The following is a 72,089-nucleotide window of genomic DNA, read 5'->3' on the forward strand; positions in this document are numbered from 1 at the left end:
TTTTTGACTACATCTGAGTTGACAGGAGACGGAAAATCTTCACCATCCATAGTTGTAAGCATCAAGGCTCCGCCGGAGAAGACCTTCTTCACAACATACGGACCTTCATAGTTAGGAGTCCACTTGCCCCTGTTATCTGCACCGGGAGGGAGGATCCTCTTCAACACTAGATCACCTATCTGATAGCTTCGAGGACGCACTTTCTGATCAAAGGCTCGCTTCATCCTTCGCTGATACAACTGTCCATGACATACAGCTGCTAGCCGTCTCTCCTCGATAAGGCTCAACTCGTTAAACCTTGTTCGAATCCACTCGGCTTCGTCTAACTTGACATCCAATAAAACTCTCAGAGAAGGAATCTCCACTTCAACAGGTAGAACAGCTTCCATACCATACACAAGGGAGTAAGGGGTTGCCCCGGTCGACGTACGTACTGAGGTACGGTACCCATGCAAAGCGAAAGGCAGCATCTCATGCCAATCCTTGTACGTAACGACCATCTTCTGCACAATCTTCTTGATATTCTTGTTTGCCGCTTCTACAGCACCATTCATCTTCGGTCTGTAAGGAGAAGAATTGTGATGTTCGATCTTGAAATCTTTACAAAGCTCTTTCATCATCTTGTTGTTGAGATTCGAACCATTGTCAGTGATGATTCTCTCAGGAACTCCATAACGACAGATGATTTCTTTCTTGATGAACCGGGTAACCACTTGTTTGGTAACATTAGCGTAGGAAGCTGCTTCCACCCACTTGGTGAAGTAGTCAATCGCAACCAAGATGAAGCGATGTCCATTCGAAGCAGTAGGCTCAATCTTCCCAATCATATCAATGCCCCACATGGCAAACGGCCAAGGCGAATTCATGATATTCAGAGGGCTTGGCGGTACATGCACCTTATCAGCATAGATTTGACACTTATGGCACTTCCGAGCATACTTGAAACAATCGGATTCCATAGTCATCCAGTAATAACCCGCTCTCAACAATTTCTTAGCCATTGCATGTCCGCCGGCATGAGTACCGAAGGAACCTTCATGAACTTCTTGTATTAACATGTCTGCCTCGGGTCTGTCCACGCATCTAAGCAAGACCATGTCAAAGTTTCTCTTATACAGCACATCATCCTGATTCAAGTAGAAGCTTCCAGCTAGTCTCCTCAGGGTTTTCTTGTCATTCTTTGACGCACCTTCGGGATACTCCTGAGTCTTGAGGAAATTCTTGATGTCATAATACCACGGCTTTTCATCAATAGCAACAACTAACTCGGCTGCAAACACATAAGCAGGCCTCTCGAGTCGATTCACTTCAATATGTGGCACATGATTCCACCAATGAACTTTGATCATAGATGACAAAGTAGCCAAGGCATCGGCCATCTGATTCTCGTCCCGGGGGACATGATACAACTTCACTTTCTTGAAGAACGTCAGTATTCTTCTGGTGTAATCTCTATACGGAATCAAATGCGGCTGATTCGTATTCCAATCTCCATTGACTTGATTGACCACTAGAGCGGAATCTCCAAATATATCAAGGGTTTTGATCCTCAGATCAATGGCTTCTTCTATCCCCATGATACAAGCCTCATACTCAGCTTCATTGTTGGTGACGTCAAACGTCAATCTGGCAGAGAAAGGTATATGAGCACCCTTAGGATTGATCAAAACTGCCCCAACACCGTTACCATTCATATTCACAGCCCCATCAAACATCAGTGTCCATTTGTCATCCGGGTCCGGTCCTTCCTCGACGAGAGGCTCTTCGCAATCTTTCATCTTGAGATACATGATGTCTTCATCAGGGAATTCAAACATCATAGGCTGATAATCTTCAATCGGTTGTTCGGCGAGATAGTCTGACAGAATACTACCCTTGATGGCCTTCTGTGACGTGTACTGAATGTCGTATTCTGTTAGAATCATCTGCCAACGGGCAACTCGTCCGGTGAGAGCTGGTTTCTCAAAGATGTACTTCACTGGATCCATCTTAGAAATCAATAGGGTAGTATGGTTCAGCATATACTGTCTCAGTCGGCGAGCAGCCCAGGCCAAAGCACAGCAAGTTTTCTCGAGCAGTGAATATCTTGTTTCACAGTCGGTAAACTTTTTGCTAAGGTAGTATATGGCATGCTCTTTTCGACCAGACTCGTCATGCTGTCCCAACACACACCCCATCGAGTCCTCAGTCACTGACAGGTACATTATCAGAGGTCTCCCAGGAACTGGAGGTATAAGGATTGGAGGTTTCTGTAAATACTCCTTGATTTTGTCAAAAGCTTTCTGACAATCATCATTCCACTTGATCGCTTGATTCTTTCTGAGCAGTTTGAAAATTGGTTCACATGTGGCAGTTAGGTGAGATATAAACCTTGCAATGTAGTTCAACCTCCCTAAAAACCCACGGACTTGCTTCTCCGTCTTCGGTTCAGGCATCTCTTGAATAGCTTTGACTTTCGCTGGATCAACCTCAATCCCTTTCTCACTGACAATGAAGCCTAAGAGCTTCCCGGATCTCACTCCAAACGTACACTTGTTCGGATTCAACCTCAGCTTGAACTTTCTCAACCGGTCAAACAGCTTCTGCAAATTAACCAGGTGCTCCTCTTCTGTCTGCGACTTCGCAATCATATCATCTACGTACACTTCAATTTCTTTGTGCATCATATCATGAAAAAGAGTCGTCATTGCCCTCTGATAGGTAGCACCAGCATTCTTCAGCCCAAATGGCATCACCTTATAGCAGAATGTGCCCCAAGGTGTAATGAATGTCGTCTTTTCCATGTCCTCTGGCGCCATCTTGATCTGATTATATCCGGAGAAACCATCCATGAAAGAGAATACCGAGGATTGAGCCGTATTATCAACCAATACATCAATGTGAGGTAATGGGAAATCATCTTTCGGACTCGCTCTATTCAAATCCCGGTAATCGACACACATTCTGACTTTACCATCCTTCTTCGGCACAGGAACGATGTTGGCCACCCACGGCGGATAACTTGTAACAGCCAAAAAACCAGCATCCCACTGCTTCTGAACCTCTTCCTTGATCTTAGTTGCCATGTCAGGACTCGTTCTACGAAGCTTCTGTTTAACCGAAGGACATCCTTCTCTAAGAGGTAACCGGTGCATCACAATATCTGTATCTAAACCAGGCATGTCTTGATACGACCAGGCGAACACTTCCACATATTCTCTCAGCATCTCAATCAGCCTCCTCTTGACAGAGTCCTCTAAAGCAGCCCCAATCTTGATTTCCTTTTTGTCGTCCTCAGTACCCAAATTAATAGTTTCCAACTCCTCCTGATGAGGTTGGATGACCCTTTCCTCCTGCTTCAGTAATCTGGCCAATTCTGCAGGGAGTTCACAGTCTTCCTCACTCTCCTCTTCGGCTTGGTATATGGGATTATCGAAATCATACTGAGCCATAACAGAATCGTTCATAGTGAATGCCATAAGATCGCTTCTGCATGTTTAATGCTTTGTTTTAGAAAAAGAGTTCAAAAAGTCACAAAAACAAAAAAACATTGCCATTTTTATTGTTTTGGAAAAAAGTGAAAACGGAAAACATAGAAAAACAGGGATCACAAAATTTGTTCAAAAAAATGTCCTTCATTAATGATAATCATTAAAACATGATGAGGCCCTACAAAAATGAATCACTACGCCTTGGGCAGAACGTAGGATTTTCATGCAAAATGACAAAACAACAGAAAATTACTCTGTCAGAAGAGTAACTTGAACCACTTCTTCAGCTGTCCAGTTGTTGATAGACCCCCCTGGTGCACGCGGGCGAACCCAGTTGTCCAAATCACAATCGCTGTCACAGTCTTCAATACCGGTTGCGGAGATGTCACCATGATTCATCAGCCCAGCGCTGGTAAAGGTACTCGGACCCGCTCGACCATTCTGCTCTGCCTGGAGAGGCTCGTAACCAACACCAAATTTGTCTTCTTTAACCGGCAAATCCACCATCTTGCCCCAGCCTTCAGCTTTTCCAGAATCAACAACCTCCTTAGCCTGCTTGTAAGAAGTAATTGAAACACCTGGCTTCCTCTGCTCAGCGTACGCCACTTTCTCAAGAGCCACAGTCTCAAACGCCTGGCATAAGGTTTCGTGGATCTCGCCATCCACCTCAACATATTTGAACGAGGATAGATGACTCACCAGAATCTCTTCTTCACCGCACACAGTCACAATCTGACCGTTCCAGACATACTTGAGCTTTTGATGGAGAGTCGACGAGACTGCCCCTGCTGCATGAATCCATGGACGCCCCAACAAACAACTATAGGCAGGCTGGATGTCCATAACATAGAAGATGATATCAAAAACCTCAGGACCTATCTTCACAGGCAAGGTAACTTCCCCACACACAGAACGTTTGGAGCCGTCGAAAGCACGAACGATCAGGTCACTGGGATTAAGCACAAACCCTTCCGCATCAATCTTCCTCAGAATCTGCTTAGGCAACACATTCAACGACGACCCGGTGTCTACCAATACGTGAGACAACACTGCCCCCTTGCACTCTATGGTGATGTGCAAGGCTTTGTTATGGTTTCGCCCTTCAGGTGGTAAGTCCAAGTTGGTGAAACCCACACCATGCCTGGTGCTCACATTGGCCATCACACCCTCCAGTTGATTGACAGAAATCTCTTGAGGCACGTAAGCCAGATTCAACATCTTCAGCAAGGCGTTACGGTGTGCTTCAGAGCACATCAATAGTGAAAGTATAGAAATCTTGGACGGAGTTTGATTCAACTGGTCTACAATCTTGTAGTCACTCTTCTTGATTATCTTCATAAACTCCTCCACGTCCTTCTCAAACGACCCCTCGGGCGCTTCTTTCTGAACAGGTTCTTCCTCAACCACAGCTTGCTTACCCTTTGCTTTGGCGAGAGCTTCAGCATTATTGTCCCTCAAAGGCTGCGGTGCGAACAGACGACCGCTTCTGGTAAAACCTCCTGGACCCCCTACATTATCCACAGCCGGACCAATACTTGTAGGAACTCTATTCGGTACACCAATTGTCACTGGAGTTTGATTCACTGGTCTGGTCTGACTTTCAGCCCTTCTGTAATTGCGGTGAGCATTATCATACTTCCACGGCACGGCTTTACTATTCTCAACAGCCCTTCTTCCAGACGCAACGATAGTAGTTGGAACACTGATGGTTACAGGCACGGGAATGGTAACTGGGGTACCATTCGTTGCGGGTGCACTGACGATCCTTTGTCCACGTTCTTCAGACGGTTTAAAGTAAATGGTGATAGTTGATGCTGTTCCATGATCTTTTACAGCCCTACTGAATTGTAAACAACCTTCATCCATCATACCCTGGATACCGGTCCTTAACTGGTCGCAACCATTCTCAGATTCTGCACAGCCTAAACAATCTTCATCACAGCCCGGGTAGACACCCCCATTCAGCAGACGGCCCTTCACAACTAGCAGAGAAGTCTGAACATCATCAACACTAACAACCAGATCTTCAGCTTCTTTCCCTTCAATATTGTTCACTCTGTGCCCACCATGCTGAGGCATAGGGTTGTTCACGACGTTAGGCACTGGAGCGAAGTTGATTGCCTTAGCATCGATCAAATCTTGAACCTTGTGCTGGAGAGCTCGACACTTCTCAGTATGGTGGCCTGGTGCCCCAGAATGAAAGTCACATCTAACATTAGCATCATAGCCGGGAGGCAGCACTGTAGGCGGAGCCATTGTACGCAACTCAATCATCCCCAACTTGAGTAGTTCGGGTAATAACTCTGTGTAAGACATGGGCAGAGGATCAAATCTTCTATCAGCCTGCAATTTCTGTCTGGGCTGATAAGGACGTTGCTGTTGTTGTTGTTGTTGCGGTGGTTGAACTCTTTGTTGTTGTTGACGAGGTTGAGGTGCCGGAATGGTTACTGCAGCTACTGGACGATATTGATCTCTGTTAGCATTTGTTCTGTACACACCCCCTCTGTGCTGTACAGCATTGGTCTCTCCTTCTCTACGGCGAGGTGCCCCAGAGAAGGGTTTCTTTAATGAAGACGAGGAACCAACATCATGGATCCTACCAGCTTTGATTAGACTCTCAGTCCTTTCTCCACAAATGACAACATCAGAAAAACTACCGAACGGGCAACTCCCCATCCGGTCCATAAACACACCTTGCAGAGTACCAATAAACATGTCTGTCAACTCCCTCTCCAGCATAGGGGGTTGAACTCTAGCAGCCAGTTCACGCCACCTCTGGGCATACTCCTTGAAACTTTCATTGGATTTCTGACAAAGACTCTGCAGCTGAGTCCGGCTAGGCGCCATGTCCATGTTGTGTTTGTATTGCCTCAAGAAGGCCTCACCCAGGTCTCTCCAGCATCGGATCGAATCTCTCTTCAATTCCATGTACCAGTCCAAAGAAGCCCCAGACAGACTATCTTGGAAAAAATACATCCACATCTTTTCATCCTCGGTATACGCAGAGATTTTCCTGTAGTAAGCCTGCACATGGGTGCGGGGGCAAGAAGTACCGTTGTATTTGTCGAAGGACGGTGCTTTGAACTTGTGAGGGATTCTCAAGCCTTCAACCAAACCCATATTAGTAACATCAAAACCAAGAGAATTCTGACTTTCCATAGCACGGATCTTCTCAGCAAGAGCCTCAACTTTGCGGTCTCTCTCATTAACCCTTCCCAGAACGTCTTCGTCTTCACTGAGCAGAGAGAACATATCCTCTTGTCTGTCAACGACCGGAACAGGATTACGGGCCGGAGCACGGACTACTCTGGCATTAGCGGCATCTGGAACAATAGGTTGACCGTTGATTCGAATACCCCCCAACTCATCACCTACAGCATAGTTGTTGACGGGTACAGCAGCAGCAATATTGTTATCATCGACTGGGCCTCCCTCTGGCGGACCATGGTTGACCGGTGGATTTGCAGCCTCTTGTCTCTGAACCATGGCTCGGAGTTCTTCTTGACCTTGCGCAACCCCTTGCATCATATTCATAAACTGGGCCATGCTAGCCTTCATCTCAGCCAACTCAGCTTGAAATTGATCCATACTTCTCTGTCGATTCAGTCTTGTTAAGTAGCGGTGCGGACGTTGATCAGCTATCCTGCCTGAACAGGAACCAAGAGTGAGAAGTCACGATCAAGAACACCTGTTATGCAAAATGATATGAGTATGATGCTAATGATGCGTATGATGCACATGATATGCTCATTTCTCAGGCATTCAAAGAGCCTGACCCATCCTGAAAAGATGACAAACTGCAGCAACAAGAGGACAAACAGATACAGGGAAATGCTGACATCCTTATACATACATAAGGGTAAAAAGGCATACAACCAATGTCAACAGAATATCTGAATAAACGACGTACAAAGAAAAAGAATCCCATCCAACAAGCCTGGAGGTGATTCTCAACAAAAAGATCCAAGGGATGGCTTACACGCAAATGAATCCCATCCAACAAACCTGGAGGTGATTCTCAACAAAATACAATCAGAGATACAAACTAAGACAGACGGTCTTCCGGAATGAGGGTCTTCAGGTAATGGCACTGGTCGATCAACAGCGAACATTCTGAGCAATCTGGTAAAGGAGTGATCTTCTCTTTCAACTGTCTTCTCAGCTCCAAGACTTCTCCTCCAAGGTGGTCCTCTGATGCCTGTCTCAAGTCTACTTCCTTCCTCAACTGGATGTCTTTATCTCTGAGTTGCTTCTCCAAGTCTCTGATCTTCTTCTGATAACTGGCTTCTGCTCTCTGCAGCCTCAAGCGCTCCCGGTGTTCTGCGTCTAACATAGACTCTATCTCCTCATAGGATCTCTTCTTACTTCTCAGTCTGCTAGCATCTTCTCCTTGCACTTCCCTGAGTTGATGGGCCAAGTGCAGCTTATCAGCTTTGGCTTTGTACAGCTCCATATGAGTATCTTGCTCCTTCTCTCTCAAACGGCGATTCTCCATTAGGGCTTGCTTGTAGTGCTCCGCAGACACACTCTCAGCAAGGATCAAAGGTGGTTGCTCCTGCAACGGCTCCATCCTATCGTAGGGTAACAACAAAGTTTCTACTCTCTCCTTGACCCAATCAGTGTAATCGGGCATAGCAACGGCAAACTTCTTCCCTAAGACGGATCCATCTCTGACACCAATGGACTTCCAAGCTCTTCCAATCTGCTCCAACCTAACAGGGTCATCCTTCTTCTCAAAACAAAAACTCTCGGCTATCTCTGCTTCAAGCGGTCTTTTGCTCATAACAAACCCTAGCTGGCGAAGAGAAAGAACTGGGTTGTAATTGATGCAACCCCTAGTCCCTATGAGTGGTACATTACGGAATCCTCCACAGCTCATAATGACGTTACGCACATCCATCCGGTAAGATTGCCACCTGATATCATAGGAGGTAAGAGACATAACCCTCTGAGTCCACTTAAGAGTGCTCTGGGTATCTACAAACGGTCCACTAGCCGGCAGAAGAGACATGAACCATTTGAACAGAAGAGGTAAGCAGCACCTGATGGCTCCACCCTTACCATGCCTACTGTGGATGGCATAGTAAGTATCAGCTAAGAGAGTTGGGACTGGATTCCCTCTGATGAAAATGCTGATGGCAGCGAAGTCAACAAAATTCGGCATACTCGGAAACAAGACGATCCCATAGATCATGACGGCCAACTGAGCATGAAAGGCTTCCCAACTTTCCTTCTCTGCTTCTTCTCTAGCTACCCTCAACAGAAATTTCAAAGGCAATCCTACAACATCCCCACTGGACTTCCAACTATCACTGACTTCCTTGATACCCAAGTGGAGAGCTCTGGCAATAACTCTGAAATCAACCTCCCTGGGCACATCCAAGAAAGGAACCTGATGCTGGATAGGAACACTCAACAGAATAGAGTACTCCTCGAGAGTAGGCGCCAACTGATAATCCTGGAAAGTGAAGCATCTGAGCTCTGGGTCATAAAACTGTAGTAGTGTCTGCAGAGGCACCGGATCCACTACTGTCTTCAGTACTGTCAAGATATCTCCATACTGTCCAACGAAACTCTTCAGACGATCATCTGTCACAAAGCTACCCAACTCAATCAGTGAAGTCAACGGATCACGATGAAAGCTGTAGGAACAGGTCTTCCGCTTCGGCTCTGAGACTGTTGCCATCTCTATCAGTAGACCAGCTCTGGAATGTACCTGAGAAATGATATGCATGCAGAGATTAGTTTTTTTTTCTTTTTTTCCTCTTTTTTTTTTTTGATTTTTTCATTGCGTTTCTTTTGAAAAATAAATATGCTATGATGCAAATGATGCAGACTGGACTGGCTGTTTGTGCAATCTCTGATCACTAGGTCGAAGCTTCAGTCAAAATCGGAACATAAATCCCACTTAAGGTTAACTGAACACTGTCTGAACACAAAGTCACCATCAGAACCAAGTCACCAACAGAACCGAGTCACCAATGGTACCTGTAATGAAATAACCCTTCCCCACTCACGGGTGTAGTCTAGGCCAGGGTAAAGCTTGAGAGAAACGCAGCATAAATAACCTTTCGCAGAATACTGTCATATACACACCCGAAGTATGTAACGACAGCATCCCACCAGGGTCTGAACTGCTCGTGATATCAATGTTCCGCTAAGTGGCGCCATACCACCCGCTTCCCATGAATCACTCTATTCCTAGGTATCCTAGATTGCACTCATGGTCTGGGTATTGGACCTTTTACCTCAACTGACTCTTCCCCCCCACACAGAGAGAAACAACAACCAGCCAGGTGAACAGATGAATAAATGCAAACATTAATGCAAACATAAATGCAAACAATAGACAATGAATGCAAACAGTAAATAATGAATGCAATAAATAAACACAGCACAAAGCAACCAAAACCCTAACCTAGAGAGCGCTAGGAGAGACTCGCTCAGGGAAGATGGACCAGCATAGGTCAACTTCTCTTGTAGTCCCCAGCAGAGTCGCCAGCTGTCGCATCGCGCGAAAAACCGGCGGGAAAAGAAAGAACAACAGAGCCGCCACCGTGCGTTATTTATCCCAAAAGAGGGAAAGGAAACGCTCAGAGTAAACCTGGGAAAGAACATGGTCTCGCGACCAAAGAGTATGGGTTCGGGAGTCGGTTATGCGAAGGGAAGGTATTAGCACCCCTACGCATCCGTAGTACTCTACGGGATCCACGCACAATAGGAAGGGAAATGGTTGCTAAACACTGCTCAAACACACATACACTGGCTGAAAGAGACACAAGAAAACTGACTGAAACTGACTCGGCAGGATATCGCATCCTGGGCCTACTTAGTCCATCAGGCATAGACATCAGAGTCGAAGTAGTTCGGACTGGGGAAACGACACATGCTCACTAGGATATCGCATCCTATGCATACGTATCTTCTCGGACGAGAGAAGAATCAGAGCATTCGTAGCTCGGCTGACACACACACAACTAAATAAACAAACACACAAGGGTGGCAAAGGCAAACGTGGAGCCCGACCGCCAATCACTGGACTTATGTCAGCATCCGAACCTAAACACACGCAAAGAGGCTAACGTGGATCCTGAATGCCAATCACTGGGCTTACATCAGCATCCGAACCTAAACACACACAAGAAGGCAAACGTGGAGGCCAAATGCCAATCACTGGACTTACATTGACATCCGAACCTGAACAACACAACAGATAGATAGGGAGTCGGGGACTCAGCCTACAACTATCAAACGCACACAAACAGACAGCAAATGCTAAGGAGTACGGGGACTCGAGCCTAGCAAAGGTCAAACAACACACACAAAAGAAAGAAAAGGCGCCCGGAGAGATCAGCTCAATCTCCTGCCTACATACTTCATCTGGTATGAAGATCAGGGCGATGTAGTTCCCCTACGCAGGGATAAAGGACTAGCCTAACCAGATAACAGAGGGAGACACAACTCTAGGGAGACTACGACTCGAGCCTAGATGTTGTCATGCAAAATCAACCCTAAGTTATGGTTTCTAGCTAAATGGCACGAGGGCCAACCTATCCTAAGTATGGCTCACACAGGAAGCAAGCCACACACACTTAACTTGCACAGGAAGCAAGCCAAGCAAAACCTAACTTGCACAGGAAGCAAGTCTAAACTAAACCTAACTTGCACAGGAAGCAAGTCAAACTATCCTAACTTGCACAGGAAGCAAGTCAAACTATCCTAACTTGCACAGGAAGCAAGTCAAACAATCCTACAAGCACAGATAGCACACGTTATACACAAACAAGTGGCTCAAACAAGGGTTAGGTTTTAGTCAAGGGGTCATATCAACCTTGACAAACAAACCTCTGGAATGGGGTGAATGTTGCTCTTAACCTTGCCATTGAGAGACTAAGGTGAAGCAGATGAAAGGATAAAGTGAGGATGAGACCTCACAGCTCTTATCCCTGGCCTGGGAGAGCTCAAGACAAGAATGTGTGGGTTCAGAAAGTGGGAACCCTTCTACACATTAAAACTGACTCAACTGTACAGTTGTACAAGATCTTGGGTTTGTATCTGCAATGCATCAACACGATGGTGTGAGCAAAGCAGATGACACACTGAATAGTGGGGGATAGTTTGCATATCCCTACCTTCCACCAATTGCCTCTTCACTTAGGAGGTCTTTGACTCTATGCAGGGACAAAAGTAAACATCCACAAACATTGCCTCTTAAGGAGGACTTCAGACAGTTGCCTGGCCAAGTAACAGACCAGGTCTTCCAGACTACATGAAGTAAAGGAGGCATACCTCAATGCAAATTGCTTATACAAGCAAAGCAAAGCAAAAAGTTCACAAGGAACTAAGCAACTAAAGCACCTGAAACAGTCAAGCAGATGTTAGTATGCAACTTCAAACAAAACAAACAGAAACAGAAACCAACAGTCAATTGGAGGCACATGGATGTGCAAGGCACAAGGCTTATGGCATGTGAGCCAAGCCACCTACAAAACAAAGAGGTTAGGCAATGATGCTTGGATAAGCTCAAAAAGAATTGGTCTTAATGGCCATTTGATGGTCAACCTGAAATTACAAACTCAAAGGTGAGTAGCAGGACCACCAGGGCAAGCCTAGGGTCAAAAGTGAATGAGAAAGTCCAAACAGCAAGGGTTAAGTATCCAAAATCATGTTCAAACAATTAGGAAACAAAACCAATTGGATTCACATTCATACCAATCACTGTCATCATTTCAAGAACCAATTAGGTCAAAGTAAGGCAAACAGAAACCCACAGAAGTCAACAGAAAGACTTGATTCAAAACCAATCTAAACATTTTTCAAAAATCACCAAATAAATCATGATCAAACCTAACACATAGCATGGTAAGCATGTCAAATTTCATCCCATTTGGACAAGTGGAAGGCAGTCAATGAAAATCAGAAAGACAAAGTCAATTTGAACATGCTCAATGGAGTCAACCAAACATGCATCAACTTAGAAAAATCATAAGTCTAGAATGGTGTATGATAAATGAATGGGACCAAAACCATGGTGAAGATGAGGATGTCTAGTTATCACATATGAAATTTCATGGTCATACAATAAGATTTGAGAATTTCACAAAAGATTTGGCAAGACATAGCACAAAAAGTCAACAAATGACCACATATGGAAGAAAATTCACAATCAAATGGAAAACAGCATGATTAATTCCAAGAAAAATCATACATCAATTAGACATACAAGGGATCATTCACGCAAAATTTGGAGTCATTTGGATGTGGGGAAGTGTGTGAACAAAATTTGTGAAAATACATGATCATGGTATGACACCAAATGCAACACATGACTTCAAAAAATCATAACTCTCAATCCACAAATGATAAATGCACAAACTTTATATGGAAATGAAGGTCAATGTGTCTAGTTTCACCACAAAAAATTTCAAGCTCATGGATGCAATATTACAATTTCACAATTGAAATGGCACAAGGTATCATTTATGCACACATGTTAGAAAGCCAATTATCATTCAAAATCCAGCCAATGAAAAATTAATTAAAATTCATAATTAAATAATAGACTCAATTATGAACATCATGGAAAAAGAATCATAATTTTTGGATAAAAAACGAATTGGAAATTAATTTGTGAAGTTGGATGAAAAATTGGATGAAGCATGAAACAATAGGCATGGCAATTGGTCAACACAAGTCAACAGAATGGCATACTTGTAATTAAAGACCTCACTAATTGAAACTACTGCTTTTTGAGGAAAGAAATGAAATGTTCCTATTGGCTCCCAGCCAATGGAACAGTAGCACGGCCAAACAAGTGAGAAATCTGAGTTTTCACATAACCCCTTAGGGTTTAAGCATGGCAAAGGCATTGGCAACAATCAATCATGAACAACAAACAACAAAACAGCATCAATGATCAATCATGGCAAGGTAACATCATCACTAAGCCAAATTCGACCATGGACAAAAGCATAGTAAGGCAATGGTTCATGCAATTAAAGGCAAACAACAGCAGCCAACAGGAATTTGGGAAATGGCTAAGGTTTATGCGCTTGGTTGTAGCAGCAGCAAATCGAGCTTGTGTTGTTCACCCAACGGCAAAATTCCAATAGCAAGAACAAGACTATAAGGCAATGGCACTTGTGCAGCCTCAACACAAACAAGCAAAACATGAACTCATGTGAAATCCTGGACAGGGTTATGTTCAAGCAAAAGCACATAAACAGCATGGCTTGGCAGCATCATGTCATAAATCTCATAACACAAAATTTGAGCAAGCAATCACAGCAGCACATAAACAGCGTGGCCTTCAGCATTTATCTCAATTTGCAGCATGGTTGATAGCATAACAACATTCATTTTCAAATAGCACCAAGGTTATGGTTTAACAGCAGCAAACATCATTAGAACAAACATGCTCATGGGAAATCCTGTACAGCTTAAGGTTTCAAAATAGCAGCCTATGTTCATCATACATGTAATCATCATCAATTGAAATTCCACCATGGCAATCCTCATGGTAGCTAAACAACATCATTATGCATCATTAACAATAAACCAACAAAATCTTGAGAAAATTCTGGGCAGGACAAAGTTTAACATGAGCAGTATTCACTATCATTATCCATGCTCATCATTTAAATCACCAACACATAAACAACAGTATCAAACAAAAATCATGGCCATGAAATATCATCATGAAGCATCATTAATCAATAGCAACACACAGCATGGCAAAAGAAAGGATTCAAAAGCTTACTTGGCTGTGAAGAAAAATGGATGCAGGGCTTTTTCATTTCTTTTGTCAATTTTCAACAGAGTTGGAATCTGCAGGATGCTGTCTTTTTGATGCTGTAGGATGTTGGTTGATGTTGGTAAGGTTTTTGATCATCCAAGGCCAAAAAGGCTAAGTCCAATTTTTTAGAGAGTGTGTTGGTTTGCTAGGTTTTGTTATGACAGTAAATTGCAAATGGCAAGGTTTGGTTTTGGTTGGAATAACATGGTTGATCCTGCTATGTGGCTGCTAGGGTTTGTCTGCAGTGTGATGTTGGAAAACCAAATACAAGGCTTGGTGACTGAAGGTTACAAAATGCAAAAATGGCAAGGTTGGTTGGAAAATGCAAGTGAGTTTTTTTTTGGAATGTTACTGGTTTGTCTATGTGCCTTTGGACTGGTTCAATGCATTGCCAATAGCAGGGTGGTTTTGACTGAGTGTTTCGTGCAGTCTGTTGGAACTATGGACTTTGGCAGAAAATTTAAATGCAAATCAAAATGGCCAGGTTATTGTTCATTGGAGGTTTGGGAATGATTTTGGTTCATGCACCCAAAGTGAAGCTTGAGGGATGGTTAGAGGCTGCTGCAGGTTTTTCAAGAATGGCCAAGGGCTTTCTTTTGCTTGCTGCAGGCTTTGACCAACCAACTTAATTCATTGGTTTTGGATAGAAGAAGTTTAGCAGGGCAAGGTTGGAAACAAATGAAGGTTCTTTTTGTGAATGAGGTTTTGGTTTTTGACTGTTAGTTGGTTTTATGTTTTATGCCAAGCTGGCAAGGCAAGGTTGTTTTTTGAAGATGCAAGGCAAAATGGCCAGGTGAGGTTTTTTGAGTGAGTAAGGGCCAAGGCTTTCGTTATGGTGTGGCTAGGTTGTATTATGTTGGTTACTAGCAAGTCTCAGGTTTGGTTCCATTGCTGTTGCTACAGTTGGATAGAAGGTGTGTTTGGTCATGACAAAACTTCTGCTGTTAGAAATTGGCAAGGTTTGGGCAGAAAGATACCAAGCAAGGCAAGAGCAGGGTTTGTGTCATGTTAGCAAGGTTTGGGAATGATGAGAAATGGAGATGAAAGTAACCAAGTGTTTTTGGTTGCTATGTTATGTTTCCATGAGATGAAAGGGTCCTGCCAAGCACAGTGAGATTCTTTAGAATGAGAATCCTCTTTTTTCTCATTCTGCCTTGGCCAAGAGTAGTTTTTTGTGTGATGCCAATTGCTGCTGCTGTCATGACAGGAGGAATGGCCTCAATTCTGCTGCAGTACATGGCATGGTATAGTTGTTCTTTTAGTTGCACAGCAGGGTGAGGCTTTGAGAGAGAGGGTGATCTGCTGCTACTCATCACAAACAAAAATGCCATGCTGTTGCTGTGTGATTTTGACAGAAAATGGTGATGATTTTGCTGTCATGGTGCAAAGTATGGCCATGTGGGATATGGTTGTTGTAAACATGTACTTTGGCCAATGTTTAAGTCAGCTAGCAAGGCTTTTTTTTGTGGTTTTATGCTGCTAAATGGAGCTTCAAAATGACAGCAAATGGTGGTTTAAATTTCTGTTTCCATAGTACAGATCATGGTATGGTGGGATATATGGACAAGCATGGTTGAATTTGTACTTTCCTTACAAATCAAGCAACCAAGTATGGATTCATGATGAGTGCAAGTACTGCATATTTTGACTTTGCAAACACATTCTAAATGACATTTATGAGCTGTTCCAATTGGCCAAATGTTGAAAAAATGCTTGAGTCAAAAAGTCAACTCTTGGTCAAACTTTGAATTTAAATGAAAAAAGGTCCAAAAATGCCATTTTGATTGGTAAGGTTTTAGGTCATGAAATTTATATTTTTGGAAAGAGGATGAAAAATGTGGTTTGTAGGAAAAAACCCCACCAAATTTGGCCAAACGGTTTGGGAGATATGGCCCTTTGAAGTTCAAGATTTTCTGAAATCGATTCGATCATAACTTGCCAACCACACATGGGAATTGAGAGTTCTATGACTTTTTGGAAATGGGAGAACAAGATCTTCAACTTTCATGTTGGGCAAAAATTCATTTGAGGCTTGTATCATGATGTAAGTTTGAGGATCAAAACTTTCTATTTATGGCAAGTTTCAGTTACAGGCCCAGTTTCCGTTTTGGGAAATTTTTGATCTGGCTTCAAATTCTTCCATGATGGTGTTTGGCATGATGTATGATGACTATTTGGACATGAATGAACCCTCACAAACCAAATCCAATCATCCAATCACTGATTAAATGGACAGTTGACCAATAGTTGACTTTTAGGTTTCTGTCCGATTGTGCATTGACTGATGACTTCCAAACCCTAATTCCTTGAGAATTTGACTTCAAGTGATGTCCCAAGTTGTATGAACCCTTGATTATTGACCATGGTGCCCAAATTCCACAAGAATGACCACCATCCACTGCTTTGACTGACAGTTGACTTTTCTTTGACTTTTGACTGTCTGTGTGTGAACTGCTGACCTCTGAGCCTTCAACCCTTGACTTGAACACTTCAAATAGACCTCCAAGCCATGTGAACTTGTTGGACAAACCTCAAGGCCTTGATTCAATGAGAAATTCCTTTGCTTGCTTAGTTGACTGATCAGGAGATTAGTTTGACCTGGTTCTTGATTGCTTGCTCTTGAGGCAACTGGGAACAATGCAATGCTATGCAATGAACCATGACATGTTATGGCCTAATATGAAAATGTATGCATAATGATAGGTGCAAATTTGAGGTGCTACAGCATAAAAGAGACCCGCTAGATCGACGTATCTAGGCAAAAGTAAGGGCATCCCGGCGAACCAAAAGGGTTCGGGCAAAAATTAGGGATATATAAAAAAAAATATACACCCGGCAAGTCGAAAACCTGAAAAGGCGGCTTGGGCAAAAAAGGGTATCCTGGTGGACTGAAAACCTGAAAAGGCGGTCCAGGCAAAAATTAGGGATTAAAGCGTATGACTATGTCTCGTTCTCAGTCAACTTTCATCCAAGTTCGAGGGACTGACCAAGCCAATCACTTCTATCCGACAGCAAGGGATGAGATGCTCGAAGACATAATGACAGTAGTAGGCTTAAAATCAATAGGACTTCTTCCACATAGCTTTCTCTTTGTTTTCGACAATTTCCTCTTACTAGGATTTCTGTCTCCTTGTACACAAATTGCCTGTTTATAGGCCTCCTTTCAAAATCAATACAACCCTCTTTCAAAAAAAAGATGCTTTTGTTTTTACTTTTCTGTTTTGGTTGCGTAAATGTCCATTGATTTAATTTGAATTAATATGTGCATTTGAATATGACTGATGTTTACCAAAAATACATGCATAGAATAGCAATAGCAATTACTACCCGACTTCAGGATCAAGGAAAAGGTCTAATCATGCTTCCAATGAATCCGCTACCAATTCTCTTCCCCAGCAAGCCTGTTTTTTTTCCTCAGAAAATGGCAGTATTCCCCGGCACAGCCAGCTATTCCCCAACAGAGGTCGGCATCGCCAGACAGGCTGATCATCTCATCCATCTCCAGCCCGACTCTGCTGAATATTTCCACCATCAGACAGAAATCAAGCATCCCCAGCCGAGAAAGGGTCATCGTTACAAATATCTCCAATCAGTAGATGGGGATTTATTTTCCCCAGTAGAGTCCCCAAGCAGAACTTCTCATACGCATAACTCATTCATTACATCATTTCACAGCATACGCATGCATACAACATTCGCATTTATTTTAGCATAACACGAAACATCTCATACATCATGACATAGCATGAAGCTAACTTTTCTTTGCAGGTTATTTATCCTCCTGATATAGTCAAAATAAAAGGTTCATTCAGACAGACACCTTTATCAATCACATTCAAGATTCAGATACATATTTCAAATACAGTTCATGGGAACATTCATTCTGACAACACTTCGATATCCTCCTAACGATGGCATCTTTAAGCCCATCCCAGACATTTATTGCAAGTACAACATATACAGGTTTTCAGATACAGCCTAACGTACGGTTCATTCTGATTCAGCCCAACATATGACTTCTTCAGCAACTCCAATGCGGTCTAACGTACGACCCATTTGGACCTTCAAATCCTCAGATGCTGCCTAGCGTACGGTACATTCAGGGGTGTAGTCTAGCGTACGACTACTTTCTTTTTCAGATGCAGCCTAACGGACGGCTCATTCTACAACTCGGATACGATCTAACGTACGATCCATTCTGAACTTCAACAACCCCAACGCGGTCTAACGTACGACCCGTTTGGATCTTACAACCCTCAGATGCTACCTAACGTACGGTACATTTCTGAAGTGTAGTCTGGCGTACGACTACCGCTTTCATCATCAGATGCGGCCTAACAGACGACTCATTCTGCGACGGTCTAACGTACGACCCGTTCGGATGTCCATCCCCTCAGATGCTACCTAACATACGGTACATTTCTGAAGTGTAGTCTAACGTACGACTACCCCTTTCGTCATCAGATTCAGCCTAACGTACGGCTCATTCTGCAACTCAGATACGATCTAGCGTATGGTCCATTCTGATCCTTTATCCCCAACAGCATATGACACACTCCGACTCCCCAGCGAAGTCGGCAGCCTAATGGATGACTCATTATACGGTCTAACGTACGACCCAGTGTGGCACCCATGTCTTCAAATTGGCCTAATATACGGCGCGATCTGAAGCTTTCGTCATCAAACCTCCCGGATGGCATCTTTAGGCCCATCTCCATCAAGACCAACTGTCGATTCTCAAGTGCAAATTTTTGGGGCATTCTAGTGTTCAATAATCTTCCACCTCCAGACCACGAATGGCATACACGCCATCCTAACTCTCTCGGTTCAAGAATATTGAACAGGGGCAGCTGTCATACCCCAAAAATTACCCATCATTTTTCCTAAAAAAAAAAAAAAAAAAAAAAAAAACGAAAAAAAAAAACGGAAAAAAAAAACGAAAAAAAAAAAAAAAAAAAAAAAAAAAAAAAAAAAAAAAAAAAAATTTAATTAATTAATTAATTAATTAATTAAATAATTAAAATAAATAAATAAATAAAATATAACAAATTATTTTGGACTTGGGTCTCCCTCATTCCAAGCCCATTACCCACGAAATTAGTCTATAAATACTGAAGTTTTAGTAGGGGAGTGACTTGGAGTTTACACTGGGAGATTTACTGGAGAAAGAAGGAAGAGAAGCAAAACACTCTGAGGTTTCCTTGGAACAAAACCTTGAGGAAAAAGAAAGAGAGAGAACAGAGAAGGACGGATAGAGAGTAAAGAAACCCTGAAGGCAGCCCATCTGCACCGAAGCCATCGCCGTCCAATTCCCGCTGCCTAACTTATTCCGATACTACAAGTGGTCAATCCCTTCAACCTTGAATTGGCAAACAGGTTTGCGTATCTCTATTGTTTATACTTTCAATTGGCCATATCTACATATATAATGCATCATGATTAAATGTTGATATATAATTTGCTTTCGTATGGGAATTTAAATATGCCTGAATACCCTGAATGTTTGACCATGTTATTCCTGTGATAAAATGCCATAAAATTCAAAGTTCCTAACATGGGGCTGTTTTCAAATTCAAAATCCGTGGCCTTCGCTAGGCGAGGCAGAGGCGAACGAGACAGTACCTGATTCTTCTAGTCTGTTTTTTTTATGTTTTTATCATAGCCATGCATTATTTATCCTATCCTATTTATTGTTGTGATATTTCTCCGGTGTAATCTTCGATTGCACCCTGATTTGGTGTTCTGACATGTTTCTTTTTTTTGAGTTTCGTAAAGGTTCACATATCCCAGGAAAAGGTTATTGGCTAGGTATTCCACTTTATTTGTGGGATACCCTTGTGGAGTTTCACCCTAAATTAATTTTTTAATGTATTAATTTCTAATGTATTAATTTTTTATATATTATTTTTAATAATTTTAATGTGGAGTTTCATCCTAATTATATAATTAATTGTAAAACTTTGCCTTTGAATAAGTGATCTTGGACCTCTCTTTGTTGCCTTACGATTACGATATTACGGTCATGTCCCGCGAACGTGGGGATACCCTTAGCAAAGACCCTTCGGTTAAATCATCATAAAATAAATTATAGTCCCTCGGATGTTGCCTTCGAATATACAACTTTGTCCCTCGATGACCCTCCGATGTTGCCTACGGTTAAATGATGATAGTCCCTTCGAATGCTAAGGTATCCTCATAACAGTTGCCTTCAATGACCAATCGATGACCCTACGATGACCCTTTTACATCCAAAGGATAAAACTACTTATTTCTCAATAATAAGGACAGTTTTACCCTCATAAGGATAGGAAATGCCCGTAAAGACCTTGGGTCGGTATAACTCTTAATTGCTGGCTCACAACTTAAAACATTTTTTTTGCACCTCACACCTTTCAAAATGCCTTTAGAAAATCACCACTTGGTATACATTCATACTAGAATCATTACCGAGTTATATTTTTCTAAACAATTTTCAAAACTAAACGAGATAATCACTTTGTATACATTCATACAAGAATCATTACAAAGTTAAATTCTCTTTTCAAAACAATTTTTCTAAACAATTCACAAACACTTTTTTTTTAGACAAAAATAATATAAGTGATCGAGCAATTAAGAGCCCATGGATAACCATGGATACAAAGGGTGCTAACACCTTCCCTTTGTATAATGTACCTCCCGAACCCAAAATCTAAATTAAGGTTTTTCCTGTTCTTTTCCACCTTTCCTTATTGGATAAAAGAAAAGTCGGTGGCGACTCTTGCTAACCGCGACATTGCGATTAAAACCACAAAAAAGTCCAGTTCACCGTATGACACTATGTCTTGCTTTTGTAGTCATTGGTATGGTCAGATAATCTGTACAGAGAAAACACATGATAAATTTATTACTTAAATAAAGAATAGGTAGTTTACAAATACGAAAAACATTGAAAATAAAATTCTTACTTAGAAATTCAAAGTACAATGCTGAATTTAAATAACGAAAGGGAAATAACAAAATAACTAGGATGATTGTGAAACACCCGAATCACTAATCGTCACGATGCTTGAAGGGTGGGAAATGACCCATAGCTACAAAGGTTTCCATCATATCTTGATCTTCTCTAATCCAAGTAGCTCTCATCTCATATTGTCTATGAGCGATCATACAAATTTTCTCTTGAAAATAGTTTCCCATAGACAACTGTGATGAAAACCATTGTCTAAAATTTTAAGGTGGGAGGTGTTCTCTTGAATTGTTGAAAATTTGTTGAAAATTTATACAAAGCTGGGAGAATTTGTGTAGATGTTGGGCGAGACATAGGTGGCCCAATATGCCATACCAATTGCAAATTCCTCCATTTTTTGATGGTGATCCAAATCTTGATGTTGTGCATGATCTTTTGGACGATAGGATTCATCATGAGCTCCTTCTTGCATTTCTGCTTGCGTGCCTTATTGCCCGTGACCTTGATTAGAGTCATTGTAGGTTGTCATTCATCATCTTCTTAACTCTCTACTCCAGCTAATTTGTATAACTTATTATTGATATAAAATGGCTACAAGAGTGTTGTGGTACATCTACCATAGTCTTAATATTTTCTGAAATTAATCGCCCGACATTTATTGAGTCATCATGAAGCATTACCATAAGAGACAAAAATCTTTTAATAATTAACTTTGAAGTGCTTGATAACGCCTCTAGAGTTTGCACTATAAATGATTCTCACGCCTTAGGAATCGAGTGCATGTCTGTTGTACAAGGTCTTTGTTTGGTTCCATGCCTGCCATAATATTTTGCCCTAATTTTGAACAACTCATCTTTAATTTATCCCCACCTTTCCTATGATATGTTGCATATGCTAGCTCTTCGGTGTTGTACTCCACACTATTATGAAGGACGTAAATTAAGTAAAGTGTTAATATCATTAACACTATAATCAATGATCTTACCTCATACATAAGTGAAAGTAAAGAAAAACAAGAAATGAGGGTTTTAATTGTTTTCACATGATTTAAAAACTTTTGCAACATCACACACACAAAATAAATACTAATAACATAAAGAATTTAGCTTGGTTCACTTGAAATTCAAAGCTACTCCAGTCCACCAGGCCAAGGTGATTTCGCCTTCAATAAGGACTTAATCCACTAATCTTAACAGATTACAAAATACATCTAAGAGTTTAACAACCTCTTAGCCCTCTCAAGTCTACAGACTTAAACAAGTCACTTGAGGAATTACAAACAATTTCAGGAATACAAGTGTTTGACTAGGTGCTTCTAGATATGCAGTATAAACACACTTTAAGAACGATGAAACACGACCACACAATATTGAGCAACAACTCTTGTATGGAAACTATTTCTTACAACAATGATAGTGAAAAATGTTTAGAGTATAAGGATGTTATTGTGTGAATGTTGTATCGTTGTATATGAGTTGTTTTTTTCAGCAAGTTGTAAGGAGACCTTTATATATCACTTTAGATGATACCATTGGGGGGCAATCAATAAAGATTTTGTGCCAGCTATGGGAGTTAAAGGTGGTAACTTTCTTGTCTTTTCCATAGTAGTCTTGGAGCATAATCCATTGTTTCCTTAAAAGGAATTGTACTATAATTTGAATACTTCTAGCGTAAGTTTCTGATCAGGTAATATATGATGGCGTGTTGAGCATGTATCAAATTGAGCATGATCAGAATCTTCAAAGTTAGAGTCTTCAAATATTTCTTGCAGTCTTCAGATATCTCTTGCAGAGTCTCCAAATGTCTCTTGCAGAGTCTTCAGATATCTCTTGAAGTCTTCAGATATTTCTTGCAGTCTTTAAATATCTCTTGCAGAGTCTTCAGATGTCTCTTACAGTCTTCAGATATCTCTTGCAGTATTCGGATATTTCTTGCCGGTATCATATATCTCTTGTAGAGTCTTCAGATGTCTCTTGCAGTCTTCAGATATCTCTTGCAGTCTTCAGATATTTCTTGCAGTCTTTAGATTTAGAGCTTGAACTTCAGAGTCAGATTCTACAATTGATTTCTCCTCAGATACATTTTGTTTAGAGTCATATATGATTTCTCTGTGATGAGTCAGCTTTTCTGGACTAATCAGATGCCAAATATTTGTTTCTTGAAGATCAGAGATGACTTATCAGAGTCATTTTAACTTATAATCCTGCACACTTAAGAAAAATTGTTAGGGTACCAAATTGTTTCATTCTTTGTTATCATCAAAACTTAGAGATATATTGCATAATCAAAATATTGTTCTAACAATCTTCCCCTTTTTGATGATGACAAAACTTAGAATTTGATGAAACAATAAGTACTTTCAGAGATACAAAGAAATGATCAGAGTCAGATAGAAAAGTGACTCCCCCTGAGATTAGCAATCTCCCTCAAAGTCTGATACTTGGAAAACATTTCTTAAAGATATTTAGTATCAGATATGGGTTTATGGGGTAGAGAATTTCTTACCAGATTTTCTTAGGTTGCTTGACTTGATTTAGTAGTTTCTCATATAAGGATTCAGTTTCCCTTAGTTCAGATAGATCCTGAAACATGACTTAGTCTATGCAATAATTTTATGTCAGAATATAAGCAGTGCATTTATGAGAGTTAGATAAATTACTTCATCAAAAGACTTCTATTTAATTCTCCCCCTTTTTATCAGACTCAAAAAGTAAGTAACAAAAATTTCATTGATGAGAAAAACTTTACAAAGTGCAGAAAGAAACAAAAGATAAAGCCTCAGAGGCAAAAAAAACTTAGAAAAAAAATTACATAAAAAATCCTAGAGTGTCTAAGAGTTTGGAGGAGGAGGCATCCTCTGAAGAAGCTCAGCTAGCAGACTCTTAATGCTGGAGTTGACTTGATCTTGTTTGTTGAGTCTGGCTCTGACCAGTTGTTATTCCTTTTACAGCTCTTCCAGAGTCTTAATGACTAGAGGAGCAAGGTCATTTGTTGATGACTCTCCTTGAGTAAGAGCAACCTCAATTGTCTTCTAAGCATCTTCAACAGCTTTTTGAGCAGCTTCAGCGAGCAATGTTGCTTCAGCTTCAACTTTTGCTCTAGCTGCAGCTTCTGCAGCGACTTTCTCAGTTGCCTCCCTGGTAGCAGCTTCTGCAGCTACTTTCTTCGCAGTTTCCCTTTCTGCCTTCTCAGTAGCTTCCTTTGATAGAAGAGCCTCCAGCTTCTCCTTAGCACCTCTGATAAAGTCATTTTTTACTTATTCATATAAGCCTTTCAACTTGAAGACTTCATAAGCCATCCATCTGATGAACCCGTTCCAGTGAGTCCTTACTTCAGAAGGACTGTCACTGACACTGGATTCATCAGAGATCTTCTTGAATCTGGAAGATGGACTCTCTGATAACTTAGCTAGTGCCTCACCAAAGGTAGGTAAAGTGAGGTTATGTTTAGAGGGTTCGGGAATAGGTTCAGAAGGGTCAGATATGGGTTCAGATGGTTCAGGTACAGAGAGAGTCTTTTCAGACACAGTTGTGGCCTGAAGGTCTTCATGGTTTGGGGAAGTTGGGTTATCTGAACTAGAGTGTCCATAGTTATAAGTTAGGTCATAATAAGGAGTGGAGATGGGGTTTGAGGAGAGGGATGGAGATAGGGGTTCGTTGAGCATTATGGCTTCAGAGTGGGGGATATATGTGGTTTGGAGGTTGAAGAGAGGTAAGGGAGATGAATGTGTGATGGTTTTAAGAGGGATGGGGTTAGATGTTGTGGGTTAACGAATCTCCATAATTCCTTCACCAGGTTAGTGTAGATGGGGCCATAAAGACGGTTGAAAAAAGTGAGCCACCCTCGATTTTCCAGTTTCGGTGTCAGCTCCATGCCATTTTCCTTGAGGTTGTCAAAATCCACCAGTAACTCACAAATAACTTCAAGTTGTTCAAAGGGAGTTGAAAGGTTTATGTGGGTATGACGATCAAGAACATGAGGTTCTTGATATGAAGTTGTTGTTGGAGAAGTAGTAGTGGTTGCAACTTGTTGTGGAGCTTCAACCCGTTGTTCAGTGGCGTTCATTTGTTGAGAGAATTCAAAAACTTGTTGTTCTTGAGCATTCATGTTGATGTTATAGTGGGAGATAAAGAGAAGTTGCAGAGAGGTTTGGAGTTTTTGGGTTTGTATAAGTTGTGAGTAGTGAAAGTGTGAATGTGAGAGTCGTGGGAGTATATAAACACAAGTTCAAATATGCAAAAACAACACCAAAAATAGAGGGAAGCGATCGGTTACCAATTATTCCAGATCCTCTGATTCTTCCTTTTTGATTTCCTCCAAAGCCTACGAAACCAACATCTTTAAGTTCTAGGTCTTAGAACATAAGCTTTCTTCCAGTCATGTGTCGCGAGCATCCAGAGTCCAGGTACCATGACTGGTGTTTTAACTCTGCTGCAAAGGATATTTGTAACATACACTATTTTATCTTTTGGTACCCAAAATATTTTAGGTCCTTTAGGATTAATTTTCCCAGAGTTTCTGAAAACTTTGGGTTTTCTAGCGTTATTGAACTTTTGTGTCTGTGCAGGTGTATAATGATAAGAAAAAGGAGATTTTGATTTGTTTTCTATAGAGGGTTTCAAATCATCGTCATCAGAGTCATAATCATATTCCTTTTTTTCTATTATGACTTACACCATAGATCATAAAAGTCATTTTGCTTCTTTCTAGGCCTTTGTTCAGAAATTTCTAAAAAGCTTTATCATATTTGTATATGATAGTGTCAGAAGTAGGTGGAGCTTTAAAAAGAGTTTCCTCAAGTTTTGAACATTTCTTAGTTGAAAATTCCTTTTCTCTTTCAAAAATAAAATTATTTTCTTTGAGTTCAGAAACTTCTTTCTCAAGTTTATCACACTCTTCAACAATCTCTTCATGAACCTTTTTCAGGTTCTTGAATTTCTGTCAAAGATTCTGATACAAGCTCAGAGATTCTGACAAACAGGCTTCCAGATCAGAACGAGAAAAATCAGAGAATACCTCTTCAGAGCCAGACTCTGTTTCAGATGAACTTCCAGAGGTAGTGTCCATGAGTGCTACGTTTGCTTGCTCCTCTTCAGAATCAGATTTTGATGCTTCAGGTTCAGAGTCGTCCCATGTTGCCATGAGTCTTTTCTTCTTTGATTTGAATGAGTTCTTCTTGAAGCTTTCCTTTCTGAAGTTGTCCTTCTTGAGCTTTGGACATTCATTTATGTAGTGTCCATGCTCTTTGCATTCATAACACGTTACTTCCTTGTTGGGTCTGCATCTAGATGTTGAATCTAGACGATCTCCCTTCTGTCTGAGCCTTATGAAGTTGTTTTGTATTTTTCTCCATAGTTGTTTGATTCTTCTTGAAAGAAGAGATAATTCTTTTTCATCATCAGAATCTTCATTCTCAAAGTCATCATTTTCTTCCTCTTCAGCTTGAAAGGCTTTGTTTCTTTCTGGATTTCTTCTTTCTGATCTATAATTTAGAGCAGCATATTTGCTTTTCTTCTGAGGTTCATCTTCTTCTAGTTCTATTTCATGACTTCTAAGAGAGCTGATAAGTTCTTCAAGACTTATGTTGTTCAAATCCTTGGATAGCTTTAGAGAAGTAACCATATGTATCCACTTCTTGGGAAGACTTCTAATGATCTTCTTGACCCGATCTGCTATAGTATATCATTTTTCCAGAACCTTAAGTCCTGCAACAAAGGTTTGGAACCTTGAGAACATCGCTTCAACAACTTCATCATCTTCCATTCCGAAGGCTTCATACTTCTGGAATAAGGCCAGAGCCTTAGTCTCTCTTTAACTTGATTGTTTCCTTCGTGCGTCATTTTTAAGGAGTCAAAAATTTCTTTGGTTGTTTCCCTATTGGTTATCTTCTCGTACTCGTTGTAGGAAATAACGTTTAACATAATGATTCTTGCTTTATGGTGATTCTTGAAATCACGCTTCTGATCATCACTCATTATACTTCTTGGAATAGGAATACCAAGTCCAGAGATGGGTAACTCATAACCATTTGTAACCATATCCCAAAGATCAGCATCGTAGCCTAGGAAGAAACTTTCAATTCTGTTCTCCAGTAGTCGAATTTTTCTCCATAAAAAACTAGAGGTTTTGTGTTGTAGCTATATTTTTCATTTGTGTTAGCCATGAAGTTTTTATCACCCTGGGTCTCTCTACACAATTAAGTATTTGATTCAAAAATCAATAATAGATCCGAAGCTCTAATACCAATTGAAGGTAGAGAAAAACAAGAAAGGGGGATTTGAATTGTTTTCACTGGAATTAAAAACTTTTGAAATACCACACACATAAAATAAATACTAACAATACAAAGAGTTTATCTTGGTTCGCTTGAAATTCAAAGCTACCCCAGTCCACCCGGCCAAGGTGATTTCGCCTTCAATAAGGACTTAATCCACTAATCTCAACAGATTACAAAATACGTCTAAGAGTTTAACAACCTCTTAGCCCTCTCAAGTATACATACTTAAACAAGTCACTTGAGGAATTACAAATAATTTCAGGAATACAAGTGTTTGACTAGATGCTTCTAGATAAGCAGTATAAACACACTTTAAGAATGATGAAACACAACCACATAATATTGAGCAACAACTCTTGTATGGAAAATATTTCTTACAACAATGGTAGTGAAAAATGTTTAGAGTATAAGGATGTTGTTGTGTGAAGGTTGTATCGTTGTATATGAGTTATTTTTTCCAGCAAGTTGTAAGGAGGCCTTTATATAACACTTGAGATGATACCGTTGGGGGGCAATCAATAAAGATTTTGTGCCAGCTGTGGGAGTTAAAGGTAGTAACTTTCTTATCCTTTCTATAGCAGTCTTGGAGCATAATCCATTATTTCGTTAAAAGGAGTTATACTACAATTTGAATACTTCCAACATAAGTTTCTGATCAGGTGATATCTGATGGCGTGTTGAGCATGTATCAGATTGAGCATGATCAGATTCTTCAAAGTTAGAGTGTTCAGATATTTCTGGCAGTCTTCAAATATCTCTTGCAGAGTCTTCAGATATCTCTTGCAGTCTTCAGATATTTCTTGCAGTCTTCAGATATCTCTTGCAGAGTCTTCAGAGGTGTCTTGCAGTCTTTAGATATTTCTTGTATTCTTCATATATCTCTTACAGAGTCTTCAGATGTCTCTTGCAGTCTTCAGATATTTCTTGCAGTCTTTAGATCAGAGCTTGAACTTCAGAGTCAGATTCTACAGTTGATTGCTCCTCAGATGCATTCTGTTTAGAGTCAAATATGATTTCTTTCAGCTGGGTCAGCTTTCCTAGATTAATCAGATGCCAGATATTTGTTTCTTGATGATCAGAAGATGACTTATCAGAGTCATTTTAACTTAGAATCATTCACACTTAAGAAAAATTGTTAGGGTACCAAATTGTTTCATTCTTTATTATCATCAAAACTTAGAAATATATTACTGATCGGGAAAATAGCAAGTGTACTATTTTTCCTTTTATAGTAATAATGGGGAAATTCCCCGAATGTCGATCTCAAGGACTGCAAGTTAATATTGAGTTTAAATTATCATTCAATTAAACAAAAAGTATTAATTTGGTTTTTAGGTATAAAAATATAATAATAAAAGTAAAGGTAAAGAAGGATGAAAATAAGGGTTTATAGAGAAAAAGGAACAATGCCAGGGAAGGTGTATGATTTATCCCTGTAACAACTCTGAGTCACTATTGCATCAACAAATATCAATTACTACCAGTTCTTAAGGGTGTTTTCTCCCAAGTCCTTGGTGAGAAAACCTTTAATCAATCTACCCTAATTTCCATGTCCATAGCCAATTAGGATGAAGTTAAGATGTATAATATCAAGAATACTCTGGTTCGTACAGGGTATCCCTAGTCCTAGGTGATATCTACTGTAGAGTAACCTTATGAAAACCTTATCAATGGCAGTCCAACGTAATTGATAACCACAAATCAATCTCAATTGGTCCGAAAGAGAAAGTAATAAACACATCAAAAGGTTACCGTAAAAACAATATTATAAATGCAAATGTAAACTCAAATTCATTATAATTCTAAATCAGGGACACCCCCCTGGCATTGGGGGGTTTAGCTACTCATATTGTTTAAAACAAATTCAAGATAAAAATTACACATTATAAGTAATTGGATGACTTTGATCTTCAATCGCTCCCGCTCATGAAAACCTTCAGCTTTCCGAATGCCTTGATCTCTGTAATACTTGATTGCTTCACAATACTGTATTTTTCCGTATTCCAAGATGATTTTTCCTTTGGCTGAAGACCCTCTTTTATAGTGAAAATTCCAAGCAGCAATTGGACATGTCCAAAAATAACTCTCAAAAAGGCCGACGAACAAAAGCCCGAGAAAAACTGAATTTTTGGGCTTGGGCTAACGCGCCCCATGTCAGCCTACTATCATGGCTGACATGCCCCTAGCATGGGGTGACACGGCTGGTGGAAGCGCCTGACACGGCTCGTGTCAGCTGACACAGGTGACCGTGTCAGGCTACTGTTTTCTTCACACGTCCTTCCTTGCCTGACACGGCCCATGTCAGCTGACACGGGTGGCCGTGTCAAGCCTCCTGTACCGGGATTTTCTGCTTCTCTGCTTGCTGGAATCTCACGTTGTCTCCTTCTGAGTTCCCTGGTTCTTCTACATGGACCTGTCGGACAAAAACACAGTTATCTCACGCATAAAATCACTAAAATATAAGTAAAACATAAAAATGCTTGAATAAAATGATTGAAGTAAAACCAACTCGAAATGTATCATAAATGCTTGCATAGTGTGTCAAAAGCCTCTGTTTTATGTCAGATCAATAACAAAAACTCAATGCAAATGGTGACTAATCACAGCCCCAAACTTAGCTCATTACTTGTCCCAAGTAATGTTTCAGATAACATTGTCACTCCCCAGAATTCTTTATGTTTCCCACCACAATTGAGATCATTCGCTAACGTCTTCCCTTTTACTTCCACAAGTCCTGTTTTTCTTTGTAATTCTTCCTTCACACTTCCACTTCAAAGCACCGTTTCACCTGTCAGCTTATATCACATTCTCACTAATTCTCTCGGGGTCAACTGTTTTCACTCATAATTCAGAGTATGCAATATCACTCACAAGTTTGAATAGTCTCTCTTTTCCTATCACATACACAAACCACACACACTTTTGAGGTCTTTCGGGTTGTAACTTGGCTTGGGTTAGGGTATGGATTATTCAAACAAAAACGGAAAACAAGTGGGTTTGGGGTTCAGAGTCGATGTTACATACTGTGTTTGTTTCTCTTATTTGCTCGGTTTTCTTTTGTTATTTTCTTTTCTTCACCGAATGCTCTTTTTCGTGCTTCTTTCTGAATCTTCGAGTTATAAATTTTTCTCTTTTTTTTTCTTTCTTTCTCTCGATTCATCATTTTTTTTCTTTTTTTTTTCTCGCGCTTTCTTGGGCTTTGGTAGCTTTTGGGGTTTTTACCCCAAACTTAGCTTTTCAATACAGTTTGAATGCATTAACATGACTCTGAACAGGGTAAGGAAGTATTTGGGCCAAGGGGTACATTTATGGGATTTAAATAAACAAATGGATACAGGCTCAAATGGGGTTAACGAGGGATATAATTATTCAGGATGGCTAGAAAGGCTCGAGATTAATTTCAAACAACGTGCCTCAATGTGTGTATCATGCAGTGACAGTCCCAAAGAGTCTACGCAAATTTAGAGTGATAAAGACAAACCTGAATGTCACTCATGATGATCAATGTGTTTGGCTTTTTATGACTCACTCTGTTTGGTTTAGCTTTGACAGGATCCACAGTACTTTTTAGTTTGATGCGATTTCTTTCTTACTTCGGAATGTACAGGATGCTCATGTCAGTTAAGCTGTATACGTTGCGTCCGATCTTACTTTCAGCAGTGTCAACTTCCTGGGGAGATCCTTCACAACAAGCAATGGTGAATGGCGTAATCCTTTCATCCACTCTTAATCGTGATCATTACTATTTCCAACCTATCAACACAGACTTGACACACTCGCAACATAATGTACCTTCAAACAGAAAAATCAAATCTAGAATGCACAAAAGTAAAATAACAAAATAACAAAATACTGAGAATAAAATACCAATAACAGACATAAAATCTCCCCCACACTTGAACTCAACATTATCCACAATGTTTGCGAACAAGAGCGAAGGAGGGCACTCACAGTACCCTACTGAGGAGGTGGTTACGGGAAATGCAACATCAAATGTCGCATCATGTTGCTCATCTCATCCAACATCGCCCCCTGACGGGCTTGCTCGATGCCTTGTCGTTGTTGTTCCGTCCTCAAGTCACCTATTTCGGTTTGTACCCAGCTCCATTGGTCAGTGGACCAGGATGATGAACCCGCCTCCTGTTGGGTGGGTTCCTGATGTGGTGGTACAAACTGCTCAGGAGGTGCTTGAGGATCTTCTTCTTCTGCTTCCGTTCCTTCCACCCGGTCATCCATAAATTGCTCACCTGTAGTAAAATGGTTAGTTTCGTGGCCTTCATCCGCGTCGGGGTCAAAGCTCACATACAACCAATTAGCACAGTCAGTAATAGCAACTTTGTCCGGATCCGGCAGAGCAATAATAAACCTCTTATGGCTAAGTACAGAATAGTAAGTAGGGGCAACAACAATCATACCTTGTGAAATTAGAGCAAACATGTCAATTTTGGTCTTACCTGCAATTGGCGTGTCTTCGAGTAAAACAACTTGATACCCGAAATGCTTAACGATTTGGGTGATCATTCCCCCTACGGATATGCCTCCGGAGTCGGCTCGGCCTACTCTACCCAGATAGTCCGCTGCAAAGGCAGCTACATTGATGGCTTTGTTTTAAGCCATCGAGTACATAAAGAATAGCTCTCTCTGAATAGCTACCCTTGTGCTATCACCTCTTCCAAACAGGGTATAGGCTAGACCCTTCTGAGTGTACTTGAAACATGGATTCTGGATGCCCGAGGCCTTAGCACCTTTGGAGGTGTAATCCGTCCTCCCGGTGATGGCAATCCAGAAATCCTTAGGTGAGAACCTGTCTGGGACCGCTCCTGGTCCGTACAGAGGGAGTCGGAGTATTGCTGCTAACTCCTCAATAGACAGCTCATGATAATTATTAAACAACCGGAAACGCAAAATGCCGAAACAATACCTAGTCGTGTCTATCCACCGCTTTTCAAGCTGGAATTCCAACGTGCTGAGGAATTCGAGAGTAATGCACTCATATGTTGGCACTTCCAAACTCATGAACTCTAACATTCCTAAAACATGGAACATCCGGTATACCTCCATTTTGAGCCCTAGAGCATTCAGAGTCTGCTCACACATGTACCTCGTCAGCGTGAGTTTGCACTTCCGGTGAATTTGGTATCTCCGTTCTTGTCCCGAATTGTCAAACACGATGTTATGTGGATTTGGATTCTGACTCGGGCGCTTCCGTGACTTCGCCATTTCCGCGAGCTGTTGCTTTCCGGTGAGAATTCTCCTCGGGGGCATTTTGGACCTGCAAAAATAGAAATTATTTGAACTTTTGAGTTAGGAAATTCCGAAACCGTGGTTAGGACGGGGGCGACGAGTGGAGTACTATTAGTGAAGGGTGTTTTGGCTATAGGTGAGTGGAAGTGGGGGTTATGGAATGGGTTAGATGGTGGGGTTTTGAGTTTTAATGGAGGTAGGAAGGTTTTTGAGAGAAAGTGAGTAAGAATGATGAGAGAGAATAATGAGTGGGTAATAAAAAATCTGATAATGATAAGGTTAAAGAGAAAAAGTTATGGTTAATGGTGGATTAAGTGGGTGGGTCCCACAAAAAATTCAAATTTTCAAAAAAAAATCAAAATTTTCGCCTGCCTGACACGGCCTTGTCACCTGACACGGGTGGTCGTGTCACCTGAAACGGGTGGCCGTGTCAGGCTACTATTTTTAAACATGGTTGGGGATGACCTTCAGTTCTCCTAACACGGCCCGTGTCAGCTGACACGATCGCCCGTGTCAGGCTACTGTTGATCAGAAAATCCTTGTCACCTTCAGTGCTCCTGACACGGCCCGTGTCAGCTGACACGGGTGGCCGTGTCGGGCCACTGTTTTCCACCTTTTGTCTGCTTTTTTTGCACCCTACTGACACGGCCCGTGTCAGCTGACACGGGTGGCAGTGTCAGGCTACCCTTTTTGCCGTTTTTGGCTTTCTCTCTGGTTTAATTGCTGGTATCTCTGGCCATGTTGATCATTCTTTTGCATGACTTAGACTTTTGTTAGTGTGATGTTTCCTCCTTGTAGAGCTCCTGCGTAAACCTATAAACACACATAACTAATTAGATATAAAAAGCGTGGGTTGCCTCCCAAGAAGCGCTTCATTTAACGTCGCATGGCTCGACGGTCCTCCGTCTGCTTAGGTGAGACGGATTTTATCGATTGAACCACCCTCCTAGTCTTGTATGTACGGTTTAACTCTCTGCCCATTTACCTTGAACGTGTCTCCGTTTGCGGGATTTCTTAGTTCAACGGCTCCATGCGCAAGTACTTTTTGTATCACAAAGGGTCCCGACCATCGTGACCTTAGTTTCCCTGGGAATAACTTCAACCTTAAGTTAAATAATAAAACCAGTTGTCCTTCCTGAAGTTCTTTCTTCTGAATGCGTCTGTCATGCCATGTTTTGGTTTGCTCTTTGTATATCTTGGCATTCTCGTATGCTCGATTTCTGAATTCTTCTAGCTCTTGTAATTGGAGGATCCGAGATTTACCCGCTTTGGAAAGATCGTAGTTGAGGAATTTGGTAGCCCAGAATGCCCTATGCTCAAGTTTGAGTGGTAGATGATAAGCTTTACCATAGACCAGTTGATATGGGGACATACCTATTGATGTTTTGAATGTTGTTCGGTATGCCCAGAGTGCATCATCGAGCTTGATTGACCAATCTTTTTGTGAGGCACTAACGGTCTTTTCTAGGATTTGCTTGATCTGCCGATTTGATACCTCAACTTGTCCACTAGTCTTGGGGTTGTATGGTGTGGCGATTCTATGCATGACATTGTATTTCCGTAGTAGGTTCTCCATCAGCTTATTGAGGAAGTGGGTACCTTCGTCACTAATCAGTGCTCTTGGTACCCCAAACCGTGCAAAGATACAATTCTTGAGGAAATTGATTACCACTTTTGCATCATTCGTGGGCAGTGCTACTGCTTCCACCCATTTCGACACATAGTCAACCGCGACCAGAATGTATTACTTTCCAAGGACGGTGGGAAGGGTCCCATAAAATCTATCACCCACACATCGAACAGTTCGACCTCTAACATGGCATTTTGAGGCATCTGATTTCTTTTGGATATGTTTCCTATTCTTTGACATCTGTCACATTCTTTTACCACTACTTATGCATCTTTGAACAGTGTAGGCCAGTACAATCCCGATTGGAGGACTTTTGTTGTGGTTCTGTCTCCGTTAAAATGTCCTCCATATTCTGAGTTATGACAGACTTTTAGGATGTCCCTCTGCTCTTCCTCTGGAACACATCTCCTGATCAGGCCATGTAATCCCTTTTTGGAAAGGAATGGATCGTCCCACACATAAAACCTGCAATCATGCAAAAAAAAATCTTCTGTTAGAGTCAAATTCATCAGGTATTAGTCCACCTACCACAAAGTTCGTGTAACCGGCGAACCATGGGATATGCATAACGGCTAGGATACGTTTGTCTGTGAACTCATCTCTAATAGGGTGCGTTTCTTTTGTTTCTTGAATCGGGGTCATCCGAGACAAGTGATCAGCAATAGTGTTTTCACTACCCTTTTTGTCTCTGATTTCCAGGTCAAATTCTTGTAGTAGTAGGATCCATCGCAGCAGCCTTGGCTTTGATTCCTGTTTGGCAAAAAGATATTTTAAAGCAGCATGGTCAGTATACACAATTACCTTTGATCCCAGCAGATAAGAGCTGAACTTGTCAAACGTGTATACCACCGCCATGAGTTCTTTTTCTGTGGTTGCATAGTTCATTTGAGCAGGGTTCAGTACGTGACTTGCATAGTAGATCACGTGCAAGAGCTTCTCCTTGCGTTGCCCTAGTACTTCCCCCACTGTGTTATCACTAGCGTTGCACATTATCTCAAAAGGGAGAGACCAATCGGGGGCAATAACTATGGGGGCTGACACCAGCTCCTTCTTCAAGGTCTCGAAGGCTTGTCTACACTTCTTGTCAAATAAGAATGGTGTATCTTTTACCAGCAGACTAGTTAGTGGTTTGGCAATCTTGGAGAAATCTTTTATGAACCTGCGGTAGAACCCCGCGTGTCCTAAAAAGCTTCAGATGCCTTTTTCATTTACCGACGGTGGTAAGTTTGCTATTACCTCCACTTTTGCTATGTCTACTTCGATACCTTTATTGGATATCTTGTGTCCTAAGACTATTCCTTCACGCACCATGAAGTGACATTTTCCCCAATTCAGGATCAAATTTGTTTGCTGGCATCTTTCTAACACAAGTGACAAGTTGGTCAAACAATTATCAAATGAAGAACCGAATACTTAAAAGTCATCCATAAATACTTCCGTATGCTTTTCGAGCATGTCAGTAAAGATTGATGTCATACACCTTTGAAAAGTGGCATGTGCGTTGCATAACCCAAATGGAATTCTTCTATAGGCAAAAATACCATAGGGGCATGCGAATGCAGTCTTCTCTTGATCTTCAGGGCCAACTGCAATCTGGTTGTACCCCGAGTAACCATCTAAGAAACAATAGTAATCGTGTCCGGCTAACCTTTCCAGCATTTGATCAATGAATGTAACGAGAAGTGATCCTTTCGGGTTGCCACGTTTAGTCTTCTGTAATCTATGCACACTCTCCAACCTGTAACAGTTCGGGTTGGAATTAACTCATTCTTTTCATTTTTTATCACCGTCGTTCCCCCTTTTTTTGGTACCACATGGACTGAACTTACCCAAGAGCTATCGGAAATAGGGTAAATTAGGCCCGCATCCAAGAGTTTTATAACTTCTTTGCGTACTACTTCTTTCATGGCTGGGTTAAGTCTTCATTGTGGTTGCACCACCGGTTTGTGATCATCTTCCATTAAGATCTTGTGCATGCAAACGGTCGGGCTTATACCTTTCAAGTCCTCAATTTCCCATTCGATTGCACCTTTGTATTTTTTTAGCACTTGAATGAGTTCTGCGTCTTGGACACTCTGTAGATTAGCATTGATAATAGCTGAGCATTTTTTTCAGTGTCTAGAAATATATACTTCAGATTTGTTGGTAACCGCTTCAGGTTCACCCCTGTTTTTGGTTCTTCAGTGACATCTGATGGTGGTGGTCTTAAATCTTCCTACCGGTGTGGTCGAGATCTAATCCATTCAGGTTGTTTTTCCATCATAGCGAGCACTTAAGACTCTCCTTCATCTTCATCACTTTCAAAAATGGATAGGCTTAAGACCCGTTCTAGTGGTGAGTGGGGTCTATGCCTTTCATTTTCTTGAGCAATTACTTGGTTTATTATCTCTATAGTGTTGTTTGTGCTGATATCATCTTTGTAATACATTGTGTTCCTCACATCTATTTTTAACTCTTCATCATAGACCTTGATGGTCATAGTTCCTTCCTCAATGTCTATCATACACCGTCCCGTTTCCAAGAAAGGTCTGCCCAATATGAGAGGAATATCCTCATCTTCTGGCATTTCCAGAATGACGAAGTCAACTGGGAAGATAAACTTGTCAATTTTTACAAGAACATCTTCCACAATACCATAGGGTCGCCTCGCAGAGCGATCCGCAAACTGAAGTGTCATTCGAGTATCTTGAACAGAGTCGATGCCTAATTTTTTATAGATGGACAGTGGCATCAAACTTACACTCGCTCCTAAGTTAATCAGAGCCTTCTTGAATTTTCTATCACCAGTAGTGCATGGAATAGTAACCGATCCCCTGTCTTTCTTTTTCATTGGGATTTTCATGCCTTGGAGAATGGCACTGCATGTTTCAGTTAGGATGATCGGTTCCGTATCAGTGGAACGCTTCTTGGAAATGATATCTTTCATGAACTTGGCATACATTGGCATTTGTTCTAATGCTTCAGAAAAAGGGATGTTGATTTCGAGTTTTTTGAACATTCCCAGGAACTTCTCAAAATTCTTTTCATGTTGATTTTTCTTTTTCTGTCTTGGAGGGTAAGGAAGTTTGATAACTGGTTTAGGAACCTTCTCTTTCTCCTTAACAGGAGGTGGTATTACTTCTTCATCTTGGTTTTTTGTTTCCTTGATTTCTAAATCCACCTCTATCAATCCATCTTTTTCTATATCATTTTCCTCTATTGACTTTCCACTTCGGGTTGTGACAGCGTTAATAGTGTTATGTTCCCGCGGATTTGTCACCGTACCACTAGGTAGGATACCCGAGGCTTGAGAGTTTGAAGCTAACTGTTGTGCTATCTGTCCCATTGGACTTCAAGATTTTTAATGGAGACCGTGGTGTTTTTCTTATTAGTCATTATTTCTTCTTGAAACTGTATGTCGTGGGCTGCTAATTTTTCAATGGCAATTTCCCATTCAGCCTTTTTAGGTGCATGTTGTTGCTGCTTTTGTTGATACTGAGTCTGATATTGCCCTGTACCTTGTTGTGGAGCATTCCCTCTCTGATCTTTCCAGGAGAAGTTTGGATGATTCTTCCAACCTGGGTTGTAAGTGTTAGAATAGGGATTATTCTGCTTCAAGAATTTTATCTCTTCAATTTGTTAGGGAGTAGCAAAACAATAGATCTTGTGATGAGGTCCATTATAGATCTCACAAGTGCTAGCCTGAGCTGGCTGAACCTGCGCTATCTGTTGAGTACCTATATTCATAGCTTTCAACTTTTTGTTTACTTCGGCAGCAACTGTATCTTCCAGACGGATTTTATTTGTCTCTAATTTTAGATCAATCACCCCCTTTGGCTGACTAGTACACCTGTCGTATAATTCTATATGCTCATTGGCAGCTATTGCTTCAATAATCCTTTTGATACCAGTGGCTGTTGAGAAATTTGTTGAGCCACAGGGTGCTGTATCAATCAACTGTTTTGTTTTTATTTTCAGCCCATTAACGAACATCTGCATTTGTTCGGTCTGATCCATATTATGAGTTGGACACGCTACTAAGATCCTTTTGAATCTTTTGTAAGTGTCTCCCAATGATTCACCATCCTTCTGTTTGAAATTAAGAATTTCATACATTTTTCTCAGGAATACTAATGCTGGAAAATACTCATTTAAGAATGCAGTTTCCATCTCCTCCCAGGATGTGATACTGCCGGAAGGAAGAGAATAGAACCATTCTTCCGCGTCTTCAGCTAAAGTGAACGGGAACATTCTTAATTTTTTTGCTTCATCAGCATGACCATCAATTTTCAGGGTGGTGCTCATGGTCAGAAATCTTTGCAGGTGTTTGTTGGCATCTTCATTAACCTTTCCGGTGAAAGGTTTTCTTTCCAATTGATTGATCGTGCTAGGATGTAGTTGAAAATTTGTCACATTCACCGGTTGATTGACAATGGTCAGTCGATCACCCGGTGCATTTGCACCTCCATAGTCACCCAGGAGTCTTTCCGGAGGTGGAGGAGGTGGAATTGGAGGAACTTCAGCCATTGGTTCCTTGACTTCTGAGTGATCAAAGGTACTTTCTTCCGTAGAATCCACTCTTTGTTCTCTGTGTCTTCGGTGAAGGGTTCTCTCGATCTCTGTGTCAAAAAGAAATTCAGTTGAGGGTTCTCCTCGCATACACAAATTAGTAAATTATAAATGACAGAAAAGTAATTTTATTGCAGAGCAACAAAATTTTAATTGAACTTAAAATTAAACTCTATATTTTGGCAGTCCCCGACAACAACGCCAAAAACTTGATCGGGAAAATAACAAGTGTACTATTTTGCCTTTTATAGTAATAATGGGGAAATTCCCCGAATGTCGATGTCAATGACTGCAAGTTAATATTGAGTTTAAATTATCATTCAATTAAACAAAAAGTATTAATTTGGTTTTTAGGTGTAAAAATATAATAATAAAAGTAAAGGTAAAGAAGGATGAAAATAAGGGTTTATAGAGAAAAAAAAACAATGTCAGGGAAGGTGTATGATTTATCCCTATAACAACTCTGAGTCACTATTGCATCAACAAATATCAATTACTATCAGTTCTTAAGGGTATTTTCTCCCAAGTCCTTGGTGAGAAAATCTTTAATCAATCTACCCTAATTTCCATGTCCATAGCCAATTAGGATGGAGTTAAGCTGTATAATATCAAGAATACTCTGGTTCATACAGGGTATCCCTAGTCCTAGGTGATATCTACTATAGAGTAACCTTATGAAAACCTTATCAATGGCGGTCCAGCGTAATTGATAACCACAAATCAATCTCGATTGGTCCGAAAAAGAAAGCAATAAACACATGAAAAGGTTACCGTAAAAACAATATTATAAATGCAAATGTAAACTCAAATTCGTTACAATTCTAAATCGGGGACACCCCTAGCATTGAGGGGTTTAGCTACTCATATTGTTTAAAACAAATTCAAGATAAAAATTACACATTACAAGTAATTGAATGACTTTGATCTTCAATCGCTCCCGCTCATGAAAACCTTCAGCTCTCTGAATGCCTTGATCTCTATAATACTTGATTGCTTCACAATACTGTATTTTGCTGTATTCCAAGATGATTTTTCCTTTGGCAGAAGACCCTCTTTTATAGTGAAAATTCCAAGCAGCAGTTGGACATGTCCAAAAATATCTCTGAAAAAGCCCGACGAACAAAAGCCCGAGAAAAACTGAATTTTGTGGCTTGGGATGACACGACCTGTGTCAGCTGACACGGGTGACCGTGTCAGCCTACTGTCCTGGCTAACACGCCCCTGGCATGGGGTGACACGGCTGATGGAGGCGCATGACACGACCCGTGTCAACTGACACGGATGGCCGTGTCAGGCTACTGTTTTCTTCACACGTCATTCCTTGCCTGACACGGCCCGTGTCAGTTGACACGGGTGACCGTGTCAGGCCTCCTGTACCAGGGTTTTCTGCTTCTCTACTTGCCGGAATCTCGTGTTGTCTCGTTCTGAGTTCCCTGGTTCTTCTACCTGGACCTGTCGGACAAAAACACAGTTATCCCACGCATAAAATCACTAAAATATAAGTAAAACATAAAAATGCTTGAATAAAATGACGGAAGTAAAACTAACTCGAAACGTATCATAAATGCTTGCACAGTGTGTCAAAAGCCTCTGTTTCGTGTCGGATCAGTAACGAAAACTCAATGCAAATGGTGACTAATCAATTACAGAATCAAAATATTGTTCTAACAATAAGAAGTGTAGTCGTGTGAGGCATGATGATACATGTTAGTGTAGAATTCTAACCCAATTATTTTGTTGGTGTCTTAGATCAAATTGTTAAATTTAATCTAACATCTTTCTTCCAACGTTTGAGAGAGCTCCTCATAATCCTCCAACTTTATCAAATCAAATTCCCTTGGGAGCACTACATTGTAGTTCCTAACTCTAAAAAATATTTCATCATGTTTTTGAGAGATAAACTTGTATGTTGGATAGTTGGGTTGTTGTGGGATGGTTGAAGTGGATAGACCGCAAACTCTATTTCACTTTGGGGCCATTGACTCCGCACAAGTAAAATGTTACAACAAATAATGTAACACCATAAAAAATGGAGAAAAATATTAAAGGATGCTGGAATATTTCAATATAGTATAAGAATGTAGGAGAAGAAAAAGAATTATACAAAAACATGACAAAGAAATCACTATTTAAATTCCTAGAATCACTGCCATGGTGGCGCGATATACACTCCCATCGTGCCACGACGGGAAACGATAGGGATGAATGGCATAAATCTTAATGTCTCTATTCAACAGATGGATTGCTTGGTATCGTAATACGATGCTCTTCCCATCGCGCTGCGATGTGACCTTCAATTCTCTACTAATTCAAGAGGCATTAAGTTAATGCTAGACCCTAAATGACAAAGCGTTGGTGGAATAGTAACCTCACCTATGGCACAAGGTATGGTGAACCTTTCTGGATCTCTTAGCTTGGATGAAATTTTTCTTTGGATGACAACACTACTCTCTTATGTCAAAGCTACATTCTTACCCAAACTTGATTTCTTTTTTCTTGACAAAAACTATTTCATGGATTTAGAAAACTTAGACATTAGTTATAAAATTTCATGAAATGAAATGCTTACTTGGAGTTTGGAAATCATTTCTTTGAATTTTTAGAAAAGCTCATCATCTTCTTCCGTCTTTGGTTTCTTCTTGATGATCGGTAAGGTGGATTGACATATTAAGGTAGTTCGGGACTTAAATCATTGAGTATTTGATTCTTTGTTCTTCTCAAGGGCGAGTTTCTATCTATCACCTTATCAAGTGTTTCCACCCTCACAGAGCATTCACTCATTTTTTCATTCACCTCTTTTTCTTCTTCAACTTATCCCTCTTCTTCCATATCCCATGTTTCATATACTTCTTCAATCTCATTATGACTCACTTCTTTTCATGCAACACTAGGAATTCTCTCTAAATATGGTGTTCCATTTCCCAACTATATTGCCTTGCATGTCTCATTTTTTTGGATTGTCAACAATGTTACCCTCAAATCCTCCCATAGACCCTAGTATTGTTGCTACTTGTCGAGACAATTGCCTTATCTGCATTTCTAAAAATTTTATTGATGATTTATGGTTCTTGCTCATGGTTTCATTTTGCTTTTTTACCTGTTCAAAATTACTTTGAGTCACCTGGATAAATTTATTTAGAGTTTCTTCAAACGATAATGGTTTCCTCTTGAATGGAATTTGTTGTGCTTGTCGATTTCCTTGATTAGGAGTAGAGGTTAGATTATTGCTCCATTTGAAGTTGGGATGATCTTTCCAACTTGAATTGTAAGTGTTGGAGTAAGGATTGTTCTTATGAAAATTAGCAAACTGAACTTCTTCATTGTCCCTTATGGAACACACATTCCATCCGCATGTCCTTCTATGCAAAAATCACATTTTAAAAATTGTAATTGACTTTCATTGGCTCGATTAAGGTTGCTTTCAGCCAATTTTTTGCTGAGAAGTTCAATTTGAGCTAGTAATGCAATGTGGGTATCCAATGTCAGCACACCCTTAGGCGTACATATACTTTTTACCTTGACCCTTTTTTTCACTCTTTGAGCAGTATTCGTTCAAACACATCTTCTCAACTAAATCTTTTACTTGTGCTTCAGTTATGAGTCATATTGCACGTCTGGCCAAGGCATCCAAAAACATCCTTGTTTGAATTCTTAGACCTTTTATGAAAAATTTCATCTGTTCCATGTTACTAATGTTGTGATTATGACACCTTCATAATAAAAATGTAAACCTTTCCCACGAGTCATGCAAGGATTCAGTCTCTTGTTGCTCAAGGTTTTTGACCCCGACCCTTCCCTCTAAAAACTGAGTAGTGGTGAAGAACCTTTCCAAAAATTTGTCTTCTAGCTCTTTCCAATAGTTTCATTGGGAAGACATAGTAACCAATATTTTCCTCCCCCAATCAACGAAAAACTAAATAGACCAGGCTTAATTTGACCATTAGTTAAAACCACTTGATATGCACATTGAAGTTATTTCATAAAAGCGAGCTAAATTCTCCCAAGGATATTATATCATGTTTCCATCGAATGAATTGTCCCTTAAACTTAAAAGCACAAAAAAATTTATGTCAAAAGTAGCCGGGTTCGCATGTACGAAGCCTGTAGTAATTTGCCATGCATCAGTTTGTTTTGAAGTAGTCTCTCATAGTCTATGGTTGTTGCTTATCCATGGTAGCTTCTTCTTGTTTACTTTCGTTATCAAAATAAATGGTTATGCTTTTATCTACTAAAGCTTCTTGCTCTAAAAGTGCTTCTAGCACTGCTACATCAGTGATTAGTCATATAAAAAAGGTCATAACTGCATACAGGGCATCATAACAGATGTGTGCATTCATGCATTAGGAGTTCAACACATAAGATGCATCAGAAGACAGATGTGCATTCATGAATTAGGAGTTTAACACATAAGATGCAATAACTAAGATGTGCATCTGCCAGAGACAGTGTGCACATTATCAACTAAGTTGCTTGCAGAATGAACTCATAACAGAAACAACACCATCTGAGAAAACAACTGTGCAGCAACCAAAAGAGAATTAAGCACCCTTCAACAGCATTAAGAACAAAAAAAAATAGATTTGGCGTGAATGACTAAGCGAACCTGTAATGTGAATGGTTTTATTAAGTTCTGTTTCCTTAGCTTTCTGAACTGCAATTTCTTCCCTCATTTACGGGACAAAATATATATTATTTGACCATTGAGTAGTCACAAAATATAAGTCACATATGACTTCAAAAAACATAGTTGAACTGAAAAATTAAACAAGAAAAATATTAAGCTTTAAAAAGGAATAAAGTAATAAATAAATCAAATTAATAAAGTAAATATACCTCCATATTTTTCAAGCACAACCAGAAGGTTGTGGCTGAGACGGTAAAGATCCTCTTCTTGCTGTAGAAGAAATTTCTTCAAATTCTAAAATAATGAAATAAACATTTTTTTAGAAATATATAACAATTATGAAATAAAGATATAACATTTTTAAAAATAATTTTACCTGCTATAATATCTTCAGAAAGCTCAAAATCTTCCATGAGGTTCAAGTCTTTGAAATAGGTAAAAGACGGCTTTAACCAATTCTGGGTGCAAATTAATGCCTCTGCCATTTCAGGTTTTAGGGAGCTCCTATAAGTTTCTAAGACTCTCCCTCCCGTACTAAAGGCACTTTCTGATGCAACCGTAGACACTGGTGTGGCAAAAATATCTTTAGCTATTGTAGATAAAATAGGATATTATGTTGAATTGTGTTTCCACCACACAAGAAGGTCAAATTTAGGATCCCTTTTGACACACTTACTAGAGTAAAAACCCTCAAGCTCATTTTGTTGATCAATCGAGTCTTGTTCCTCTAAATGTTGCTCAAAAGCATCGGCTCTAGCCATTAGTGAAGGACGGCCAGCTGTTGTTTCATAATTGGAAACATTGTTTTCACCATTACCAAGAGGTTGTCTATTATGATTTTGGTCATAAGCTTGCTTATACCAATCATACAATTTTTGTAAGCTCTCTTTTATAGATTTGATCAACCCGGTAGCAAACACAGATCCGACTCCATACATATCCTTAAAAGTCCACTCAATATAACTCAACTTGTATCTTGGATCCAAAATGATTCCAAAATAAATCAACTTGTTCATCTTAGTAGCACACCCCCAATATCTATTATACTTTTCCATCATGTCCCCACCCACACTTGCAAAAACACCATTCAAGTTCATAGTAGCTTGCTTCAGCTCACAATAGATCGCAGACACTTGGTGAAAAGCACTATGCAAACTCACACTTTGAGAGGTGGAAAAAACATTAGTTGCTTCATAGAATAACTTTAAAAAAGAGATGAAAGCTCTAACAATGTCCCAATCATCACTACTAGGAGGACTACCTTTTCCAAAGAACTCCCTATAGCTCGACTCTTCATACTCAAGCTTATCAAAAGCAACTTGAAATTTCTCTGCAGCCTCAAGCATCAAATATGTCGCGTTCCAACGAGTTGAAACATCGAGACATACTAGTTTTTTACAAGTTATTCCAGCAAATTCAATGCACTCTTTAAACTTGGCTGCCCTATGCGGTGAGGACTTGACAAATCTAACAGCATCCCTAACACTAGTAATAGACAAATGCTTATCTTTCAAACCCTCATTTACCACCAAATTCAATATGTGAGCAGCGCACCTCATATGAAAACATTTTCCATCCCCCATCATCCCATTCATAGTTGATATTTTTCTATGCAAATATGCTACAGCTACATCATTTGAAGTTGCATTATCAACAGTTATGGTAGACACATTCCTAATTCCCCAATCCCTTAACACCTCTTCAATCTTCCTACCTACCGTATCACCCTTGTGGTTTGGAATAACTGTGAAGCTTATAATTCTCTTTTGATAATTCCATTCGTTATCCACAAAGTGTGTCGTAAGGGTTAAGTAGTTTTGATTTTGGATAGAAGTCCAACAATCAGTAGTAAGTGCTACTCTATTGCAGTCAGACTTTAAGAAGGCTTTTAGTTTTTGTTTCTCAACCAAGTGTAGCTGAAAACAGTCTCTAGCTACTGTACACCTAGATGGGAGAGTAAACTGGGGCTGCATTACTTTAGAATAGTACTTAAAACCTTCCCCCTCAACTGCACTAAATGGTTGTTCATCTAGAACCACAAAAATTGACAAAGCTTTTCTACAAGCTTGCTTGTCAAATTTGGAGCTAACATGACCCAAACTAGATCCTTCTGCAGAGGGGTATGTCAGAATAGTTTGGGTGGGATCAATGGTTCTAGGCTTCTTTGCACATTTTAGAATGTGATGGTTCATGTTGGTGGTGCCATGAGTCCTAGGGTCACATAGGTATTTTTTGTGGCAGTGTTTACAAGTTGCAGTTGGTGTATCAACTAAGTCATCTGGTAATCTAATAAAGTGCTCCCGACAAGCAGATGATTGCCTAGAACCACTTGCACTAGCTTTCCTCTTCTTTGTAGGTTGGGTATTAACTAATTCTGCTCCAACAACTTCAGTTGTTGCTGTTGAACCAACTTCATTCATGACATATTCAGTAGGTATAGTTTGATTAGGCTGACCCATCACTGAAAAATGACGGAGCCATAATCAACATAATTGAAGGAAAAGCAGGTTGCAAAATTTAAAATAGAAATCAAGTAAAAATTGGCTATTTGAAAAAAGTCATTAACAGATAAAATAACATGAAAATAGATGATAGCTATTTGAGTTGAAAATGAAATGCACTGAATTTCTACAATGACTTAAGAATGTTTGGATAACTTACTTCAGCTTATTAACCAACATAATTTACTTTTAATTATAAGTTCAACAAGATAATTTGTAAAAACAACTTGAAAGGTCCTAAGAAAAGCACTTAAAGTATGAAAAAAAGCAATAAAAATGGTGCAAGCTCTGACTTGTTTTCTGCTTTAGACAAGTCATAATCAGAAACAACACCAACCTGCAGAGAATAAAGAACACTAAGCCGATTCTCCGACAAATCAAGATAAACTAAATGATACCAATTGTAGTAGTTTACCTGAGAAATGTGACCTTGAAATTGGTTTCTGCTAAGGTCCAAAACCTCCAACTTTAACACAAAAACATCTGTAACAGAACCCTGAAATAAATTTCCTGATATGTTAAGACTCACAATAGATTTCAACCCTGAAAAATCTGAGACACCACCAAAGATATCATTCTCTGCAAGGTTCAATGTCCTAAGATTAGGAAAAGCATCATCAAAACCATGTGGAAGTGTTCCATTCAACTGATTTGCCGAAAGATCAATTGAAACTAAAGCGGAACGGTGATTGAATACATAAAAATTGAATACATACTCCACCGTATATAAAAACCTAGGCTGGTGAACGGTGATTGAATACATACCGGAACGGAATTAGCGGTGAGTGTGTTGGCGGAAAAGAGCGGCGAGCCACGAAGCGTTGGAAGATGAGCTGAGGTGTGGAAGCAGCGGAAACCGAAAGCGCGCGTGGATTGAAAATTGGACGGTGAGTGGTGAGAGTTGAAGGTGGTGGGTGGTGAATGACGGTGAGTGAGAGAACAGGTGAGTGAGAGGTGAGTGGTGAGAGTTGAAGGTGGTGGGTGGTGAATGACGGTGAGTGAGAGAACAGGTGAGTGAGAGAACAAAATGAGCTGCTGGAAAACCCTAGGAGGGTATCTCAATTGGGCGGGTTTGGGTATCCGCGATTCAGAATTTTGAACCCGACCCGCCCATATAAACCCAATTGAAACTGCTATATTTTAATCACTGACCCGGTAGACCGTTTGAACCCTCCCAAGGATATTAGATCATGTTTCCATCAATGAATTGTCCCTTAAACTTAAAAGCACAAAAAAATTTATGTCAAAAGTAGTCGGGTTCGCATGTACGAAGCCTATAGTAATTTGCCATGCATCAGTTTGTTTTGAAGTAGTCTCTCATAGTTTGTGGTTGTTGCTTATCCATGGTAGCTTCTTCTTATTTGCTTTCGTTATCAAAATAAATGGTTATGCTTTTATCTACTAAAGCTTCTTGCTCTAAAAGTGCTTCTAGCACTGCTTTTCAGTTTAATCGTGTGGTCTTTTCGATTTTTGAATCAATTGGTACTAGCTCAGATCCTGAACCTCGCATAAACAAGTAGAGATACCTTTAGTAGAATTGTCCAAACAAATAATTCAAAAAAAATATAAATAAATAAATTAAAACTAAAATGTCGCACAAAAATTTTCTTGTTGAAATTTCAACAATCCCCGACAACGGCGCCAAAAACTTATTGACAAATCGACAAGTGTACCGATAGTGCTGAAGTAATACTTAAAAGATCGTCTCCACGAGGATTTCAATTTAACAAGGTGTACAATTGTGGTAATTAAACGTAACAATGAGGGGTTTCGAGTTTGATAGTGAAAAGGAAAATAGAAAAGTTATCATATTGTGAAAGGCGATTAGGTTTCGTCTTGAATCCTCTGTTTGTCTTTGTTCATGTTAACATTTATACTTCCTTATGATGATTATTTCAATTACCACGAAGGTCTAACTAAGCCAATCTACCATATCTCTAGGTGTATACCTCACTATTCTAATCTATAATCTCCTAATCTCTTAGGCAAATTCTATACCTAAAATAGATGGTGTTCGTTCTTTAAACCCTAAGTCACAATCTTACAATTTCCTATCTTAAGCTCAATTATTAGGTAGATCAATTAACTTAGATCTGATTAACACAATTAGGGTTAATACTCACCATTAATCTTAATCGATACATGGACATTCGTAAACGCATGTAAAGCAATGAACACAAATGTTATCCGAATAATGAATAATCAAAAGCGTGGACAATATAAACACATAACATATGGTCTTAACAAATCCATATAGGTTCATCTGAACGAAACCTAACCTAAAAAACTAGTTGCTCATAGCGAAATAATTCATAAAGAAAAGATACATGGATAACTGGTTATAATTCGACATCTGGTGGTGAAAACTTTCGCTCCAGAGGTCCACAGTCAGAATTAGGTTGCCAAAAGAAGATCTCTCAAAAGTGTGCCAAAGATCCCTTTATAAATCTTCAAAACATGTCAAATCACGCATGACATCGTGCCACGATGTAAATGTATTGCGTCGTGATGACCTAAGCATCGTGCCACGATGGGGCGTGATGGCTGCAATTCAAAAATGCCTTTAAGTTGCTCTTTTTCACACCATTTCTTCACATTTTCTTCTTTTTTCCTTTTTCTTCAATTTATTAAAAAACATGGTAAATCCTAATTAAAATGAGATGAAACTTAATAAAATAACTGATAAAATACCATAAAAATTACGTGTTTACAAAGTGTCATAATTATCTGAGTAAATTTTATATGATTTCTTGTTCTTACCAAACCTGTACTTAAAATCAAAATTAGTGGAAGATAATTTTTGATGCTCTCTCTCTCTCTCTCTCTATATATATATATATATATATATATATATATATATATATATATATATATATGATGTTTTAGGTTTTTTTTGTTCATGGTGTTTAATTTGTAAAAGTTAGGTTTGATTTTGATTAATTAGATACATTTTAGAATTTTGTATTTGACTTGTATTAAATTAAGGATTTAATTGAAATACACTGACTGTGTAAACGAATTTTACACCGTCAGTTAATTCTAGACGTTGGATATTGAAATAAGTTTGACTTTTATTTTAAAAACCTATAAAGTAATGTAAACGGGTGATGATAATAAATCGACCGTATAAATTTTTTTACACTGACAGAGCATAATAATTAATCCCTTAAGTTAATAGACATATTCTATCATATTATCATGATCACTTTTGGCTTCTTTTAATTCATTGTCTACGACACTTTTAACTTGGTAAAATTCATTTAAAGCAATTTTCACCAATTTAACTTTCGAAAATTGACTCTCATTTTGTAAATAAAACAAAGATAATTAATCTATTTAAACCGCTTCTAGACTTTGACCACCGTATTTAATCAACAACAAAATTTTACACATCATCAACATGACTTAAAAGAATATATATATATATATATATATATATATATATATATATATATATATATATATATATATATATATATATATATATATATATATATATATAGTCTTGTTAACTTGTGTCCTTAAGATAAAAGTTAAGGTTACTATTATTAAAATTTTTGTATTAAATAAAATAAAATTTTAAATTTCAAAAAGTCAAATATACGCAATCCAAGACAATATTTTTATAAATATATCATTAATTTGTGCCCTTGGGGCACATGTTAGTATTAGCTATATATATATATATATATATATATATATATATATATATATATATATTATGAAAATAATTATAATTAAAAATTATTTTAAATCTATCTTTTTAGTATATTTTATGCTAATAATTTATTTTAGTGTTTATTAATTTCTCTTAATGTACTGTTGTATGCTTTTTAATATATTAATCGAAAATATAAATGTGATGCATTAATGAAGGGTTCACTAAAATTTATTTTAAGGTTTTTAAAGAAGTGTAAGGATATTTAAAAATGTAATTTATTTATGTAACTGAAAAATGTAAAATAATATAAAAATTAAAAGAAAATAAATATATATTGATCGTGTAAATTAATTTTATATAATTAATTAATAAAGATGATGTATTTCGTCAAAATAATTTTTTTATATATGTTCATGATAGTGTAAATTCTTTTACACTATATCGTCATTAAACTAAAATATTAAATAAAAATCATTTAAAAAACTTAAATGAATTTAATGGAAAAAACGCTCTTAAATAAAAAGAATGAGATGGATGGTTCCATTCTTAGTTATGACCCTCTTTCCCAACTTTGTTAAAGTGACTTTAGAGTTTAGAGCATAAATTCACCGACAAATACCCGTACCTCCTTTTTCTCCTATATACTAATGGCCAAGTTGAAAGATGCTCCAATGCATTATTATATTGTAAACTTCATATACCTTTTACTTCTATTTCACCCAGCAATATTATTACAAAGATTTCCTTTCACAAAGATATAGATTTCTTTATAAAAAAAGAAAAAGAAAAATTTCACAACCGCATAATCCAAAGTTTCAAAGCAACATGCCACTCTACAATAGACTTCTAATGTATGAAATTGGTCACTTCTAAAATGTTTAGAGTGCAATTTTTTTTTTGTCAATAAAAATAGTTGGTTTTCACTTTTCATTTAATTAATGAGTTGTTATTAAAGTATATGGTTTTGTTAAAGCTCAAACTTAAAATCATATTAAAAAGAAAAATATATTTATTTGAATTTGACCAAATAAAATTTTCTTTTGAAAGTTTACACTGAGTACACAATAAGCATATTATTCAATTTTTAATATTTTCAATAAACATATTAATCATGTCATGTTGGCTCGATCAGATCCGAGAATAAATGGTAAGTTTCGCATTTTGATTTTTGATGAGGACTACTCCTACTCTTTTGGGCTCCCTGATGATCCTCGTCAGGTACAAATGATTGAGTTGACTTACCAAGTTCATCGGGCATTTGTCATTTTGGCATTTGGTATTGCCGGCTATGAGGAAGTTTTCCTATCTGATCGCTTATGCAAGGACAGAGAGAGGTTGAAAAAGAGGGTTGACAACCTCGTTCTTGAGAGAAATAAATGTCTTGGCGAGACTAAGGACGTCTCCAATTCTCTTACTACTATGGAAGTTGCCATGGAACCCCTGGGATATCCTGGTACTCAGCATGAATAGTTACAACGGTAGGTTCAATGGATGGTCAATAAGGATGAAACTTTGTTCGAGGCGAAACGGTCCTTGAAAGTTACCCACAAGAAGGCCGATGACTTAGACAAGGCCTTAAAGGAAACTCGAGATGACCATTTGAAGACTCAAGATAATATTATGAACATGCACAAAGAGTCTCTCTCTCTCTCTAAAGAACTATCTAAGTCTTTGCAAAATGGTTTTTCTATAGTCGAAGATGATTTTGAAAGTGTCTTTAAGCAAGTTGAGTATTTCTATTCGACCAGTCTTATCTCTTAAACACAGGTCCTCCTTGACCAAATGGTTGTGGATGGTGAATTGGTATTTTTGGATAAGTAATACATTTTTTTAAGGCCAAACACCTTGGGTATGAACTGTGTAACATGACCTACAGTGTTGCAGTGTATACATATATTTTGTTTGTTTATTTTTGTTAAACTCATACCTGCGTTGTTAGATTTATGCTTATGTCTTTCGCGGTCATTATTGGTCGTCTATGGGGACCATGCCCGACCAAGGATTAATTCCTCTTCCCATGCCCCATGTATGAACCTGGTTCGAGGTTGATGTATTGGTGAACTCACCACTATCTCTAGAGTGGTTAGCTATCAAGAGGGGGCAAGTCGATTATTTGCCAGCACCTTTAGGTGTGTTTGTCTTGCTTGTGTGTTGGTGTTTTGGTCGACTTAGTTGTTCGCTTTGACCTTTGTGTGTGAGTGCTTTGATCCTTTTGGATGCGTGCCCATCATAATAAGAAGTAGAATTAATTTTAGAGGTGATATTTATTTTATTTTAATATTAGAATGGAGGAATACATTTGATATTTTTATTTCTTAACATGAACTCAACCAAAAATAAAGGTCGGCGGCTCCATGCCATATTTAATCTAACAAGAAATTAAAGGAATTAACCATTAACATAACTAAACAAATTATGTTATCGCTTATTGACTTCACGGATATTGTATGGTAAACGTGGCATTGCAGTGGATATTGATTCTAATGCGGTGGATTGAGGTAATCTCCAAGGTTAATACTTCAATATTCAAGTTAGTAGTTGAATAAAGAGGAAAATTTGGATAAGAGAAGTTTGTTGTAACTTATTTATAAAGAGATCTCGTAAAATGTTATGGACCATATGATTGCTTGTATGACTTCAATTGTTTTATCCTTCTCCTATTTATTGTGGATCGAGACTTGGTCTATTTTCTATTGTGTTTGGTGAGACTTAATATTTGAGCATTTTTCCTTCTTGAGCTGTTTGGCCGACCCAAAACATATTTTTTAAAACAAATCATGAATTATTATTTTTTAATAATTTTAGTCTATTGATTTTAACTCATCTCAAATTTAATATAATTTGTTAACTAAAAAAACATAATAATTTTTTTTTAATATTAATTTATTTATATATTGTAATTTTTCATTGAACCCTATTTTAAAACATAATATAATACATTTATCATGCAAGTTATTCTCTACATAAATGTGTCCTTCGTAAATGTGTCCTTATCATACTCTAATAAGACTAAAAAAATTGTTAGCAAAAATTAAATGTATTGTTTAAAAAATTCACTAAAATCGTTATAAAAGTATAAATTAAATATTTAACAAAATAAATATTTTTCTATGTAAACATTACTTATATTCAATTTAATTATAGATTTAATTTATTTTTTAGTTTAACATAGAAGATATTTAATTTATTAAAAAAATGCCTAAGAAGATCTCTTTTAACATTTTTACAAAACTTAAAAAAATAATTATTAGTGCTAATTAATAAAAAATATTAATTACTTAACATTTTAACATTAATTTTGAGATGAATGGAATAGTCAAATTAATATGTATTAATTGAGAATATTTTTTATTTATATTTTCATAATGTAATAATATAAATATATGACTAATATTTATAAATAAACAACTTTTAAATAAAAATAAAAATGTGAAAATGAAAGATACAATGCATAAAATAATTTTATGGTCAATCAATAAACAACATGTATTTAACTAAATCACACAAAATTTTAAAAATTAATAAAAAGGACAAGATATAATAATTTTTAAGTTTAATTATTCCGCTGACTCTATTTTTCCGATTCACAAAACTAATTTTTATATTTTATTTTATTTTATTTTTCCACTTTTTTACGGTAAAAATTAATCATGTGACAAATATTCGTAGAATAACTTTTTATAAATAAAAAATATAAGTTAAAAACGAAAATCACATAGTTTTTTAGTGAAAAGAAAATGAAAGAAAACAAAAACGGTTAGAATTTAAAACAATTTTTTTTTGTAAATCAAATAGTAAATTTGAAGAAACAAAACTAATTAAATTTATTTTTTATTAAACAAAATACCACTGAATAAAAGTATACTACACATAATTTAAAAGAAATATATTTGATTAGAATGAGGAGTAATTTGAAACGGTTACCGCTTTTATTAATATTAACTCTAGAATTACCATTTCAAAATATAACATATTTTTAATATAGTATTAATATGTCCAAATACAGTCCTTAATAAAAAGAAAAAGGTAGCACACTACAGTACAGTACACACTACACACCAACAACAAGCAACAACACTACACAAAAGTAGCACACACTTTTTCCCCATTTGTTTCGTTCACACTGCCTCTGCTTTTTTTCACTCCCTTTGTGTTCCTCATTCCCCATATAAAAACAACCACAACCCCTTTTCATTTACTTCTCTCCGCGTTCTTTCTTCTTTCTCTTTATATATAAATCTATTTCTGTTTTTAGGGTTTGAAATGTGGAGGGAGAATGGAACACTCTGAAATCGATTTTGCTGCTGCTGTTTCCAACTCCGAAGAACCCCGACGCGGTTCCGAGGATCATTCCCCACCGTCAGATCTCAATCAGACCGTTAACGTAGATGATGACGCACTTGCTGTGGAGCTTCATGATAAGTTGGATTTGAAGGTTGAAGATGAAGAAGGGGCTGCTGAAACTGAGGTGAAAGTTTCCGAGTTTAACGACGGTGAACGAGTTTGCGATGAGGAATCTGTTAAGAGTGCTGATGAAGATGTAGTATCTGTTAAGGGTGAAGAAAGGGTTGATGGAGATAGCAAGGGTTGGGATACTAATAGTTGGAATGAGAATGTGAATGAAGAGCTTGGTGGTGGTAGAGACGGTGTTGGTTATGGTTATGGCGATGATGGTTATGGCGGTGGCTATGATGCTGGTTATGGTGATGGAGGTGAAAAGAAGGGAGATAGCGGCGATGATTATGGTGGTGGTTATGGGGATGGATATGATGCTGTTTATGGTTATGGTCATGGAGTTGAAAAGAAAGAAGGTAACATCAGTGATGGAAATCACCAGTTCCCTTTGAGGCCTGAAGCTGAAGATTGTTCGTTTTATATGAAGACTGGGAGTTGCAAGTTTGGAATAAACTGCAAGTTTAATCACCCCATTAGGAGGAAAAACCAGGTTATTTCTTTTCTCTGTGTTGGTTGTTTCATTTAAAGTTTGTTGTTGATGTTTCCCTTTAGATATGACATTGTTGAAATTGTACTCTTTGTTAGTTAGTCCTGTGACATTGCTTGATTAGTTAGTTCTTCAAACCTTATAATTGTACTCTTTGTGAGGTTTCCTATATGGCATAATGACTCCACTAGGGTTTTAAAAATGGAAGATAAAGTTTTCCTTTGGAAGGGACAGTAACTTGTTGAGCATGTCAAACAGGTTCTATTGGGTTTTATAACTAGGCTAATTTTATTTGATGTTCTTACTTAAAATATTCTTCTTTGTTTTGGTGTTTTGACTATATATGAAGGCTGTAAGGGAGAAGGTGCGAGAAAGAGAAGAGCCTGCAGAGAACTCAGGACAGACAGAATGCAAGGTTATTCCCCAAATCATTCTTCTAAACAAATTTATATGGCAAATTCTAACTTCATACTATACCGCTATCACTTTGGTTTATTTTATGTTGTTATTATATTCATTATTAAAATATAAGTTCCCCAAGGTGGTGGTTTTCCATGGAAGATTGTGTGCAAGGCTTATTCAAGGATGTTAAATCTAACATCATTGTTTCATTTTTTCGTGTTACCTTGAGGTCATAGATCATTTATGTTTGTTTTTTTGGGGCTGTCTTACTATCCGGCATTGTTTTACACTTTTACTTGTGACACCAAGTGGACCTGAGTTTGACAGCGGGACTTAGAAGCAATGTATCTTACTCTTACATTTGAATTTCTTGATTAATAATCTCTAGTTTCTTAGAATTAATAGATGTCACTTTTGGAGGATTATGTGTTAATGTAAGTTATCTGCCTGGTGTACATTGGCCATGAACAGAGGAAGCAAACCTGGTGGTTTGGTTTTTATCACAGCATATTAGTTGACAAAGTTCTTCTGTTAAGCTTTATCTTGCTTTCCTAGCAAGGATAATATATATAATGGCAGTGATAATAGAACGTTTCCTGACATGTTTGTACTTGATATATTTTTTATCTTATGCTATGGCAGTATTATCAAAGGTCTGGGGGTTGTAAGTTTGGAAAAGCTTGTAAGTTCAACCATACAAGAGGGTATGCAGCACCAATTTCAGAACTTAACTTTCTCGGGTTACCTATTCGTCTGGTACACATTTATTTCTTACCTATGAAAATATATTGACTATTTCTGTGTTTTTATAAAATAGTTCTTTCTGAAATGTTTAAAATGTTTTGTTTGATAGGGCGAGAGAGAGTGCCCCTATTACATGCGTACTGGCTCTTGTAAATTCGGAGCAAACTGTAGGTTTAATCATCCCGATCCTACAACTGTTGGAGGAAGTGATCCTCAATCAGGGTATGGTAATGGAGGAGGGTATGGTAATGGAGGAGGGTCTGTTCCATTACGAGGTGTATCCCAACAATCTGTTTCTTCATGGTCGTCTTCATCAAGAAAGTTAAATGAAACACCTTATGTGCCAATGATGATTACGCCTACTCAAGGACTTGCTCCTCAAAGTCCTGATTGGAATGGATATCAGGTAAATACATAGATTCAATTCCAAAAAGCCCTTTGGCAAAGGGTAATTTGTTTTCTATTTAGTACAAATTACAATATAGTCTTTTGTTTTCTATCCATGAGTTAAATATTATACCAGCTAAACTCTCACAAGTTGTTTTCCCATCAATTTGATCTGTTTATGGTTTTAATTGTAAAGGCTCCTGTCTACTTATCTGAGAGGATCATGCATCCATCTTCTACATATGTCGTGAACAACCCAACAGTTGAAACAAATGTGTATGTGCCTCACCAGAAGCAGATGCCATTTGAAGTGTATCCAGAAAGGCCCGGTGAACCTGAATGCAGCTTCTTCTTAAAAACTGGGGATTGCAAGTTCAAGTCTAATTGTAAATTTCACCATCCAAAGAATAGGAATGCGAGATTGCCTCCTTGCAACCTCAGTGACAAGGGTTTGCCTTTGAGACCTGTAAGTTACGCTGTTGTTTTTGCTTCTATGCAGTATTTAAAATAGAATTGACACGGCTATGTAACCTAGATGTTGTTAGTTTCTGATTTAATTCCTCTAGTATGACTCGTCGTATGAGTCTACAAGTTAGTTTGGCTAGTTTCTTGTGTTCAATATTTATTTGTCATTAAATCCAGGACCAGAGTGTCTGCTCGCACTATAGTCGTTATGGAATTTGCAAATTTGGACCAGCTTGTAGATTTGATCACCCAGAAAGCGCACTTCCCTTGATGATGCCTGGACTGGGACAGCAATCCTACGCAAACCCAGCGAATGCTCAGATGGCTGGGATGGGTGTAAGTGCAGGTGACGTGACAATTCAGCAATCTGTGTAAACATCTTTGTCAAGGATCTTCTATCTTTTTGGATACAATCACCCTGAACATGTAGTTTTCCTCCTAAACATGAGACACTCTATTTAGCTTTTATGGCTCTGTCCAATGCAAAATACAAGCGTTGCAGAGTATAGCAATATCTATATATGTCAAACAGTTTTCTTATGTATTTATTACAGGTTACCTATGCATCTGCAGATTGATTATCTGTTAAATCTGGTTTATCTCCTTTGGATTAAAGTTAGACTGGTTTGGATGGTTGTGAATGTAACTTTCTTGTGTGTCATTCCTTTGGGTCATTCATATGCTTATGCACGCGTGCATTTGTTTTCCAACCAAATTTCAAGATTTGGCTTCACAAGTGAGCGATGATGAGAAAGTTCTTAAATCTATTTAGGTTCCTCTGTTTTGAATCTGTTGTTTTTCTTGTAGTTTCTAAAACTGATATGAACCTTTTTTGTGTGTTGAAAAACGATGATTAAACCATTAAATTTATTTTATACAATCTAACATTGAAAACTATCTCGAGACACCTTTTTTTTTTTGGTTGGTCTGTGGATGTGGCACAACATTTTGGTTTTGAAATAGTTTCCATGAGTCGACTTATACGAGAGTCAAATTAGAATTAGTTTATTTGAACAAACAAAAAAACAGAATTAATTTAAAGCAATTTTATGAAATCAAATGTCACAACCACTTTTATCCAATGTTCGACCAAACACACTAAACCATGAATTGAAAGAACCAAGTTGAAAAGAAAGACAATATTATAGAACTGGCAAGATTAGTTAAATAGTATTCAATAATATGGCAATATTATTTTGTACAAGAGTTTCTGTTTAATTTTTACAGTTTTTTTCTTTCTATTACACCACATCTCACACTATTATCTGGCACACGATAAGAACTAAACAAACATTGATCAATCTGAGCACTAAAAAAGAAAAAGAAAGAAAAATGGTGTGCAAAATTCAATTTGCTTACAACTAACATCAACAGTATATGAGCTTATGATCCTACTAGAACATGGTTGAGGCTTTTTAGAATGCTCCCATTGTCTAACCCTTATTCCCAGCATATTCCATTGGCACATACGTCCCATAGGATCAACCGCAACAAAACCACTTACTCTGCAATTTCAGATTTCATTCATTAAAATCAAACCTTAACACAGACACTCAAAATAAGGACTAGCATGAAATAATTAGTTTCACCTTTTGAGGAAAATCATCGTTATTGAAGGCAGGATCAGGCTTACGCTGCGAAGCAGCATGGACGGCTGTATTGGTCTTCTTCTCGTCTCTAGCCTTGTTGAAAATGACAGTAAAACCTTCCGCTGAGGCTGGATTGTTCACATCCCACTCACCAAATTTAGGCAATGGCCTACCTTTATCCTGCTGCGCATATCACGAAAATATCATATAGTTAGTGCAGGATGATCTTAATCTCATGATAACATGTTCTGGTAATGCAAATCCACATTGTGATCTAACCGTTCAAACTTATCAATAAAGATGAATACAGAACAAAATTACAACCATCCTCTACATAGCAGAACAACGATGCACATTCATAAAATCCAATGCCATGATGAAAGAAATCAATTAAAACAAATGATAATTAACGAGAAAAGCTACATTACAAACAAGTTTCATAACATGAATTATTCATTGCATTGACGAAAATGAAAGGAGAAAAATGAAGAATAATACCGAAGCCATGATGTGAGAATCGCAGGTAGAGGTTTAGATTGAGAGAGAAAAAAAAGACCAAAATAAATAAATGAAGGAGAAACACAGAAAGTATTTTAAGGAGGATTTGTTTGAATGTACAGGAATGTAAATTAAAACGGAATTAACAATTTCATGTTGGACGATGGAGATGGAAGGATAACCGTTTACTGTTATTTTCATTTCAACGAAAGCAACGGAAATAGTGTCGTTAGTGGGTGCGTGTGCGCCTCATTTTAATGTTATTTCTCCCTAACTTCCATAACTCATGCCTAAAAAACAACTTCCAAAACTCTCTTTTACACGTACTTTTAATGTTTTTAAATAGGATGAAAAATAATTTTATTAATAATTTGAATGCACTTTTGGTTCCTATTTAAATGTTTTTTATCTTTTAGTTTCTATATTTTATTTTATTTTGAGATTTTTTTGATCTTACTCCACTTTTGTATACATGGAAGGATGATTATGAAAAAAAATTATTTTTAATTAAATAACAATGATGAATAGGAAAAAAATTAAAAATAAAATAAATTTATATTTATAATATTATTAAATATTATTATAAATTAAAAAATAAAAATTAAATTATATATATTTTCAGAGTTAATTAATAATTAATAATTTTATTTATAATTTTTAGAAATTAATTTAATACTAATTAATTTAAAAATTAATTAATATTTACAGTGCTAAACCCATTAATTTGATTCCCCACTTTTGATAACGAGATCTTTAACTCCCAAATATGGATTACACATTTTCTACTATATCTTTCCCCACCAAATCTCAAAAATCACACCCAATTCCATTGTTTGCATCCAACAACAACAAGAACAATCAAGTAATGGTGGTAAAAGGGAAAAATTCACAAGAACAACAACCTCCCTCAACCACCATTTTCTTCTCATTATCTCACCAAAGCAATTTGTTAAATACAAAGTCTTGTGAAGCTTTGAAAGACAGTATTGTTGTGGATGAGGTGTTCAAAAACTTCTTATTTGGGTGATGGAAGAAGAAAGTGGGTTATCTAATATCATGAGTATGAGTTTTTTCACTTTGATGAGGGTGATGGAGCTCTTGGTGGTTCAGCTAAAGATTCAAGCTTGGAGGTAGGTCACGATGTTGGATGCTACTCGGGTTCTGCAAATAACTCATCCGGTTTTGACGGTTCTAGCAATGGAGGTTTTTCTCACTTTGGTTCAGAGGAAGAGAAAGAAGAAGGTGGTTCATGTGTTGGTATCTCCAATAGCCAAGCAAACATGGACACGTATCCATTTTCTAAATTAAATTTATTATTAGCGCAAATAAATTTTTTAATTATTAATTAATTCTGAAAAAATAGTTATAATTTAATTTTTTTAATATAATCATCTTTAATAATATTATTAAAATTATTATTTTTTAATTTTTTTTATCTAAGTCATCATTGACACCTAATTAAAAATAATGTTTTTATCCTATTCATCATTGACACGCGTACAAAAATGTGAAGGGATAATTTTTGAATTTTTTATCAAATATCCCAATTTTTAAAGAAAATTCTCAAAATAATCCTGTTTTCAAAAAAAATTCAAAAGTACCCCATTTTAGGAGGAGACGTCAATCCAATTGGCGACTCCTCTTAAAAATAGAGTGGAAGCGCCAATTGGATTGGCTAGGGCACATGGTGCAGCCAATCCAATTGGTGCCCATGTGTATTTTTACAAAGACCAATTGGATTGACACCTCCGTGTAAAATGCAATTTTTTTGTTTGTTTTAAATAGAGGTGTTGTGTGAATCATTTTTTCACATCTCATTTCATCATTTGACAATCATGTTTGGTGTTCGTCGCCGATACAGAAAGGTGATTTATGCGAGAGACAAACCTCAGATGCTGATGCTCTTCTGGAACATCACTACGTTCGATTAACTGAAGAGGGAGTTGGTTCGTTGCTTAGATGGGAAAATACCAGAGGGGAAAAAAATTAGAAGTATTGAGAGACTCGACAGTATCTTTGGTTGGGTGCGAACGAAAACTGATAAGAATGCTAGGGAAATGACGTTCGGTCGAGATGACATCACTTTGATTGTCGTAATCAGTTAGAAATATTTCTGTTTCCAGATAGCTTATTTTGTACTGATGTTTGTTGTGAACCTCGTTGTAACAAAAACTTTATGATATAAAATAATTGAAGGTTACAAAATTACAATGTTACAAAAAGCTTATGACCCAGATGATGCTCCTCGATTGAGACAGTTGTTCTTGTTGTGTCCTGGTTGACGATAGATACTACATAATCTTATCATTTTATCTGTCGAATCCATTTCTGTCCTGATATGTGTGCTGTTTGGCCTTCCTTTTTTCTTTCTACGCATCTCGTCGTTGTGCCAAACTATATCACCTTCGTATGGAGGTCAGTATTCCTCCATTGGTAGCACCGAGAAGCTTTTATTATATACATTCATGACGGTGACGACCTTGTACACATCAGATAAATGGCTGTAAGCGTCTTGACGAGTATATGTGCAAGCTACAATGACATGGGAGCAAGGAATGCGGAATGCTTGGAATTTTCCACAGTCGCACCAACTTCTGTTTAGTCTAACAACATAGGCTAAATTTGGCCTCCCCTCGTTGTGGTCCATTGTTTCCTAGACACTGAAAATTTTCCTATGACGGTCAAAGACTGTTACATCGTGTGTGCTAGCTTTGATGCTCTCTTCTTTTATGACTTTCATGCAACACTCACTAAATACTTGCCCAGACATTAATACGACACTCCATCTTTCACCTCTGGTTGCGAACGTAGAAGCCAACCTATAATAGGTCGATCTTACCAAGGTGGTTATTGACAGATTTCTAATTCCTTTGAATACCCCATCCATGCATTCCACAATGTTTGTTGTCATGTGGCCCCATCGATAACCTCCGTCAAATGCCCTTGTCCACTTCTCTACTGGTATGTTATTCAGCCATCTTCCCGCGTCTTCATTAGACAGTCTAATTTTATCACGATAATATTGAAATGACGACTGAGTTAGAGCATACCCAACATTCACCACCTTCTTGCGAAGATTCTTATCTTTTATTGCACGCATGAAGTTTTATGCAATATGTCTAATGCAATAGACATGGGTAGAAGGAGGATCATGCCATCCGTTGTCATGGTTGTTGTAGACACTCTCAATGGCAGCATGTCTACCAGAAATCAAACAGAGATTGACTTGTGGAGCCACATGCATTCTGAGATGTCAAAGAAAGAAACCTCATCCACCAGCCGTTTCACCTTCAACCAGAGCAAAGGCAATGGGAAAGACATTGCTGTTGTCGTCTTGTGCAACCGCCATAAGCAAAGTACCCTTGTATTTTCCGTATAACCAAGTGCCATCAATTTGAATAATAGTTTTGCAGAATGCGAAACCTTTGATGCATGAGTCAAACGCCCAAAAGAGACGGTGAAAGATTATATTACCTGTAACACAGGTTCCGTCTGTCATTATTGCTGGAAATGTCTCCATAATTGCCACAATTCCTAGGACATATGTTTTTAGTGCCCATAAAAACCGTGACAATTCTTTGTATGAATCCTCCCAGTTGCCGAATACCTGTTCAACAACCTCTGTCCTTGCAATCCAGGTTTTCTTGTAAGATGGAGTATAATTATATCTTGTTCTGATATGGGATATAATTATACTCACCTTCATTGATGGGTCTTTGTTAACTAACGGCATAATGTCTTGACATATCAATGCATCGCTTAATTTACAGTGGTCTTGTTCAACGTTAGTTGCAATGCAACTGTGAGGTGAGTCTATTGAAGCTATCTCCCAAGAGTCATTTTTCCTTTTGTAAGACGCATCCAACTGAAACTTACAAAGGATGTTACGACATTCAATGACATACCTTCTCGAATCAGTGCGTTTCACTGTAAAATAAGCAGAGTTGTTCATGTGGAATTTTTTGATAGCTCGCACACATTCTTCTTTGGTGCAGAACATGTATCCCACCTTTAACTCGCCTTCTGATCATGGATATGGGTTATAGAAATGTTAGATGTTTCATCGTCATGCAAATGCATGTTTGTCATATGTTGAGGTGGATTGTAGACATGACTAGGAGGTATTGTCGGTGGTTGATCATCATCTTCAATGTCGTTGTTCAACATATGATCGACCTGTATCTCGGCCTTCTCTTCTTCTTCATCAACGACGTTCACTTCTGCTTCTGCTTCTGGATTGACGTCATCTGAGCATTGTGGATCAAATTCACCAGATTCATCATAACTGGTTATTTGAGACTTCTGAGATGGTATACATGGTTGAAGAGTAATATACAACTCTATACAATTGCAGCATGAATGTTCATGACTAACAAACATGTATTCAACATCTTTATCATCCCGTACCTTAAGCGGGAAAAACTTGCATTGACTATTCTAAAAAAATATTGGATTTTGATACGTGATCTTTGACACAATACCCGATCCTATACAAGATTGTATTCTTTTTTTCAAATGCAAGAAGGTTGCATTTCTCTTGATCGTAAGTCGAATGGTATCAGTGTTTCGAAAAAAAAAATCCGTATAACTCAGACTCGTATGTTTCACCATTGTAGTGAACATTGACATTATATTTCGATGAAGATGACATTGTAATATTTCTGGTGCAGATGAAAATTATTTTCTTGCTGTAGATGAATGTGTGTTGAGTATTGGATGTTGATAGTAAGACACTTAAATAGGTAAGTGATTTGTCTCACATGCAAGCTAGTTAGAAGTGATGTGTCACACATGCAAGCTAGTCCGAAATGATGTGTCAACATCTAACCCCCAACAACACTGTCAGACCGGATACATACAACCCCTTCTCCGTCAATCTTTCCATTCCACCAACACACAAACATATCATCCAAATATGCCATACACCCAACCCCAACACCAAAAGCATACCCCATACCAGCACCAACAAATTGATCATCAATCAGAGACCCAACATTGCTTCGCACCCAACACATCACCCTACCAAAGTCGCCTTAGCCAGAACACTTAACGATCATTCAACATCAACCGCCCCTCCTCCTACCATAGCCAAGAAGCCCAAACCTCACAAAACCAAAACCTCCAACAACCCTATCTCTACCAAACACCCCAACAATCTTTCCAACCTTTCCTCGATGCATCACTCACACCCATGTCTCCCTTCAACCGTCCCAACCGCCCACCAATGAGTCAAACACAACCCAACTACTCTAGCATGGGTCATGAACTCAGCTATGGCGGTACACCTTCGATGCATACTGAAGACTATGCCGATTTGTCTGACTATCTCAATAGGTCATCTCCTGTAGTTGGTAGTGATGCTCCTGGTCCCTCAGATGCTCAAACACCAGTGGTGAATCCTCAACGCGGGTTAGGGCCACGGGTTAGGGTAGCTAGGGGATGTGGGACCGGAGGTCGGTTAGGTGATCTAGGTCATCACCATTAGGCTTTTTTTTTGTGTAAACGGGAATTTATATTAATATCAATTGGTCCTATTTCGAAATTATGTATCACGTAGACCGTTTAACAAAAAAATGCATTTTACACTGAGGTGCCAATCCAATTGGCGTCTCCTTTCAACTGATACACATGGGCGCCAATTGGATTGGCTGCACCATGTGCCTTAGCCAATCCAATTGGCGCCTCCACTCTATTTTTAAGAGGAGTCGCCAATTGGATTGACGCCTCCTCCTAAAAGGGGTACTTTGGGATTTTTTTTGAAAACAGGATTGTTTTGGAAATTTTCTTGTAAAATAGGTTATTTTCGTAAAAAAATCATAATTTTTTAAAAAGAAAAGTAAAACATAAAGAATAAAAAACTGAATTTTGAGAAAATTCAAAAAGTTAAAAATAAGGAATAAAAAATACATTTAAATCTAATGTTAATTTATACCCGTTACCAATTAGTTTATGTTTTGATAAATGAAAAAACTCAAATTAAATGACATTTTTTTTTTATAAAAGAATATTATCCTATCTATTATATATTGTCATGTTTGCAATAAAGAAATTCTTAAATTTTTTGAATGTGGGCAAATTATGAAATAAAAAAAAAGAAAAATATAAAATATAATTTATTAAATAGCTAATAAAAATGATAGTTAGACATATTCAATCTATCATTTAAAAAAAAATTTAAAAACAAAAATACGAAGTGAATCTCACAAAGTATCATAGTTGTGAAAAAGAGCTTTTCCTTAATCTTGGTTAGAATTTTGATGAAGAGAATACATCAACAAAAGAAGAAAAAGATAAACTCAACAATGATAAACAAAGAAAAAAAGATGAAGTCAATGAACGACAAAGATTAAGACAACAATCGATCATGACAAACTGACAAAGATCAACATTGAACAAAGTTAATATTGTCTTTATCTTTGAGATATCACCGTTCATCTTATATATGATTTTAAAGCTCGGGAAACATTATTCAAACTTTAACTAAATTGTTTTCAAAGTTAATGTATAAAAATTCACGGAAGCCTTGCCTTAAAAGACGTTTTCAAGTGTAAAACGCTCATTTTAGTGATGTCAGGAATGCGGTATTCGAATACTAACCTCATATTCGAATATAAATCTGGATTTTTCAAAAAATTAAGATATTGCAAGTGGTATCCGACTACCAGGATGTGTGGTATTCGAATACCACATAAACCAGTGTCTTTTTCATCAAACATAAACATTATTTTGAGTGACAAAGTTTCTTATAACCATTTCAAAATTATGCATCTATTTATACAGGTTTTTAGAAGTGTATATAAATCATCATACACTAGAAAACAAGTGTACCAACTTTAAAAATCAAATTTATTAGAATCAAATATCATTTTCAAAGTATTTTTTATTTTTCAAATGGTTTGAAAATATGTGAAATTTCATAAACTAGAAAAGGTTTTTAAAACCAAAATAGATTCTGAGCAATAAAATGATATACTTTGAATTGTGATATTGAGAAAAAAAAAGTCTATAATCCCAATATTAGATTTGACATATAGCCTACGACTACATTCTTCATTTCTCAACTAAGTTTAAGTATTTGTATCTTTCATCATAGTGTGTTGGTGAAATGTGTTTGTAAATAGAAAGTGCAATACTTTCTAGTTTTTGTGAGGATCATCAATGTTTGGTGATTGTTGAAAAGGTTCTCTGAGTCATATAGATTAAGAGTCCACCATAGGGTTCAGTGTTTATGTATGTTTTAGAACATTTTAAAGAAGTCTTAATGTGATACTTGTTCAAGAATCTAATCATAGTGGAAAATTCTCTAAGAAATAAAGGGACTAGATGTACCATTGGTTGATAAGGAAAACTATTATACTTCTATTGTATTCTTTATCTTTATACCTTTAAAATTATGCACTTTACTTTCATTTTAAATTATCATTCTAATAATTACTTCCAACAAAATTATAACTTAAGAAACATCGCGCAAAATTGATAAAAATCCAGCAATCCTAATACACCCCTCTTAGATTGTATCTTATAGTTACATTTGACATTAGAAAAACAATTAGGTAGCTTGCTCCTATATCCGGATAAAAATGACTTTTGTAAAACCTTTTTTAGGAGAAGGCAACAACGTCAATAGAACACTCAATTTCAGCGGCGAGTGTTATGATTTTTGGAAGATTAGAATTCAAATGTTTTGAGAATCATAAGGTGTAAAAGTTTGAAAAGCTGTCAAAAATGGTCCCACATTCATACTTTATTTATTAATGATGTAAGTCAACCAAAAACTAAAAATACATGGAATGAAGAAAATTATACATGATAAGAAACCAAAAATATAATAACACATTCCTCAGGGATGGATGAATTTTTACGGTGTCAACTTTCCAAATCGCTAAAGATATATATGGGAAACCTTGGAGATCACTCAAGGATCTGAAGATGTAAAACGATCTAGACTAAACTCTCTCTCTCTCTCTCTCTCTCTCTCTCTCTCTCTCTCTCTTTCTCTCTCTCACTCTCTCTCTAACACACGCGCACACACACCCACACATACACACACACACACGCGCGCACAACACCACACACACACACACCACACACACACACATATATACACATACACGCACGCACACACACACACACACACACACACACACACACACACACACACCACAACACAAACACATAGACACACACACACACATACAAACACATACACGCACATACATACAAACACATACACGCACATACACACACAAACACACACTCGCACACACATACATACACATGTGCACACGCACACGCACACACACACACACATACACATACACATACAGACACACACATAGACACACACACACACACACACACATAGACACACATACATAGACACAAATATATACACAAACAAACACACACACACACATACACACACACACACACAAATACACTAATGAGTGTAATAAATGTATATCCCTTGAAGCAAAGGTTGTTTAATTAAGTGAAGTGATATGAAAGTAAGAAAAATGCCAACTTGGTTTAGAAAATGTTCTAAGTAAGCAAATGTATACAAATGATAAGAGTGAACTAGGATATTCGAAAATTTATAAATCTAGTTTAAGTAAAACTATCTTTGTGAAATCTAGAAATGCTTACAATAATGTTCAAACCAAGAAGGTGCAAGATAACTTTCACTCAAGAATGAATTATGTGATAAATACTTTCTATACTTATAAAAATAATGAGTCTTTTAAGTCTTCGTGTTTTTATTGTAATTGTAAAGGACACACCCCTAATACATCCTATATGAAAAGATTTGGTGTACCAAGTGGAAAGTATGTATGGGTTGAGAAATGAACTAAATAAAAAGAATCTAAAGTGTTTTAGATATTTAGAAGGAAACATTAATTTATTATTGAAGATGTACTTGAAAACTATATGCTAATATAAAATTGTTTTTTCAAGACACAAGGATACCATTTGATAGGGCTGTCATACCCAAATTTTTAACCCTAAGATCCCACATGTTGTTTGCATCCTTGCATACAAACAAGATCACATCTTTGTCCTCTCCCTCTCATCTTTGGTTTTGCCTTTTACAGGGATCATTAAGCACCTCTTTGTTAGTGTTTTATATTTGTGTTTATATAATCATTACTTATCTAACCACTAACCAAAATAGCAAAAATATTTCTTGTTCTTTAAGTTTATTGTGCAAGGCAGGGCTTTTCATTAAAAGCATCAAGCATGGCTCCTGCGCTAGGGTTTTGTTGATTCCTCAAGTTAAAGTATGGTCAACCATTTATTCTTAAGGGGATATAACTCAAAACATGATCTCTAAGGTTCTCAAGCATCTTTCAATCTTATTTTGACCAAGAGTACCTCAAATCCTTGTTGCTCATTTCTCAAGAGAAGTCAAAGGTTAATGTGTTTATTTCAATGCCTTCTTCAACAAGTTACCTCAAAATTTGAGCAATTTAATCAAAAAAAATTTAAGGACACCTTATTTTGAGTTCATATGATCATCCATGTACCTTGAAATGCAAGAAGAGTCCAAGTGCACAAGTTTATTCCAAGAGGTTTGACCAAAAAGTTAACATTTGAAGTCAAAGTTCAAAGGATCACAACTCCTTCAATTTTCAACATTTTTGAATGCTTCTTTATACATGTCACTCTTCTTCATATCCTCTACAACTTACCTTTACATGACAAGATCCAATTATGCTTGAAGGATCATCAAAAGTTTGGAGACATTATAGGTCTTTTGTGGACTTAGTGAAATTTGACCTATCTTCAAGTGACTTTTTCTCAAATTTAAAGGATTAAAACTTCTTCAATTTTCAACATCTGAGTCTAGTTCTTTTTATATAATATCATTTGTGATGCCCTCTACAAGTTTTCTTCAAGGATCAAAGTCTAATTATGCTTGGAAGGCCATGGAATTCTTTGAGACATTACAAGTCATTTTCAGCCATTTGGGACTTAGAATTTTCTAAGTTACATTACCAAATTTTTGTGCCAACTTCAACATGTCATAACTTTGTTCTCAAGTATCCAAATCCAACCTTTCTTGGCACATTGTGATCTTTGATATGATTTCAACATATTGTAAGAAGAATGGGATCAAAAAGCCTTATGAGCAAGATGCCCCATTGAGTTTAACATGGTGACTTGGAACTGAAAAAATCACCATGATCCGAATTTGAACTTCACTAATTCTCAATTACAAACCAAATTACCACGGATTTTGGACCTAAACATGTTTAATCAAGTCTCCAGAAGTTAATTAACTCTTAAAACACATGATTTGACTGAGTTTTGATGGATTACAAGTCACATTTTCCACACATTCTAATCAAATTCGTTTTGAACGAATTGAGCTTCATTCCACATGTATTTGGATCCCAACACATTCCCTATAAATAAATCAACATATTACATTCATTTCTAAGCTTTTGAGAGCCAAGAAACTCCTGTCTCACTTTGAATTTTTTCTAGAAAATTGAGCCATCGTTATTTGAATTCTAGCTTATTTCAATCCAATTTCTTGATTCCATTAGCACCTTCGATCTTATCTGAAGCTTTTTCAATAAGTCCCAAGCCCTAAGACCTCCTGATGTGCCCTGGCCAGATCGAGCTTCATCAACTTCTGATCATCATTTGGACAAGGTAGTTCTAAGCATCATTTGAACTCAAATAAGTTACCATAATGTAGTCCTTCACTCTCTGATGCTTTCCCCTAACTTATTTGGTGTTAATTGATCGTGTTCATTACTTAATTTTATTTTTCTTGGCTTGCTTGCTTCTAAAACTTCTCTGAAATTCTCCATGCTCAGTTTAGATAAATGAATTTGGAGCAAAAGGTTGAATTTGTGATGAGAAGGCAATCACATTGGTGGTAGTCTCTTGTCCTGAATTTACCAAATGGTGAAACTCCGGTGAGGGATCATCGAGGAAGATGATCGGAGTTATCTCAGGTAATTTGAGTTTGGCTGGACACGTTGGCCATTTGAAAATTTTTTATTGACCCAATTTGAATTAGACTCCGTGTTTCATTTTTCCTAATTTCCATCTTGCGCCCTAGCCTAAGGATTGTTAGATCTACCGCGTCAACTAATGAGGCCAGATCCAAAGCTCCATGTTTTTCCTGATTTTATTTCTTTTTCTTTTTTTTTATATTTTAAGTTGCATTTTCTTTTAAAATTCATAGAAAATTCATTTTGCATCCAAAATAATTACTAAAATCCTCTTTTATTTTTCTTCATATGATTTTTATTTTTCACATTTTATTTTCTTGATTTTCTATTTTTCTTGAATTTTATCTTTTCTCCTTTATTTTAATTGGTTTAAAAACACTTTTGTAGATTTTAAAATTCTGAAAAATTTATTTTATGCTTCTTATTTTATTTCTAACCTTTCATAATTTTCTTGGCCATTTCTTTGTTGTTTTTAAGGACTTTATGGTTTTTCTCTTTCATTTCCCTTTTAAAATTCATTTTAAAAATATTTTTGATGCATTTTATTTTATCTTTTTTGCATTTTATGCTTGTTTGACTTTTGCTTACTTTTGGTGGTCTTGGATCTTGGTTACTTTGATCATAGGTCTCATCAAACTCAATGGATCTTGGATGTTGATGAGTGAAAACCCTAATCCACCAAAATGGATGATTAATGTTGATGATGACTTGATCAATCTTGTAATCCAATTTGGATTTGGTTTCTCTTGTCCTCTTCTTCTTCATCCCTTTCTCTTCCTTTTTCTTTTGATCAATTAGATGGTTTATGTCCACCTTATTCATGATGTGTGGATTAGTGCTTGATGAACTTTCATCATTTTAAATCTACCTCTTAATTGATTATGGATCATTTAAGGTACTTTGGATTGATGCATAAGTTTGTATTAAGTATCATGAAGTATGGATTGATGTAATGGACCATTCTCCTAGCCTTTGTGCTTAATCAATCATTCTTTTTTTTTGTGTGGCATAGCTTTAAGAGAATGATTTACATATATTTTATCTATCATGTATTAACACAAATATTATCATTAACCGGCCTCAGATAGTTGTGAATTCTATATAAGTCCAATTACTATTGCTTAACATAATGCTAAATTAGTCCCAAAAGTAATTCATTTTCATAAGTGAGATTGTAAGTCTCTTCCTCCTCATGGTATTATGTGAATAATATTGTTTCCTTTTACCTATGAGAGCTAGTGGCATACTTGCTGATTTTATCCAAGTTCGAGCCCTTCTCATAGGTGATGTAGAGGTCCATATTTTCACACTTGTGGGTGAATAGTTGAGTGTTCTCCCAAAAATTACCAATTGCCTTTCTCTTTTTGATCACTAACACAATTTTCTAATCTATTATTGTATTAACTTTACTTTAATGTGTGAGAGAATTCTTTACTTTGAATTAATTTTTAATGATAGCAAATTGTGTGATCATCATCCAAATGTTGGTTGTGCATTATATTACATGATACATTTGTGTTTTTATTGTGTTTTCATCCCACTCTATTGTTGCATAACTGCACATATAGACCTACATTAACACTTCTCTTAAAATAACAATTAAAATGCACTTTGTGTCAGTATGCATCAATACATAAGCCTCTGCATCGATACATACAGCATGTGATAAATCACAAAACCTTTCTTGTTCAGTATGCATCGATGCATACGAGTCATGCATCAATACATGAAAGGCAAAAGGCTTCATGCATCGATCCATACGATCCCTGCATCGATACATGACCAATTGAAACAGCCTGTGTATCAATGCATACGCATTAGGCATCGATACATACTAGTGAAAAAATCACATGCATCAATACATACGAATTATGCATCGATACATGATTAATCCATTTCACCAAAAATTCACTTATCTTACAGTATGCATCGATGCATACTCTCATGTATCAATGCATAAAGCTGTTTTGCTCACTAACAGTTCTGTTGTTGCTGCATATATAAGATGTTATGACAGAAGTGAAAAGCGACGAATTCTTTGAGGAAAAACAATTGAACACAAGATCAAAAGCAGTGTTGGAGCAATTGTTTGAGAGCACATAGAAACCTGAAAGAGACTTCATCTTCTTCATTTTCTCAATCACTTTTCTTCAAGAACATCAACATATAATAATTCTTGTTCTTTGGATTAAAGGATTATCGAGATAACGTTCAGTGGTACGATCAAGGATCTAGCTGTGGTTTTCAGCGGAACGATCGAGGATCTAGTTGAGTTGAAGATTGAAGGGGGTTTCTAGGAAAAACCTACTGGTTTATCCTTCAAGAACTGGAGTGTTCTTGAGGGTTTGGGAGTCACGTTTGCAGAACAGATTCAGCCGCAGCGTTGCGTTTGGAGA

The 72,089-nt window shown here is 37.8% G+C and overlaps 2 protein-coding genes across 2 annotated transcripts; one reads left to right on the forward strand and one right to left on the reverse strand.

The window, feature by feature from the left end:
* Nucleotides 1-43,517: 43,517 nt before the first annotated feature.
* Nucleotides 43,518-45,996, reverse strand: LOC127136362 (zinc finger BED domain-containing protein RICESLEEPER 2-like). The gene is made up of 3 exons (XM_051062927.1): nucleotides 43,914-45,996; nucleotides 43,747-43,831; nucleotides 43,518-43,665 (listed from the first exon to the last, which is right to left on the reverse strand). Exon 1 carries the CDS (start codon nucleotides 45,994-45,996, stop codon nucleotides 44,149-44,151), a length of 1,848 nt encoding a protein of 615 aa, XP_050918884.1. The 3' UTR covers nucleotides 43,518-43,665; nucleotides 43,747-43,831; nucleotides 43,914-44,148.
* Nucleotides 45,997-53,750: 7,754 nt separating this feature from the next.
* On the forward strand, nucleotides 53,751-57,300 carry LOC127074023 (zinc finger CCCH domain-containing protein 43). Its single transcript, XM_051015280.1, has 6 exons — nucleotides 53,751-54,644; nucleotides 54,991-55,056; nucleotides 55,686-55,799; nucleotides 55,897-56,193; nucleotides 56,371-56,640; nucleotides 56,817-57,300. The coding sequence occupies exons 1-6, from the start codon at nucleotides 53,976-53,978 to the stop codon at nucleotides 57,012-57,014; spliced, it is 1,614 nt and encodes a 537-aa protein (XP_050871237.1). The 5' UTR covers nucleotides 53,751-53,975; the 3' UTR covers nucleotides 57,015-57,300.
* The last annotated feature ends 14,789 nt before the right edge of the window (nucleotides 57,301-72,089 follow it).

The sequence above is a fragment of the Lathyrus oleraceus genome, chromosome 4 (genome assembly GCF_024323335.1).
Source record: "Lathyrus oleraceus cultivar Zhongwan6 chromosome 4, CAAS_Psat_ZW6_1.0, whole genome shotgun sequence".
NCBI classification, from domain to species: Eukaryota; Viridiplantae; Streptophyta; class Magnoliopsida; order Fabales; family Fabaceae; genus Lathyrus; species Lathyrus oleraceus.

What these genes read in the sequence shown, in the direction of transcription:
- LOC127074023 (XM_051015280.1), top strand. Translation starts at nt 53,976, where the DNA reads ATGGAACACTCTGAAATCGATTTTGCTGCTGCTGTTTCCAACTCCGAA. An exon ending in CCATTAGGAGGAAAAACCAG is followed by an intron (nt 54,645 to 54,990) that starts GTTATTTCTTTT and finishes CTATATATGAAG; the next exon opens with GCTGTAAGGGAGAAGGTGCG. An exon ending in CAGGACAGACAGAATGCAAG is followed by an intron (nt 55,057 to 55,685) that starts GTTATTCCCCAA and finishes ATGCTATGGCAG; the next exon opens with TATTATCAAAGGTCTGGGGG.
- LOC127136362 (XM_051062927.1), bottom strand. Translation starts at nt 45,996, where the DNA reads ATGGGTCAGCCTAATCAAACTATACCTACTGAATATGTCATGAATGAA.